Source organism: Marmota flaviventris, chromosome 18, assembly GCF_047511675.1.
Source record: "Marmota flaviventris isolate mMarFla1 chromosome 18, mMarFla1.hap1, whole genome shotgun sequence".
Classification (NCBI taxonomy): Eukaryota; Metazoa; Chordata; class Mammalia; order Rodentia; family Sciuridae; genus Marmota; species Marmota flaviventris.
The window spans coordinates 59,944,161-60,012,254 of NC_092515.1; the positions used below are offsets into that span (position 1 = coordinate 59,944,161).

The following is a 68,094-nucleotide window of genomic DNA, read 5'->3' on the forward strand; positions in this document are numbered from 1 at the left end:
GGGCAGCAGGCAGGTCCTCAGCTCTTCTCGCCTCAGTTTCTTCACCTGCCCGCAAAGGACCCGGAGTTACGTGTTCCCAAGGCGCCTCCGACTCTCAGTTGACCTGGGGCTACCCCGGCACAGGTGGGTGTCCTAGGGTTCCACCTGTTCCCGCTCCCTTCCCAGCCGCAGGCCCTCTCTCCAGTCTGCTACTTGACCTGTGGAAGGGGGCGTGTCCAGCTCACTGGACTCCTGTGAGCAGGTGTTAGGGGAGAGTGAAGCGGCAGCCAGGGCCCTCCATCGTGTCCCCTCCACCACATCCCCCAGTGTCCACTGGAGCCGCGGATTTCTACGACGTGCAGAAGGTGGGCATGAACTCAGCGCCGGTGTGCTCCGGACTTGTGCGCAGAGCTCACGCCCCTGCGGATTTCCTTTGCGACAGTGCTGGGAGGTCTCCTCCCTAACCCCGTTCTCCACTTGAGCTGCACAGAGCTGGGATTTATTAAACTGCAACCCCCTGGCGGAAAGTGCTTGCCACTGCGCCGGGCGCGTAGTAAGCGCTCAATGAAAACGACTTTTATGGTCCCGGTGCGGAAACTGCGCGCGTTCTCCTCTTACGCCGGCTCTGCAAGCTGGCTGCCGGCCGGCGCCCACCCGGGCCCCCGCGCCGCCTTCCGCCCGCGGAGCCCGCTGGGCGGGGGAGGGGGAAGGACGGGGGGGGGCGGGGGGCGGGGCCGGACTGAGCAGCCCAATCGGCGTCGCCAGTTACCGGGGGGGCGTGGCCTCTGGGCTCGCCGGCAGCCTTCAAAAGGCGGCGCGCTGGCAGCTGCACCCGCTCGCCGCTCGGCCAGTGCGGAGTTCCCGACCCGCTGCCTGCCCACTGAGCTCTCTGCGCCCGCGCTGCCCGCTGGACGAGGAGACGCCAGTGCGGTGCTGATTGGAGGCCTGCGGAGGTAAGTGTCACTTAGATCCTCTCCTTTTGCAAGCTGCGGTCTGCTCTCCCTGATGTCGGGGCAGCTCTGTGTGCATCTCAGAGCCTTGTTTTGAGGCATGCCCTTTTACAGACGAAGGAACAGGCCAACGACTAAGCCACTTGCCCAGGGCTCACAGCTAGGAAGCTGAGGGGCCAGGACTCGGTCTGTCTGGTCTCAGATCCCTGCTCCCGGGAGGCTGGATGCTCTTCTGCCTTCCTGGTGCAGTTCGCTACCATTTGTGGCCTCTGGTGTTGGGGATGGGTGTCATTGACGTGGATGTGGCAAGCATTGGAAAGTGTTCCACCCACGTGTGGAGGGTGGGTGATTGGCAGGTGCCTTCTACCTGACAGTTTTCAGGGCCACGCCTCTTTGTAGTCTCATTTGCAGCAAACCTGAAAAGTGGCCTTCTTCCCATATTTCAGATGAAGACACTGAAGGTCAGAGAGGTGAACTGAGTTGTCCAGGCAGAGCCAGAGCTGGAAGCCAGCACTCTCTGCTCCACAGCTTCGGGCGGGTGTGTCCAGGTGTGAGGCAATCTCAGGGAACACATTTCTGGATCTCTAGCTGGAGTAGGCATCTGCGTAACTCCTTGCGTGGGGAGAAGTGGTCGGGTGGCTGTAGGGTCCTGGGAGTCGGCTGCCACACAGGGAGAGCCAGGACCAGCCCCTTGTGTGGTACAGACCCAGACCCTTCCTTGCCAAGGGCTGGCTGGTGAAGGAGCGCGGAAGGGCTTGGCCAGGGGTACTCACTGCAGTCCAGCTGGACTGGGCATCTTTCAACCAAAAGCTGAGCTGCTGGTCTGACTGAGAAAGCCTTGGGGCTGTGGGCATGCCCAGCCCGCTCAGCACCTGGAGTGGACTGGGAATTTCCACTCTGAGACTTTGGCCTCCTTGCTCTGGTGGGACGGGGTGGGCCTGTCTTCCGTCTAGGATCTGGAGTCTGACATCCTACAGAGCAAGACCAGGGACGTGCCCCCAGCCCAGATCACCTGAGAGGGATGTCCCAGGGGTCTTTATGTTGTGTGAACCGGTTCTGCTTCTGCCTGGCCTAGCTGTTTGCACGTGGGGAAGGGGCAGGAGGTGTGGGCTGTGTTGCTGAGGAGCCGGGCGAGGCCCCATGCACACACTCTGCCCACATGAACAACCCTGCCCACACACCTGGGCAGTGGGCTTCTTGGTCCCCACCTCCCAACTGAGGAATCAAAGAGTCAGCGAAGTGAAGTGTTTGCCCAGGAGACCCAGCTGGGTGTGATGGATCTGGCTTGAGACCCTGCACACCGGACCTGGGTTCTACCTCCTTTCCTTTGTGGGTCTAGGGATGGAACCAGGGCCTTGCACATGCCAGGCAAGTGCTCTGCCGCTGAGCTGCCCCCCAGTCCTGGGTCCCGCCTCTTTAAGACCCTTCTCTGCCTCACTGCTAACTCCGCCTCTGAGCCTGACCTTCCCACAGGTGTTTTGTCTGAAAGGGGCGCCAGGTAAAGAGCTGGATGGGGTGCCCAGGGAGGAGACAGGAAGGGAGAGAGTCTGATTTTCAGAGTCCCCTCAGGGGTAAGAGTAGGGGTCGTGACAGCCACGTTTATAATCAGTGCTGGCAGCTGGCACTGTCCTGGCTCTTACGTGGACCAGACGGCCAGGTTTCCAGGAATGATCTCGCCGGCTGCCCTGTGAGGGGGGAGCACACTGAGGCTCAGGATGAATCGGGCGGGGCGGGGGAGAGCGGCCCTCCCGGCTGGGCCCTGCCCAGGTGCTGGAGGAAGGGGCCACTTGGCTGCCGTAGCAGAGCCTGCCAGGAGACCAGGCTTCTAGTGCCAGATGGGTCCTCTGTGTTGCCGGGGCTCTGGGTCCCTGGCGCGGGTTCGGGCGGGGCAGGAAGGGCTCCGCTGACACGGGGCTTGGGCTCAGCTCTGCCAGCAGGCATGGTTCTGCCCGCTGAGAGCCCTGCCCGGAACCTGGACCAATACTGTCTCCCAGAGTCCTGCCACGGGGCTGGAGACGAGAGTTGGCACCCCAGCCAGGTCTGGAGCTGGGCAAGAAGAGCGTAAGGCCCCGGAGAGCCCCTGCACGTCACCCCTTGCCATCCCAGAGGGGATATCCGGCCCTGTGTGGGTTGCACCTGGAATGTTTTAGAGGTGGGACCCCCAGTGCCGACCTCCTTGGCCTGAGGGGGCTGGAACGTCCCTCTTCTCTGTCACCAGCGTAATCTGCTGTGTGGGGAGGTGCCGCCGTGTCTGCTGCTCCCAGCTCAGGAGGCTTTTTTTTGCAAACTCACTGGTTTTTGATCAGTCGCAGATGTGCAGACCCAGCATCAGTCAGGGGCTGAGGGCTTGTCAAGAAGGGAACACACAAGGCAGGCGTGACTTTATGTCACTCCACTGAACTCAGGAGATGCTCGGACTTCCACGGGCCGCAGACCCGGAGCACCTTCCAAGTCCCAGGGAGCATGCTCTCCCCCAGAGCAGGCAGGGTCAGGCACACCGGGGGCTTTGGCAGGACCAGCCGTATATTTCTCTTTTTTCTTGAAAAATATTTTATTACCGTGAAATACACAAAAGCAGACAGGCATGGTGCTTCACACCTGTAATCCCAGCTACTCTGGAGGCTGAGGCACGAGGATCCCAAGTTCGAGGTCAGCCTCAGCAACTTAGTAAGACCCTGTCTCAAAATAAAATTTTGAAAAAGAGCTGGGGGGACTGGGGCTGTGGCTCAGTGGTAGAGCGCTCGCCTAGCGTGCATGAGGCACTGGTTTCCATCCTCAGCAGCACATAAAGAAATAAACAAAATAAAGGTATAAAGTAAAATTTAAAAAAAGAGCTGGGGATGTGGCTCAGAGGTAGAGCACCCCTAGGTTCAACCCCCAGCACCACCACCAACAAACCCACATGAACACGCAACTTCCCCTTTTAACCCCTTGAGCTGTGCCATCAGTGGCTTTCACCGATGTGCAGTGCTGTGTGACCCTACTGCTGTCTAATTCCAGGGCATTTTCGTCATCCCATCAGGGACCCTGTGCTGTGAGCAGCCCTCCCCAGCCCCTCCCCAGCCCCTCCCCCAGCCCAGGCAGCCCCTGCCTGCCTCTGTCTCGGTGGCTGGTTCTGGACACTTCCCATAGGTGGGACCACGTGCTGGGGTGTGGCCGGCTGTGTGTGGACAGCTGTTCCCTCGGCACAGTGTTCTCCAGGTCCATCCCCCTTACAGTTTATATATCACAACATCATTCCTTTTTTGTGGCTGAAAATGTTCCACCGAATGGCTGGTGCACATCTGTGTGTCCCCACCTCCACTGATGGCAACCCAGGCTTTCCCCAGCTTGATGACACGGGTAGTTCCACCGTGGGCACATGTCTTCACTGCTCCTGCGTCTAGACCTCGGAGTGGACTTGCTGGGCCACATGGGACTTGCTGACCTCACTGAGGAACCCCGGTCCTTTTCTGACTTCCTCCTTGAGGAAGCCCCCACCTGCTGGTCCCGTTCTGGTTCCTGGCCACCCGTGTGGGGAAAGCCCGGTGCTGGTGCGTGGGCAGGGCGGCTGTCCCACCTGGGTCCCGGCAGCCCCTGGCAGGGTCCTATCTGAGGTGTTGCTGGGGAGCGCAGCCTCGGTGCCAGGCTGGCAACTGCCAGCGCTCCTCGGCTGCCGCCCCCCCGCCCTTTCAAGGCTGTGGGGACATCGTGGTCCAGCCAGAGGGAGATTTATCTTTGATTATCTCAAGTGCGGCATCAGCTTAGCCAAAAACCACAGGATCAGGAGAAGAGAGCCCTGATGAAGGATTTTGCAACTTCTGGCCCTTGTTTTTAAAATATGATAAATTATGAAATCCCACGTTTCCAGTCTGGGCTCTGGCCTGTCTCCCATCTTGCGTGCAGAGTGGCCGTGTTCCAGAAGGAAACAGAATCGCGCTCCCATTTTGCACACAGTCGAGGGGCCTGGAGCTGACCCTCCCCCAGTCCTTTTAGACAGGAAGGAGCCCGTGGGTTCTCTAGATTGGGAGCTGGTGGCCAGCTGACTTTGTGACTGACCTCTAAGAGCTCAGGGACTCCTAGAAGGAAGAGGTGGCGTTCTGCAGGCAGGGAGAGACCAGCGGGCGGGGGGGAGCTGGCAGGGTGCACCAGGTGGGGGGGCCTCGTGGCCAAGGCCTGAGGTGGCACCACCCAGGGGGCAGCTCACACAGGAGAGTGACATGGGGGCGCTGCATTCGAGGACAGTTTGCTCTGGAATGAGCTAGTTCCACGAAGTCTGTGGGGGGGCTCCATCCCCAGGGAGGGGCCCGCAAGGTGACTGAGCATGTGCAGACCCGCAGCAAACCCCCCGCACCCAGGGGCTGTTCTCTCTGTTCCGGGAGGCTTGCCTGGGGTGGGGCCATCTGTGCCTACGCCCTCCCAACCCTGACCCCCCTTTACAACCCAGAGCCTGGGCCCTCCTGGCGCCCAGCAGGGAGCAGGGCCTTGTCCTGGTTTTCTTGGGTTTGGCTCACTCCTTCCTCCCTCAAGGCCGCAGGACGAGGTTCTCCACGAGTGGTGGGGGAGAAACTGACCTTTTTGAAGCAAATATTTTGGAACCTCAAAAGCAAACTGACTTAAAAAAAAATGCAAAACATTTGCTGGTACAGGTAGATGTTTGGGAGGGGAGAGAAGCTTGGGGTGGGGGCATGCAGGGTTGGGATCTGGGAACCTGGGATCAAGGTGGAGGAGGTCAGGGAGGAGACGGGCCGTGGCGGTCTGAGCAGTGCTTCTCCGAGTGGGGTTCCTGGACCCGCAGCAGCTGCACTCGAGAGAAATGCAAGTCGTGGGCCACCCAGGCCCTCTGAGCCAGGACCTGTGGGGTGGCTGGTGCTTCACGAGGCCCCCAGCACTTGGACAGGCTCAGGTGTGGGGCCCACGGTCCTGGAAAGCTGGCAAAGGAGAACCCTGGGCCCTGGCACAGAGGAGGGATGTGGAGGGACTGGCTGGTCAGGGCAGGGGGGAAGCTGAGGGAAGGCTCTGGTGACAGGGTCTGATATGACCAAAAAGAAATTGCATCACAACAGTGGGGCGGGTGGCTCTGTGGCTGCGGAACGGCTACCCTCCCGAGCCAGCAGCCAGGCCGGGTGTAGTTCAGTGGCAGAGCATGAGGGGAGCGTGTGGGAGGCCCTGGGTCTGGTCCCAGCACCAGAGGAGAAAACAAGACAAGAGCCAGTCGCTGGCGTGTTCCTAGCCGTTTCCCTGAAGGAGCGCCAGCGGGTGGCCCTCCGTGTGCAGGCCTGAGTCCTGAGGGTCCCGGCAGCCTGCTCCGTGCACCGTTATAACCCCTCAGAACCAGCCCTGCAAGGATGAGTGCTCCCTGGGGCCTCCAGGACAGCTGCAAGGAGGCGGATCGGCTGCACCCTGCCCCGGTGCTCCACCCCAGCCAGCTCCCAACACAGCGCGTCTGTTCTCCCCCCAGTGCACCGCGCTGAACACACCGTTTATTCTGGGATCTTCGAGGCCGGGCTGCCGGACGCGGCAGATATTCTCAGCAGGGCCTTGGCCACCGGGACAAAGTGCTCTCTCAGACTGGGGATGACCCGGGCCTCTGTGGGAGTCTGTGCTGGTCCAAGTGGGAGCCCTGGCAGGCCTTTATCTGGGCTCCTGCCTCCAGAGTTCACTCTGAAGGGCTGCCTGGGACCAGACCTGGAACCTGTCACGGCTCAGAGCTCTGCAGGGCAGGCCAGTGGCCTTCTCCCCGCGCCCCTCACACACATGGCCGCCCTTCTTCAGGCAGAGTTGGAGCGCTTCAAACTTTTTAAAAAGCAACTTGTTATTGCAGTTGAACATTGCTGGAGAGGAGCCCACAGTCATTCATGTGATGTCAGGGGAACTTCTCAAAGATGAATCTGCAGAGATCCGTCCTCAGAATCCCGGCCCCCCATGTCCCCGCACCCCCTGGTAGATATGTGTGGACTCGTAATGGCAGAGCTGGTTTCGCCTGGCTTTGAACTTGGCATAAACGGACCTGTGCACGTCGGTCATGGGCATCAGGCTCCTGTGCAGTGTGTTGTGACGTTTGTCTGGGTCGCCGCATGCAAAGGGGCCTTCAAAGAGTAAGTCAGGCCTGTCCCCTCCGGCTTCTCTTCCTTGCAGGCCCCTCTTTGCATCAGAATAAAATCACGCTCGGGTGGCCTCTGGTGCCCACACACCCAGCCCGGCTGCCGTGACCCCTTCCTCTCCTGAGCCCCTGTCTTTGTGCCTCGTCTGCACCACACACCTCCACCCGACCACCCAGCAGTACTGCTGCTCTGTTCCCCTTCCTCAAGATGTCGGTGGCACACCCGTCCACCCCAGCCAGAGTGGCCCTGACCGCCCAGCAGCCCTGTGGCATGCTCACCGTCTCCTGCCATCCCCGGCACAGGCTCTGTCTTGCTCACTTGCAGGTCCCCAGGGCCCCGAGGGTGTCCCGGGCTCTTCACCTGCACAGCAGCGTGGAGGGGCTTCCCCAGCCTGGTTCTGCCTCCCCTGCTGGAGCCCCCATCACCCTGTGGATCTCACAGGGGATCTGGTGAGCACACCCCTGTCACCTGGAGCAGGGACAGTGCAGGCCCGAGCTCCTAGAGGGGGGAGGGATGGTGGAGCCCCTCCCCCTGCTGGACCCTCACGAGCACTGTGCCCAGCTGCCCTTTGTGGGGGCCTGGAGGCCCCAAGGGCTGCAGACCCCCTCCCCCTGGGCGGCCCTCAGCATGGGGCAGGGGCTGGGATCCAATGCAGGCCTGACCAGACCCGCTCGGTCCACGCTGCCCTCTGGGGCCAGGTCTTTCCTTTTGGAGATGAAGGATGCTGCCTTCACCCCAAGTTCTGCTGTTCCCTGAACCTGTCTCCAGGGGAGCATCCACACATGGGCTGAGGGCCATGCCCCAGGTCTTAGGAATTTCTGAGTGTGTGTCCCGTCTGTTTGTGATCTGCCTGGCTTGTGTGGAACACGCCTGGCTTCCTGGTCTCTCCCCACAGAAGAGGTTAGGTAAGTGTTTGTTGAGTGGCTGTTCTTCTCTTGTCTGGAGTTGGCGTATTTTCTCAGCACAGTATAGCGATGTCACCCGCTTTGAGTGTCATCGAGCCAGTTGTTGAGCATCCCGATGCCCTCTTCCCGAAGTCCCATGCGGACCTGGCTCTGCGGAGAACTCTGGGGAAGCGAGTGCTTGTGGGCTGGCGTGGCCGCCGGGCTGTGGACGGCTGGCCGTCCCTGGTTGTGTGGAGCCTGGGGGGAGCAGAGTGGCAGGCCAGGGAGGGAGCCAGCCAGTCACCTCTAGGGTCTGGCCCCTCCTGTCCAATGGCTTAGGAAAACCCGGTGGAGGAGGGAGGCGGCCTCGCCCGCTGTCTGGTTCTCCGGTCGTAACGGGACGTTCTGCCCAGCCCGAGATCTGCCGAGACGCGCTGGGGCGGAGGGAGTCCCTCCTTCCAGCCACGGCTTCATTCCTGGGATTTCTCGGTGGTTTGTGGCTATGACTTGGATCTGTCCTTGGCCTCCTGCTCAGATTTTGAGTTCTCCTTGATTAGTTCTGAGAAGGACCAGAGTCCAGGGAAGCCCCGGGCCTTTCGGGGTCAGCCACCGTTGTGGATGGGTCGCACTGTGTGCCAGCAGGTCAGCAGTGCCCTGATGTTTGGGAACCGCCTCGTGATGACCAGGCCAGTGGGTGCTGGAGCCCGAGGAGCGGACCGGCACACCCGCAGGCCTCTGCTGACCCTGAGAGGCTTCTTGTCCTTCTAGAGCCTTGGTGTCCTCCTCTTGGGACAGCTGATCATGGCAGTGCCCCACCCGTTTGTGGAGAGGATAACTTTGAGGTGCTGGAATGGAGGGGCCCCTTGCCCGGGGCTGCAGGCTCGTGACTGGTCACCAACCTCACTGGGGGGTCCAGGGAGCCAGTCACTGGCTGGAGCTCACCATGTGGACATCCCGGCTCCCGAGTCCAGCTGGGGGTTAGGGGCCGCTCAGGGGCGAGTACCACAGAAGGAGTAAGCCCAGCGGCACAGCCCCGGCTGGCTGCCGGGTGACACCAGCCTGTGGGCCAATAAGCCACACGTAAAATCAAGGCAGTGGGTGCTCAGAACCTATTCTGGCGTTTGACTGCATCTTGCTGTTATCTGAGTCTGAGGTGGTCAGTCTGTCCCTCCAATGGGGAGCGGTCACAGGAAAACCCGGTGAGAGGGAGGCGGCCTCGCCCGCTGTCTGGACTCTGGCGGTTTCCCTCAGTGACTTCTCGCTGGATGGGGTGTTTGCACCAAGGGAATTGGCGACCACACAGCCCGGCGCTTCAGTTTGTTTTGAGAGTGGGTCCTTCGCCCTGGGCCCCTCTGGTCCAGGTGGCATCTGCCGAGCGCCAGGACTGACGGGCGGACACCCCGGCCTGACCGGGGTTGGTGTCTGACCTGGGTCATCACCCTCGGCCCAGGCCCCTTCTGCGTTGGCACAGAGGCTCCTGGCCAGGGGCGGACCTGCTCCTCCAGACCTGGTCACGTCCTGGAACCGACCTCCTCGGAGAGCCGCAAAGGCGTGTCCAGGGCTCGGAGCTCAGCCCAGCGCAGTCTGTTTCAGGCTTGGGGAGGCTGCGTCGGTTTCGCCCGGCACTGGGCGTTTAGTAGGATACCTGCAACTGGATTTTGCTGAGGCAAAGGTGAGAGGGGCTCAGAGGATTGCCCCTGGACTGCAGGCCGCGTTGTTGGTCGAGCCTCCACACAACATGCTGCTGGCTGAGGACGAGGCCCTGGGCCTCCCCTCCACCTTACCCATGTGGAAACTGGGCCCAGAGAGGCTGCACACTGCGTCCAGGGCCACAGAGCTGGTGACGGGCTGTGATAAGAACTGAGCCCAGCCTGCGGTCAGTGAGGAGGCCGGCGTCACACGTAGGCCTTATATGGCCCTCTGATCTCCCCGGCAGGAGGGGGGCACATTCATTCCATAAATATTTATCCGACTGTGGCTTGTCAGACGCCGCCGGGGGCTGGTGGACGGGGGCGCAGGTCTGCGGCATGATTAAGCCCCAGGAGGGTTCCAGGAAGCGGCTCCCTTGAGCCGGGGAGTGACGAGCAGGAGTGGATCTGCCTGCCTGGGCCTGGGGCGCGGGGTCACGGGCTGGGCTGTGGGAACAGCGTGTGCAGGAGCAGAGACGGCTGGCGGCCCAGGCCTGAGACTCATCTTTCTGGCAGACTCTCCCAGACACACGGTGAACGCAGCCCCGGCCCCGACGCACGGCTCCCCTCCCTGGCCCCTGAGTCTGGGTGCTATGCTGGCTGGATTTGCTGGCCCCCACACGTCCAGGGAGCCTTGGCCGGACTGTGGGGGTGGGGAGGGCTGTATCCCGGCAGAGGTGTGTGGGAAGTGGGAAGCGGTGGGCCATCTTGAGCTGGTCACCCAGCTCCACAAATACCAGCTGGTGTCTGCTCAGTGGCTGTAAGCGGGGCTGCAGCCACTGTCCCTAAATTAGAGCCACAGTGTGCTGCAAAGCTCTGGGCCATGCCCGAGGCCCTGCGGTTCCCGTCTGCCAGCTGGGTCTTACATCGGCCCTGGGGCTGGCAGCTCTGTCGGGCCCTCCAAGCGCCTGAGCGTCTGGCATCCTCTCGAGGATCTCAGAGCCCTCAGCTTGGGATCTGATAGCTGTTTTGCAATTCCAGCAGCAGAGGACAAAATCTTCCAGAGGGCCCGTCGGCTGTCTTGAGCCACAGTCCTCGGTGGACACGTCCAGTTATTGGGAAGCCACCAGGGGGACAGGTTGAGGCTTCTCTGGAAATGGTGCTGGAGTTGTTTGGCAGTGCCCGGGGATGCCAGGCCTAGCTGAGCCGCGAGGCCGCCCCAGGCGAGCGTCTCCAGGATGCCTCAACAGCCCGACGGCAGGGGTCAGATCAGCTCGGCACCAGAGTCAGCGCGCATCACAGATGGGGCTGCGTGGGTGCCCACACTGGTGAGGGACGTGTCTGGTCAAGTGTGGCCATGATGTAAAGTCTCCCTGAGAGGTGGCAGTGGGGGCCTTCTCATTGACACAGTTGTCATTTGACCTGGGAGGGCAGTGTCTCTGCTCCCCAGAGCCCAGCCGCCTTCCCAAGGGGCAGAGAAGAGTGAAGGGCAAGACTCAGTCGCCCTGTGTGTGTGTGGGGGCTTGGGATTTTCTGGTGGCAGGGAAGCCCCCTCCTGGGAGAGCAGGAGGGCACTGAGCAGAGGGCACGGGTGGACTCTGAGGTTGGACGGAGCCGCCTGCTGCCCCAGTGCCAGGTTCTGCCTGCCGGTGGGATGACCCTGGGCAGCTTCCTAAGCCCGCAGACTTGGCCTCCACAGCTGTAGAATGGGAGTCACGAAGCCAAACCTCTGGGTGACCCAGAGGGGACATGATGTGGACTGGTGGGGGTGGTCTCCCTGGCAGAAGCCCTTTGCCCTGAGTCTCCCTGGCAGGAGCTCAGCCTGTTGAGTGTCTCAGTTGGAAAAAGTGTGAGTTTCTCAATTTTCTCTAGGAAAAAGGCAGGAGAGCCTCGGCCCCCCTCCAGCTGAGCTGTCTGGGCAGCGAGGCTCGGTTGTGGGCAGAGAGCCCCGTGGACTGGCCACTTGCCCACGCACCTGTTGCTCTGACAGACAGGTACCTCTGAGATCTTGTCTCAGCCTCTGAATTTCTCTGCCTCTCTCCCGCCACTTTCCATTCAGCAGCTGGGGGCTATCTGGACCCCATCCCTTCATTATCTGATGTGTCCTAGTCTGCGAGGGCTGTGTGGCCCCTCAACCTAGACCAGTGGCCTTCATTTCCTCGGGTCTGGGAGCCCCAAGTCCAGGGTTGAGGTGTGGGCAGGGCTGGTTCCTCCTGAGTCCTCTCCTGGCTTGCAGACGACATGGTCTCCCTTGTGCCCTGGCAGGGCCATTCCTCTGCCCGCGTCTGTGTCCTCCTCTCCAGTCGTCTTGGATCAGGTCCACCCTAAGGACACTTTAACTCCATTGCCTCTTCGAAGGCTTTATCTCCAAATACAGTCGCATTCTGAGGCCCCGGGGTTAGACCGCAGCACGCGGATCCGGGGTGCACTTGAGACTGTGAACACGGCGAGTTTCCACATGCCAAGCGCGGCCCTGGGCTCTGGAGCATCGCTGCCCCTGCTGACCTTTCTTTTCTACTTAAAATCTTCAGCGCTCCCTGCAGCCAGAACCCAGGAGCCATCCAGACTGGACCTTGTCCCCTTCCTGGCACAGACTGGGGCGCTGGCCAGGCCAAGCTGCTTCCCGACCCTGTGGTACTGGCGTGCCACCTGCACAGTGCCCTGAGTGCCTCGGCCAAGGCAGGGCTGCCCCTGGGCCAGGAAGGACGTGGAGAAGCCTCGGTCCCCCTCTTCTTTCCTCTTCTGCTGCGAGGGTCGCACCATGTCTGGTGGCTGCCATCTCTCCAGCTCCACCCCAGGCTTTATAACTCCCCTTGGAACCCTGAGGAGGTGGCCTGTGGGCCAGGGAAGTCCCTCAGCTTCTGAAGGAAGGGCCAGGGGAGCTCTTTCGCAGGGCAGCACCTGCTCAGAATGTGCTGGAAGGGTGCATTTGGAAAGCACGTGCCGTGCTTCATGCCTTGGCGTCTTGTTGTATTTTGTTGAGGAATAACTTCAAACCAAGAGAAATGGCCATGCCCCAAGGACAGAAAGGCCACCACCCGGGCCGCCCTGGGCTCATCACGGTGCCGCACTGCGCCCTTGGCCGGCTCCCCGCACGTGAGCATGCACTGACATTTTGCCATATTTGCTTGAGATTTGAAAAATAGAAATATATGTTAAAGGTAAAGATAAGCCTTGTTTCCCCTAGTTCCTGTCCTCTGTCCAGAAGTCACCCCTGAATTCAGTCTTGGGTCTCTCTCTCTCACATACACACACACACACCACATGCATTCATATAGACACACAAATGTGTATATGTAATATATACATAAATTATAACAGAATTTGGTATATGCATATACACAGTGGGTTTTTGTTTGTTTGTTTGTTTGTTTTTTTTTTTTTTGCTGTGCTAGGGATTGAACCCAGGGCCTCCTGCGTGCTAGGCAAGCACTCTGCCTCTGAGCTACGTGCCCAGCCACCTATTTTAAAATTCACACCAATGGCATCATTGGCGTAATGTTCTGCTTTGTGAACTGCCTGTTGCATTTTCTTTTATTAATGCCAGTGTGTAGTCGTTCCTTTTGCTGGCTGCATATTGCTCCACCACATCATAGGCCCCCACCCCGGCTCGCCCTGCTGACAGCCCCAGAGTCGGACCTACTGTAATCAGACCAGGTCCTCCTCTGGTTGGGCAGAGTGGAGTCACGTGAGGCTTTATGCTGCGTGCCTTTGGAGCCCTGCGCCTCCCACTCCCGGAGCACAGAGCAGAGCAAATTGTGCGTGGTATGACGCGGGGTGGACCCCAGCGGTGCCAGCTCCCGCCCCCCACATCCTCCCAGAGCGAGCGTCAGTGTTCCTCCGCGGGTAGGCGTGGCCCCTGGCCTGCAGCTGGAATTGTGCAAATATGGTCGTGGGACCAACCGAGAGAGGCTGGCGGGAGAACTCCCCAGGCTTGGATGCCCCCAGGCCAGCCGGCATGCAGAGGTCCTCCCCAGCCGTCCTGGCTCTGCCCCAGGAGGTCGCCCCTGGGGGAGGAGGGCAGCGCGTCCAGCACTACAGAGCGCCGAGCCTCTCCCTGGGCGCAGGCTATTTTTGCTCGCCAGGCCCTGGAGGGCTTCCAGGGCTGAAGATGGGAACGGCCGCGTTCCCACAGCTCGCTGCCCCCATGCTGCCCTCTGGTGCCAAGGGCTCCGGTCCTGGGATGCCCATCTCGCTTCCCTCCCCAGCCCAACCTGAGCTCCTTGTGGCCAGGGACCGTGTCCTCTCCCTCCTCAGGCCTAGCACAAGTGCTGGGTGCAGTCCACTAGGTGGCCCCGGCCTCCCCTGGGAGTAACCTTGCACTCTGTCCATCCTCTCTTGCCTCTCGGGTCAGTAGCATGGTCCTTCGTGGAGGGAGACTGTGGGCTGCCAGGGGACAGGGCCAAGGGGCCTGCTGGGACGTTCCAGGTCCACAGAGCCTCCCTGCCAGAGGCTGACGAGGGTGGACTTGGGCAGCCTTGCTGCCACCAGAGGCCTCTGCCTTCTCATGGTGAGTGGGTCCTAATACATGGGCCTCCTGGGTTGTCACAGTGTTTGAAAATGACACTAATGACCCACCTGGATAGATGCTTACGATGGGTTTTCTGAAAGAACCAGATGGTACAGCAAAATTCTCAAGGACATTCTGACCTTGATGTGAGGGACAGGGGTAGCAAAAGTTAGGGACTCTGAGGGGGCGCATCCCCCTGAGGGGACCTGGGGCTCCTCGGCGTGTGCTGGCCGTCACGAGCACTCGTGGGGACACAGCACCCTGTGAGCCCAGAGGGTCTGGGAGCCTGGCCACGTCTTCCTCCTGTCCTCTCGGCCTCGCTGCTGCCCTAGCAACTGAGAGACCTGGAGGATTAACCCGGACCTGTCTGGAGGTGGCCGTGACTGGTGACTGTCCTGAAGTGGCGGTTGGTTAGTTACCCGCATGAACCGCTGACTCGGCGACCAGGGTGCGTGCACCAGGTCTGCACGAGCAGGAGCTGGAGGAGGAGACCGTCTGCCTGGGGGCTGCAGGGGCTTTGGAAGCCCGTTTCTGTTGCTCCCACAGAATGTCCAAGACCAGGTGACCTGTAAAGGCCGGAAGTTGATTTCGCTAATGGCTCTGGAGGCTGGACGTCCAGGAGCCTGTGAGGATCTGGCGAGGGCCTCAGGCTGCACCAGGACATGGCGCAGAGACAGCCATGTTGCTCTGTGTGACAGAGCAAGGTGGTCGCTCAGGTCTCTCTTCCCCTTCTTGTAAAGCCACTAAGGCCATCAAAGGGGCCACCTCATGATCTCCTCCAGTCCTAAGCTCCACTCCAAACGCCACCCATGTGACAATGGGGGACAGGGTTCCCGGCACATGGACCTTTGAGGGCACATTGGAGTGGTAGCTGTGGGTCTGCCCCGCAGGGACAAGGACGAGTGGGTAGAGTCCTCCCTTGGTGGTCCTGCCCGCTCTCCACCACTGCTTTTCCTGAGGACCAAGTCAGCAGGTAAAGGTCACTTTGCAGCCTGTGGCCAAGTCCTTGCTGGGCTTGGGGCACCTGTCACGTGTGTGGCCAAACCATGGTGGAGCCAGCAGGAGGCAGCGACGGCAGGACCCTTGGGCCTCAGGGGCCTCCTGAGGTCTGCCCACTCTGCGCTAAACCGAGGCTGCTGGGGAGTGGCTGCTAATATCTGCTCCTGGTGTGTCCCTTGGTGATATGACATGACTCTGCAGGTCCCTCTGAGGGCAGAGACAGAGCTTGATTCACACCTTAGGCCCACGCGGGTCCTCAGTGGATGGAAATGCTGATCTGGGTCAGAAAATACAGTGACAGAGAACTTGGGCCCGGAGAAACTGCCCGGGCCATCCTGGGGGGAGTCCAGACGCGCATCTTGCTGGAAGACCTGGGCTGGGTCCCGGCTCCACCTCTGCCTGTCAGCGGGCAGGCTGGTCGCCTCCCTGAGCCTCGTGTCCGCGTCTGCCAGCAGGAGAGGCCCATGCTGCTGCACTCGCCGCCCGAGCCGGCTGCCCAGCGCTGACCGGCTCCTCCCCCCCCTGCTTCCTTCCAGGGCACCTGACACCAGCTCTGCACCAGGCCCAGGCTGTCCTGTCACCAAGTTGCTGCTGCAGGGGCAGAGCCATGAGTGGTGTCGCGAGTGGCCTCGCCTCCCTGGGGCTGGCCCTGCTGGTCTGCGGAGCCCAAGGCTTCTTCCTGCCCAACGTCACCCACCTGGAGAGCCTGCTCAGCAGATACCAGCAGACGGAGCCGCACTCCCGCGCCCGGAGGGCCATCCCCAGGACAGACCGAGAGGAGATCCTCATGCTTCACAACAAGCTGCGGGGCCAGGTGCACCCCCCGGCCTCCAACATGGAGTACATGGTGAGCGCGGGCGGCAGCCACAGAGGCTGGCGCCAACGGCGGGAGGCTGGGCTGCCATCTTGGTTGCCTACCAGCTGGTGGACGGTGGCAGGCCCAGGGTGTCCTCTGGCAAGAGAGCGTCCCCGGCTCTGTCCTTGGCACTCTGGCTGCCTCCTCCCTGGGACTCCTCCTCCAGGTTCAGTCAGCCCTACTGACCCGTCCACCAGGCCTCCCGGGGCAGCCTGGGGAGGACCGAGGCCTGGACACAGGGGTCCCAGTCCTAGCTCTGCAGCCCTCATGGGCCTGACATCTCCTTGGTCAGCCGGAGCCTCAGTTTCCACTTTGAGAATCCCTCTCCCTTGCGCCTGTGACGGTCAGCTGGAGGACCTGTGAAAGGCCCGCACGTACTGGGGCGACGATGCCCGCTTGGTTGCTGCCCGTCCTCTGGCTCCGTCTGCGAGTACGAGGGGGCCGAGTCCTCGAGGAAGGGCTGTCTGCCGGGCCTGGAGGTCCCGTCAGACCTGGAGGACCCCACACTTGGCAGCGGGTCCTCATTCCAGTCCTACCCTCACCCCCACCCCCAGGTTGGTGGAAGCGCCCACTGTGCGTTCTCCGGCCTGAGGCCGCGCTGCCCAGACCAGAGAACCCCCACACCTGGCAGCTCCCCCGTGCGTGGCTTTGAGCTGTGACCTGCCGCCGCCTGGCTAAGGACTCAGCCACCGTGGCCAGCCACTGCCGTGTGGGGCCGTCAGGCCTAGTGGACCCCACAGAAAACCGTGAACCACCCGCCCCCAACGCTGCTCCCCTGACACCCCATTTCTGACCTGAGGTAGGGCTGCTGCCGTTCCAGCCCAAGATCAGGAGGCAGAGGCTGGAGACAGAGCCCGGGTTTGAGCCCAGGTCCAGCTGAAGTCAGCAGCACACCCCAGCCCTGCCGCCCCCCGCCAGCCCCTGCTGGCACCGGCCTCTCTCGGCACGGCCACCCTCTGCGCGTCCTGTGCCGTCCACCTCGCTCACCAGGCCGCCCAGCCCTGGGTGGGGGCTGACGCCTCCCAGCGCCTTCTCCCCCGTCCTGAACCCCACTCTGGGACTGCTCCCTGCCTTCTCCTGCTTGGGGGCCGCCTTGGCTCCCGTCCGGACGCAGCCCTTGCACCACGCCCTTCTGCAAGGAGCGCTCGTCTGTCTCAGTGACTGACCTCTCTCTCCCGGCTTCAGCTAGAGGTGTACCCGCGTCCCAGCGGGTGCTCTGCGGGCGCCACCCTCTGGAACCCCATCCCCTCCGTCATACGAGCCACCGCCCCCATCCCTGGGACCCAGCTGCCGACTGTCCCTTGCTGACGGTGTGGCCTTCTGGTTGGAGAGGAGCACGTGCCTGCTGCCCCCCACACCTGCGCTGCACACCTACAGCGAGGGCTGCTGGCCGGTCAGGGCCACGGGACGAGGCTGAGTTTTGGAAATGTGTTAGGAGTCTGCATCTTTTTTCCCTTCAAGAACGTTGTGCAGCCATTCATTTCAAAGGCTTGTGCTAATTTTGGGGAGAGTATGGACGCTCTTTCAAATTCCAATGTGCTGGGCAGCTTGTGTGAGCTGTTTTAGGTTGAAAATACATAAAACTGTGGGTATAGTTGGGTACAGACTCCTCCCCACCCTTGCTGGGACCCTGGCTGGATGCCAGGGCAGGTGCCACCAGCTGGGCATGGTGACTGCAGGTGGGAGCTCACCAGGAGCCAGCCTGCGGGATTTGGGCCCCAGCTCTGCTGTGTGACTATGGCCAGATGTCTCAGCCTCCCTGGGCCTCTCCTGTCCTGTAGCCTGCTTCCTAGATCCTGGCCTTTGCCAAGAGTAACAGAAAGCCATTGAGGTTCTCCCTCCTGAACCCATGGGACGGCTTCCTGGTGAGCTTGGGTGGCGTTGCCATCTGTCCCTCAGCTCCAGTGTGCAAGCCTCACTCCTGGCTGGTTTTCCAGAACCACATTCTGGGGCGTCTTTGGGGGGGGCCCTGTGCACAGGTGTGGTCTTCAAAAGGGCCCACAGCCTCCCGTGACAGCTCTGACCCAGGTGACAGGTCTCATTGGTGTCTTCAGAACTGTCCCTGGGCCCCACCTGGTGACGATGCTACAGGCTGGGTGGGCGCGAGTCTCCTCTCCTGAGCTGCGGTGGAGGCCGGTGGGGTCCGAGGCTCCTTGGTGCCCCGTGGGTCAACTGCCCCAGCCTCGGCCTCCTCACAGGACGTTGGAAGAACACCCAGGTGTGGCAGGCTCTGTGAACACCTGCTGTCCTCAGTGCCAGGTCCCCTCGGCCCCTCACATGAGCTGGCCCTCGGGTGGGATGGGCAGGGCGTGACGTGTCCGTGGGACGGTGCAGGTGTGGAGAGCTGAGGACCCCCAGGGCCATGGAGCACGGTCGCCCTGGGCCAGCCTGCTGGAGTGTCCTTCCACTCCCTGCTCCTGGGCATAAGCGAGGCCAGAGCCAGGCACCTGGCCCAGCAGATGCAGAGCTCCTACCCAGACGGGTGTGGGGCCTTAGTCTGGCCCCTCTGGGGCAGGGTGACACAGGACTCCTGTGCGGGGGCTTATTGGGGAGTTGACCATGAGCCCAGAAGACAGGATCAAAGAGCCCGGCCTGGGCCGCTGCAGGGTATGGGGGTGGGATGGGGGCTCCCGGCGGCTGAGGGAGCTAGCGCCCCCTCCCGGCAGTGGAAGGCACTGCGTGCCCCACAGGCTGGCTCCCCGTTGGCCCAGGCACCCAGGGCTGTGGACTGCCCTTCTTCTGGCTGTGGGGGCACAGGCCCGGGGGGCTTCTGCAGCACTGGGGGGAGGTCTGGGCTTAGTGGACACTGAGGTGGGGTTCTGTCACCCAGAGAGGAGCCTCAGCTTCCCCACTGTCCACTTCTGAGACGGGAGGTGGGCAAGGGGGTGGCCCAGGATGCCAGCACCATCTGCCTGGGGCGCCCCCCCCCCACGGAACCGTCTCAGTTATCTTGGCCAAAAGGGACACAGGAGAGGCAGGGAGGGAGCAGGCCCGCCACTGCCTAGGGCAGCTCCACAGCAGCTGGCACTTGGGGTCCTGTAGCTGGCTTAACAGGCCCCAGGGCTCTGCCGGTTGGCCTTAGGTGAGCGCCTGCTGTGTGCGAGGGCTGGGGGACCAGAGCCAGAGCACAGTCTCTGCTCCCCAGAGCCGGAGCCTGTCGGGCACTTGGTGGGGGAGCAGCTGCGGGCGCGTGGTGAGCCGGGAGGGCTCTGGGTCTGCCCTCTGCAGAAGGGCAGGGCCCTGGCTCCGCTCCTGATGCTCTTTCCCAAGGCGTCCTCTGCTCTGTGGCCCAGGGGCGAGTGGGCTGCCTCCCCTGTGTGCGGTGCCTTGGCCCAGACCCCAGCCGGCCCCTGTCCAGGTCGGCTGTGCGGGGGGCTGGGCAGCACAGGAGACAGAAGCCCTTCCTGATTTCCCTTAGGATGGGGGTGAACGTGTGCCACACCTGGCCATCTTCTCCAGGGCACTGTGTGCAGGCCCCTAAGGTAGCCTGCCACTCTCCCCATCCCATCCAGACACCCAGTATAGTCCTGTGCTTCTGTCCCCTGTCCCCCATGAGAGCCACCAAGAGTCTAAGATCCCAGGAGTCCCAATGGCTTTTCCATGCCCCTGGCCACGCCCATCCCTGGGCACCTCCACCCTTCATCTCCCCGCTGCTGCCCTCAGCCGGGGGTACCGCGTGCCCGTGTTGCAGATGGAAACCGGGGGCTGGGCGCGGTCGCACACACGTTCACAGGTCGCTCGGGGCCATCCCGAGCCAGGGCCATCCTGAGCCAGGACCAGCCTTAACCAGGACCCATCCTTAACCAGGACCATCCTTAACCAGGACCCAGCCTTAACCAGGACCCATCCTTAACCAGGACCCAGCCTTAACCAGGACCCATCCTGAGCCAGGGCCCATCCTGAGCCAGGGCCCATCCTGAGCCAGGGCCCATCCTTAACCAGGACCATCCTTAACCAGGACCCATCCTTAACCAAGACCCAGCCTTAACCAGGACCCATCCTGAGCCAGGGCCCATCCTTAACCAGGACCATCCTTAACCAGGACCCATCCTTAACCAAGACCCAGCCTTAACCAGGACCCATCCTTAACCAGGACCATCCTTAACCAGGACCCATCCTTAACCAGGACCCAGCCTTAACCAGGGCCCATCCTGAGCCAGGGCCTTCTCCACATGCGTGACCTGTGATTCAGACTCCGGGCCGGGAAGAGCCTCGGGTCACCATGGCACCAGTGGAGAGAGCAGGCTCCAGGCCCCTGCAGGCCAGAGGCCTGACCCCTGTGGGACCCTGGTGGGACCCCGGTGGGTGGCCATGCTTCTCTGCGCCTTGGTTTTCTATCCTGTAAATTGGTCATTAGAGTGTCGAGGTCAATGTCCTCACTGGACCACAAGGAGGGTGCGGATAAAGCCCAAGGCCAGGCCCCCGGCACACCCTGACCAAGGGAGGCCCTTCCCCAGGCTGCTGGAGTGGCCTCAGCACCTTTCCCATTTCAGACACCAAGGCCAGCCGAGGGGAGGGACTTCCCCAGGTCGCAGCAGGGTAGAGGCTGAGCAGGGAGCCCGGGGTCCAGCCACCTGCCACCTGCCACCTGCCAGTGGCTGATTTAGGAGCCCAGCGTCACAGAGCCTGGAGCCCTTCCCGTGGTGTCCTGGAACCAGCCGGCCTGCAGGGAGCCTGGCCGTTCCCCTCCCTGCCCTGACCCCTCCTGTCCTCTGCCCTGCAGACCTGGGACGAAGAGCTCGAGAGGTCAGCGGCGGCCTGGGCGGAGGAGTGCCTCTGGGAGCACGGCCCCACCAGCCTGCTGGTGTCCATCGGGCAGAACCTGGCCGTGCACTGGGGCAGGTAAGTGCTGTGGGTCCCCCAGGCTGCCACGGTCCCCCTACCTCCTGCCACCACTGCAGGTGCCCACCCCGTGTAGGCTTGGCACTACTGCCTGTCCTCGAATTCAGCCCAGAGTGGGGGGAGGGAGGGAGGGAGGGGGAGAGGGAGGAGGAGAGGGAAGGTGTCCTTTGACCACAGGCTGGACGGCTGTTGGTGACCAGCAGACTCGACCAGCTTGGCCCTGAGTCCCCAGTTCTCTCGGGCACACCGGCCACTCTCCAGGCCTGGGTCTGCTTCCCTCCCGCTCTGGTCATTGAAAAGCTGGGCTGGGATTGAGATGGCCTGTCCAACAGAGGTCAGGGCTCGCTGTCACTTCGAACAGAACCACTTCGTGGCCTGGCCTTTCCTGTGGCCACGGGCAGCATGCTGTCCTCTAGGTCGGTGACAAACCTGGGCACTCAGGACGGCCCCAGGGGTTCGTGGTGGGAGAAGGAGCGCTTCCTTTAGTGGGCGCTGCTTTCTGTGAGCGCGGCCTTCTGCTGGCCCCACGGACGGTCTGAGGCAGGAGACCTGAATTCTGCCCTTGGTCTCTGGCCCCTCCGTGGCGCCTGCGGGTGCTGAGCCGCGTTCCCTGGCTGCACCTGGAGCCCGGGGCCCACGACCTTCCCCGCCTCCTGCTTCACCTCACGGGCCTCGGGTCCCGCCTGGAGAGGCGGCAGCTCACGGCAGCACCTCCTTTGCTCTTACAGCTTTGTCTTGGGTTTGGTTTGGGGGCTCCCCTGCGTCAGCTCTGGGGCCACTGAGGAGCAGGGTTGATGGTCAGGGGCCCCGGGCTTCTCCACACACCTCCCTCACTTGTTTCCCCAAGGGCTGCTCGGCCTGTGGCCCTGTGCTGGCCGAGCGTCCCCTCCAAACTGCCCAGCATGACTGCACCCGTGTCCTTGGCCTGCGAGAGGTGGACATGGAGAACCTTCTGTTCGAGGCTTCCTCCTATGAGCCTGAATGTCCCCGAGCTGGCCCCAGGACCAGACGAGAGAGGCTGTTCCTGGGCCCTGGCTGACCGCGACCCTTGGCTCTGGGTACAAGCAGTAATTGTTACAAGACCTCAACTGCCTCGCTGACCGCATGGCCCTGACAGATGGCCACTCCCCCGGAGCTTTTTCTCCTTATTGAAACCACTTTGTTTACACTTGCTGGTGACGATGACCATGGATTTGCATCCAGTTTTCTTTCCTGGTTAAAACAAAGCAAAAGAGAACAGGGCCAAGCTGGTGGGTGGGCAGCGGCCACAGAGCCAGTTCCCCTGGGAGGACAGCTTGGGGACAGGTGGTGCCCGGCCCTCCCCGTGGGGGTGCAGGAGGAGGCGTGAGGGTGCGGCCCTAGACCACTGGCTTCCCGCCTCGCCCTCCCTCCCACCTGGGAGGCCCACACGCCTGGATGCGTCTGTCCAGTGAGCTTCTGCCCCGAGTCCTCGGGCACCCTGCAGCGAGGTCCTGAGGGGGACAAGCATGAGGCCTTGGGTTCCTCCCTGAGGGGCAGCAGGGACCCCTCTGCCCTGTCCCCCATAGCCGGGAAGGTCCCCACTTTCAGACTCCTCTGCCCAGTGGTGTCCCGTCTGAGGGTGGCCGCCTTAGGTCTTACTTCCAAGTGGTCTCAGGTCTGAAATCCCGTCTTTCTTAAGCCATAGAATCTGAAGTGTGGGGCTCGTGGCTGCGTGTACGGTCCCTAGCGTATGTGAAAATAATGCACAGTTGACATCAAAAGGACCCGCGGGGCCAGAGAAGGGTCTCCGGCACACACAGATGGTGTATGGGTGCCCAGGAGCCCACTGGGCCCAGGGCCACCACAACGCCTGGGGGCACCCTCAATTCTGGTTGTAGGCCCCGCTGCCAGGTGCAGGGTGGAATCGGGGGCCACCCTCAAAGCCGCCCCCGCCCGCGTCCTCCGGTGGCAGTGCTCCTGCTCTGGGTCCTCCTGGGCCATGGGCCGTGGCCGGAACACAACCGCCCTCTCTGCCCGCAGGTACCGCTCTCCGGGCTTCCACGTGCAGTCCTGGTACGATGAGGTGAAGGACTACACCTACCCCTACCCCCACGAGTGCAACCCCTGGTGCCCGGAGAGGTGCTCGGGGGCCATGTGCACCCACTACACGCAGGTAACTCGGGACCGGCCACCACCGCCGCCCCGCACCCCAGACCCAGGCTTTCCGAGGCCAGAGCCGGAGCATCTCTGTGCTGTCACCGCCTCAGAGCTCCCTCAGTGGTGCCACTCAGAGTGCCGCTGGGGGACTGAGCTCTTTGTCCCCAGCTCACAGTAAGGCCAGGACCGGGCCAGCACCGGAAGCTTCTGAGGCTATTTCACGTTGCTGGGGGATGTTCACTATGCGTGTTTAGTGGGGCTTTTCATCTTTTATTTATTTTTTTAAAGAGCTCTGCGCCCCGGGGGTCAGGGAGACCCTCGCCCCTCTGCTCTCCACAGCCAGCTCCTCCCAAGCCCAGGAGGTGCGCCTTGTGCCTGGGCCTGACGCTGCTCTGTCTTTGCAGATGGTCTGGGCCACCACCACCAAGATCGGCTGTGCCGTCAACACCTGCCGGAGGATGAACGTGTGGGGCGACATCTGGGAGAACGCCGTCTACCTCGTCTGCAACTACTCTCCAAAGTGAGCGTCTGCCGCGGGTCCTGGCTGGGTCCCCACTACGACTGGCTTCGCCGGCAAAGACTCTCAGCTGTTTCTCATAGTGAGGGTCTAGGAGTGGGGTGAGGGTCTAGGAGTGGGTTAGGGTCATCTTAGCAGCTCAGCAGTGTCGGGGGGACTCCAGCCCTTTCAGTCTGTGCCTTCCTTGCCTTGTGACCCCAAGGTGGCTGCAGACCACCTGCATCCTGTCTTCCCAAGCAGAAGGAAGTAGGATGGTAGGAGAGGGCACCCCTTGGGCACTTCTCCAGAACTAGACCAATCCGAGACAAGGGGCAGGTGGTTCCCGGTTGGCATTGGTCAAGGAGGTTGCCCTGGTGGCTGCCCAAGTCATGCCCTGGGGCCACCGGAGCACACAGAGGCAGGAGTGGCTGTTGTCTGGGCGGCCAGAGGGTCTGCCAGGTGCTGTTGCTGCTATTCTCTGAAGGCGTGCCCAGACGGCACCCGAGGAAACCCAGCTTCACGCTGGACCCGACTTGCCATCCTCGTTCTGTTGTCCTGCCTGAGGGACCACAGGACGTCGGTGTGGCCCCTCCTCAGGGGACCTGTCACCGTGTCACTCAGCCCTTATTCATTCACCCCGTTGCTCACTGCACAAATATGTGCTGACCCTGGAGCTTCTGTCCCCATGTGAGGCCGCGGTCTGCCAGCTGATCACTCCGCTGGCCGCTGTCCTCGCAGGGCACGCTGCAGAGGGGCCCTCACAGCATATTTGCCCAGTGACTGAATGAAACGGGAATGACCTCATCTGCTTGGGTTGGGTCGGGAGTGGCCCTGGGAGGTAGGTGACGGGGAATCGCCGAGGCCGGGAGGAAGCAAGCTCTGCAGATGCCGTCAGGCAGGGTGACGTCACCGCCAGGAGGCTCAGGAGCCCACAGAGCACCGTCACTGCTCCCCGGGGAGGGGGGGCAACTGGATTGACTCTTCTTTATGTGAAAAACACCCTGGAAGGTGCAGTCAGAATAGAGTCCCCCTCAGCACCGGCCTTGCTCGGGAAGCCCTGTGCAGGATGAGCTGCCCGAGGAGCCTGTGGCCAGGGGCAGCTCCACCGCGGGCTCCTCGCTCCCTGCTGGGTCCCAGGAGCTGCAGGTCAAGCCCCGGCCCTGCAGGGTTCTGGCCAGGCCCCTTCCTGGCTGGCTGCCTCCTGGCGTGTGCTTCCCGGGCAGCGAGGGCGTGAGCCCCCTGGCTGTCTCTGGAAGGACACTCACGGGTGCACCAGGACCCACCCGATGGCCTCTGCAGCGTCCTTCCCTCCTGAGCAGCCCATCTCGAGATGCAGGCCACATGGGGGTAGGGCTTCAATGCACGGATCCTGGGGACGAGCATGGACATGTCCACATACACCCACACACACACTTGTGCTCGCACACACCTGCTGTCCCAACAGGCCCCGTGTTGGTGACAGCGCCACACCTGCATCAGCGCTGAATGTTTCCAGTGCCCCAGGCTCCCTCGTTCCCAAAGTGGCCCGGTTGGCACCCCTGGCAGTCCTGTCTGGTTGGGACCCCGCGGCAGGGGCTGTGTGTGGGCTCTGGGTGTCCAGCACCTTCTGCCGGGCATCGCCTCTGTGAGATGCACCCGTGGTGTGTGTGCTTACTGTGGCCACGTGATGGTCAGCTCTGTCCACGGCTTCTGTCCTAAGGAGAGAGCCCGAGACCCTGGGCTGGGCTGGGCACTGTCCCTGGCACAAGGGTGGACACTGGCCAAGAGGGTGGGCTCGGGAGTGGTGCAGGGCTCATGCTGTGGTGGCCTCATGCGTGAGGAGGATGGAGGCAGCACCCAGCCTCCCCCAGCCGCGGAGCCCCCCTCTCCCCTGCCACCCCTCCGCCCCCTTGATGCATCTGGAGGTTCAAGGCCACAGAGGGGCACGTGCTCAATAGAGCTGTTTCTGCAGTTGGTCCTCTGGCCAGCACCAGCAGGCCCCCACCTGGGCTTCTGATTCACCAACCCTCCTGAGCAGCCCTAGGGCTTCCGAGTGGCCGCCTGCTGAGGCCTCACCACAGCCCACTCTCAGGAGCTGGGGTGGGGTGGGTCCCTCTGCTGGAGGCCTGGTGTCCATCCGGGGCCCAGGCTTCACTCAGGGCTGAGGAGGCAGAACCAGGTGCCGGCTGGAAGGGTCTCAGCTGCCGGGTTCTGTGGGGTTTCGGAATTCTCTAGACTGCCCTGGAGGACCTGGGTGGCTGCCTGTCCCTGGCACACACCCTCCTCCCCGACTTGGTGGGACTGTGTTCGGGGTCCCCGGGGGGTCTGGAAGAGTCTCATCTCCAGGCCCCGAGGCCCCTCCTGACGGTGTTCCTGGTCTCCTCCAGGGGGAACTGGATCGGAGAAGCCCCCTACAAGAGCGGCCGGCCCTGCTCCGAGTGCCCGCCCAGCTACGGAGGCAGCTGCAGAAACAACCTGTGCTACCGAGGTAGGAGCACGGGACAGCCACCGAGTGACAGGGACCTCCTGACCCCAGTCACAGACGGCTTGAACCAAGCAGGGAACCAGACCCTACTCAAGGCCCCAGAGCCCCACCTGGGGGTCCTGCTCGCCCCCGAACCTCTCTCCTCCCGCGGCTGAAGCTGGGGCACAGGGCCCGAGCCCTTCCGCTGTTCCCGTGCGCGTCTGCCGGGCCTGCGGTGTCCCCACGTCCTCTGCTGCTGTGCATGGCCACCCACTGCCGACCCTGCCCTTCCCTGGGCTTCCAGGGGCCATGTCCCAGGAAGGGCCAAATGGGCCCTGGCCGCTGAGGCTCGTGCGGCACCGTCAGCAGTGACCGCGGGACGTGCAGGAGGACAGGTGGCTCTGCGTCAGGGGAGGTGGGCAGGCGGGAGTAGCCCTCTTGGCAGGGAGACCTGGGGTCGGTCGGGGGCTCTGGCAGGGAGAAGAGGAGGGTTAGAGGGAGGTTGCAGGGACCCGGGCACTCTGCTGCCCAGCAGCTGTGTACAGCTGACTGTTCCCTGTGGGGAGGAGGGACCAGCCTGCAGTCTGCTCTGAGGAGCCCCTCCCGCCAGCCCCTGGCTGTGCACCCTGCTGCAGCTGTTCCTGAGAAACCGCTGGGGCGGCCTCCTGCTGGGAGCCGCAGTGCACCTGCCCCATGTGCTCATGACCCCAGCTCCCCGTGAGCCCTGCCCTGCTAGAACTGCCGGGCACTCAGGGCCCCGGGGCACGTGGCATGTGTGTCCTGCATGGTTTTTGGTTAAATATGCCCCCAGTTTCCACAGAGACTCACTTTCAAAGGACAGACGCACACAGAGACCTTAGATGCCACTTTACCCACGAAACGATGCCCCGTGTGCATATTTCTTTATTTTTGGTGGAAAACGCCCAACTCCTCTTGGCAGGCATCCCGTCTCCTCGGCCAGCCATGCAAAGTCCCCCGAGAGCCGCTTACCTGCATAAGCTACTTAATAAGTGCGCGTCGCGGGTGCCGGGCAGGGCCCTGACCCGTAATGGAGATATGGGGGCTTAAGGATAAGGAGAGAAAAGGGAAGCCGGCTTCCCTCCAGCCCCCCGTGTGGGACGGGAGGTCGGGGAGCGGGGCTGGATGCCTGCCGGCCACTGCCCAGCTGTGTGAGCTTGGGAAGGCTGCTTCCCCTCTCTGAGCCCAGTCTCCTGTGGTGGGGCTGATGGTGTCTCTAAGGGAACGAGGGGAAGGGGGGGATGCCGGGACCCACGCTGCCTGGGGTCACGTGAGCTCTGTGCTCCGTTACAACCGCGGGGGCCAGGCAGAGTCTGCAAGGGATCTAAGTGACGCTCTGGGCCCCAGGACTCCCAGCCTGGAGCGCCATCTTGGGACCAGTGACCTTGAGGTGGACGGGGCAGGAATTTCCCCAGCCCCATGTGGGTCCTCACAGGGATCCTAATTGGGATGTGCCCAGCTGCAGCCGCCCGGGGAGCAGCCCCTTTTCCTGTGTGCGTCTGAGGGAGGACCTGTCTGCCCGGCCCTGCAATGGTCACCCTCAAACGCTTTGGACGCCCCACCAGGCTATATCCTGCTAAATAAAGCCACGATTATGAGGTGTAAAATCCCGAAGGCCAGTGGAAGAAACCCAGCTCACTGCCGAGAAGCTCTGGCCTCAGTAAAGGGCAGCCCTGAATAGCCACATTGACGGGCGCAGGGGACAGGAGGGGCCCGTGTGCCGGCCGTGTTCGCCAGCAATGTCTGGGGGGCTCCTCCTCCAGTGCCCTGCACGGGCGCCCGACGGTCCCTTCCTTGGGCGTCCTTGACTGGGTGGCCAGGCCTTCTTCTGTTTGGGGTGACAGTCCCCCCTCGGTGAGCTTCCTTGAGTGGCTCCTAGTGCAGGGGCTGGTTAGCGTGGCCTGGGCAGCAGGCGGCCGAGGGTGAACCCAGCAGAATATAAGAAAGGATTGGGCCCCCCTTTCCTCCTGGCTCCCCCACCCATGCTCCTCTGGAGTGCTGGCTGGGTGGGGTGGTGGGCAGTGAGTTAGCCAGGAACAGTGTGGAGGCCGGGCCTGGAACGGCTCTTGAGGGTGCTCAGCTGCTAGACCTTTGGATTGTGTGCGCAGAAACCCTGCCCTGCCCTCTGGCAGAGAGCTCGTGGGTTGGAAGGCAGGAGGCCTGAGAGGGGCTTCACTCCTCCTTCAGTTCTCTCACCCAACACCCTGCGAAGGCCTCCGACAGGGTGGCTGGACTGGCGGCCTCTTGACCTTGCTGGCATGGAAGCCGCACGCGCTCCGTGGAAACCCGACTTAGAACTCTGCGTCTTGATCTTCTCCAGGCTGAGACGCGTGGCCAGCGCTCTCCATGCTGGGCCGTGGCAGTTCATGTTTTAAGTACTTCTCGGGGGGTGACCACCTTGTAAGCTGAGGAGCGTCTGTATTGTCCCTTTCACTTGAGGAGCCTGGGAGGCAGGGGACCCCAAGTCCCGGAGGACAGGAGGTGCAGGCTGTGGATGGCGGAGGAAAGGGCCCCCGGCAGAGCCGCACATCTGCTCACCCTCGATCGGGTCCCGGGGCCACGGGCTGGCTCTCACTTCTTGGCTTTGGCTGGACTTAGCTTGGTGTCCTGGTGGGCCAGCAGCTCACGACTGTCCATCAAGACGAAGATGAAAGTGGACTGATATGTAATAAGTGCAACTTGTTTATTTAACTAAAAGATTCTAGAACTTGGGGGTCGTGGTTATGGTTGGAGAAATGTGACACACGTGCCCTTTGTGGGGAAGAATTGGGACCGGATAGCGGAGTCAGGTCTTTGGACGGTCGTGTGTGATGAGCCCGAAGCTGTGACACAGTCACTCCCCAGGGCACAGAGGGCCCAGGTGGCTGGCCGGAGGTGCAGCTGGGGTCCCAGAGCATCAACCTGGGTCTGTGACCCCTCCCCCAATGAAAGGGCAGAGGGGCCTCAGGGACAGCAAGGGCTTTGGGTCAGTGACCAGGGAGCTCCTTGAAGCTGCCTCCTTGGACAGCTGTCGTGGGCGGCAGATGGACGACAGCTCTGGTTGGACAGGCCTCCCCCCTGCCCTCGGGTCCATGGCAATCGTGGGTGGTGGGAAGAGCCCAGCTCCTGGCTGGTAGAGTGCCGGCGGCTGGGTCTGTCCCCCACGGAACCTTCTCTCTGCTGCTGAAATGACTTCTGAGGCACTGACCCCCCAACAAGTTTCGTTTTCAAATTGCCCCCCCCAAGTCCTTTTGCTGACTCCCAGTGTGTGCTCTACCCCTCGCCACCGACAAGAGGAGACCTACGTCCAGAAACCCGAGACGGACGAGATGAACGAGGTGGAAACGGCCCCTGTCCCTGACGAGAAGCACGTCTGGGTGCAGCCGAGGGTGGTCAGACCCACGAAGCCCAAGAAAACCCCCGCGGTCAAATACATGAGTGAGTTGTGCTCCCCTGCCTCCCGCTCACCAAGCCACCTGGGTGACCTGAGGGGAGCTGGGCGGGGCCCGCAGGGGGCAGGCGGCAGGAAGGGGTGCCCGGCTGGCCAGAGTAGACCTGCCCAGGTCCTTCCTAGGAGACCTGGATGACATAGGTCCCTCCCGGGGCAGCTGGCCTCTCAAGGGGAATGCAGCCCGTACCACGTCCAGGGGCTCGGGTACCACGTCCAGGGGCACCTTCCGCCACCCCTTTGCAGGGTTCCAGCTCTGGGCCAGGTGACCCTTTGCTTTTTCTGGCTCTGTGCTCCTCCATGGAGTGGGGAGACCATGCCCAGCGCGGGGCAGTCCTGGGGGGTTATTGGCTGTGATGGGACCGCCCAGTGTCCCCACTCTAGACCACCATGAAGCGCCCCCAGTATCCCTTATGGGCGGGAGGCCAAGTGCTTCTCCCAGGACCAGGAAGCCCAACAGTGTCCCCCGCTCACTCTGGCTGAGCACCCCCGGAGCTTTGGGCTTGGCTAGAGCCTGGCCCCCAGGGACGGCCTGGCTGAGGGCCGGGCACTTCCTCGGCCAGGATGGCCCGGGCGAGTGCTGTGGCTCGTTTCCCCCCAAGGGCCAAGAAACACAAAGCTGGACTCACTGTGAGGGCACCTGACCCTGCTTGCCCTGGAGACCCTTCCCATTTTCCCAGCACCTCTGTCCTCCTGGCCCTGTCCATCCTTCTCTCCTCCCCTGCCTTCAAGCCTCTCCCGGCAGGTGACTGTTCTGCAGCTCACTTTGACCAGACGCTGGTCCCTTGTCCTTCCGAAGTGGTGGCAGTTTTAATCATATGGAATCATGATATGGCCAGGGCCTCTCCAGCCACCCCACTCTGGACCCTGACGCGTCCCTGTAAACCAGGCCACGGGAGCTGAGCACAGCCATGGGGAGGCGGCCACGTCCGGCACCTGGGCTGGGACAAGGACCCCGTCCTTGTGGGTTCTGCCACCAGAACCTGGCGGGGCTGCGGGGCACCGGTGGTCCCAGGCTGCCTCCGGGCCACACCTCCTACCCTTTAGTGCCCACAGGGCCTTTCAAGTGGGTGCCATGATTATCCCCGTGTGGAACTGGGACCTCAGAGGGTGAGCGACACCCAGGGTCACACCACAGTGACAAGCAACAGGTCTGGGACTGAGCCCCTGTGAGGTCACAGCTGCCAGGCATTGCTCTTCTCTTGTCTGGCTTGGCTCCAGAATGTTCCAGAATGACCCGCAGGGAGGCCTTCTAGCTCGCACTCACCCTCCTGGCTTCTTGCTGTGACAGATACCTCCCCGTTTCTCTCCTAGCCCAGGTCATCGGCTGTGACACCAAGATGAAGGACAAGTGCAAGGGGTCTACGTGCAACAGGTGAGTCTGGCTGACCTGCCCCTCAGAGCCCCTGGTCCCCACAGATGGGCTCATTGCACCTGGGCCGGGTGCGTGGAAACTCGTGGACACTGGCTGTTGGTCAGCTTGGAGTCACTGTGACCACATGCCTGATAAGAACAGCTCACACTGGGTGGGCTGACAGGTCCCAGCTCTCAGTCCTGCCATTTCCCCTCCTTCCACCCCTGCATGGACACGGGAGCTCTGGGGACACCTCACTCCGTGCCCAATTCCCTACAGCTCTAAGGCTGGGCCCGGCGAGCCAGGAGCAGGCCCGGGTCGGGCGTGCCCTGGCCATGGCACCCGGCCTTTTCTCTGACTTCCCCCAGTGCCCGAGAGCTTGGCTCCTGGGGCTGCTCCTCTGTCGACACAGGCAGGGCCCGGGCTGTGCTCACCTGGCACTGGGGACAGCTTGGTCTTCCTGGTGGGGCCGACAGTTCCCTGGCCTCTACCCAGAACGTGCCAGTAGCAAGCTGCCCAAGAGGTGACCACCAAATGTCTCCAGGGACTGCAAATGTCCCTGAGGGGTGACACCACCCCAGGTGAGAACAGCAGATGTGGGGGTGACGGAGCTGGGTCTCCCGCCCAGGTGTTTACTCCCTTTGAGGGTCCAGGTTGGGGAGCTCACACCCTGCACACCAGGAGCTGCATCCTGAGGTCATGAACTGAGACCCCATGCAGCCTGGGGACAGCAGATGGTGGTGTGCAGGCAAAGCGGCTCTCAAGAGGGCGACGGCAGCCTGAGCCTGTGTGGTCCCTGAGGGACGAATGTGCTCCGTGCCCGGGTTTCCAGGCCGTGTTAGGGCCGCCTCTCAGTGTCTAAGTATGTAACAAGCTGTCCCTGCCAGAGGAACCTGGCACCCGCACCACCAGGATCTCCCAGGGGACTTTCAGAAGGGACTCGTCCCAGAGGCCGCTGCCCGTGACGCTGACTTTGCCTGAGAGGGCTCAGCCTCTCAAGGGCCTTTGGGTTCTCAGAGCATTTCCCAAGCTCCCTGGGGAATTCTGACCTGCGGCTGGTGTTGTGAACCCTAAATGGCACGATGGTCCTCAAACCCGAGAGCCTGGTGGGTCACCCTAACCCCGACCCTCTGGAGCTAGGACCAGGAGGGTCTTCCAGCTGCACGCAGATAAGCCGCTTAGGGCCTGCAGAGGTTCACTTGTCTTAGCCGAAAGCGGGTAAGTGCCCGGCTGGGGCGGGGGCCGAGCAGAGGGGACTTGAGAACACAAGAGTGACCTGTGGCCCTAATGCCAACCACTGAGTGAAGCCCTTCACCGGGGCACTCTCCACCACGCCCCTGGGAAATGAGTGGGTTCCTGGCCCCAGAGCTCCAGAGCAGCTGATCAGCGGGTCCCAGTTTGCCAGGGACTTTTCCTGGTTTTAGTAGGAAAGGTCCTGGGAGACCCAGGACAATCGGGAAGCTTGGTCACTTAGCTGGGAACGTGACTTGGCAGACTTTCTAACGCAGCAGGGGTGGGGTGCGGTTGGAATGAGGTGGCTTCACAGCACCTAAGGGCACTCGAGGCACTCAGTGTCCGTGGCGCTCCCTGTATCCGCTGTGTCTGTTCAGCTGGTCAAGGCTGGACACTCCAGCAGGCTGGACATTCAGCAGGTGCCCGAGTTGCAGGTGATTGGGCTGTTGGTTAACGAGCACTGCCCAGCTGCAGACAGGCCACATGTCACACGGCCGACGTGTCATCCAGGTGAGAAACAGGAGGTCTCGCCGGCCCAGGTGTTTGCCAGGCTCCGTCCACCTCTCTGTGCCGGGGGCAGGGCAGCCGGAGCCCAGCAGGACTTTCCATGCAGCTTCCTGGCAGCACGTGGTCAGCAGGAGCGGCTGCGTCCCATGGACCCTCAGAATTTTCCAAAGTCCAGAAATATCCCTCAAGCACTTCCCTGTGAGTGGCTGCAGAACATGCTGGCATTCGGCTACACAAACCATGTTGGGCCATTTCAGGTCACCTGCGGCTTCTCCCCGTCTCCATGGTGACAGCTGGCCTGGATGTGGGGCTGACCGTGTGACTTGTTGCTTGGGATGTGGACTTGGAGGGAAATTCCGGGGCCCATGGAGTGGACGTGGAGGCGTACTGCGCTTGTGTGGTCCCAGGAAGGACCCAGGCCTCCCTGGGCCAGGCAGGGTCCACCGCTGAGCTACACGTCCTGGGCCCCCTGCCCGCTTTTTCTGAGACAGGGTCTCCTTAAGTTGCCCAGGCTGGCCCCAAACCAGCATGCCCCTGCCTTAGCCTCTGGGGTGCTGGGATCACAGGCGTGGCCCCACGCCCGGGAGTCTCTTGGCGGGTCTGGGGGTCACGAACACAGCAGCTTCTCTGAGGTTCCCCTGACCAAGTGCCCTGGTGAGCAACAGCCAGAAAACGGCCCTCATCACCTGCACGTCCTTGGGGACAGTCAGGGCTTCTGGTGCGTGTGAAGTCACCGGTCTTTCTCCTGTGACTCGTCTCCCTAAGCATTTGATCGTCATCCAGACCACAGTGTGTGACTGTGAGCCCACCCGGGCCCTGGTGAGCCGTGAGAGCCGCGGAGTCTCCCTGGGCGACGCTTCTCTAGATGTGATAACGGAGCTCTTGAAGCACTCAGGTGGCCGGCAGCCTCATCGGCGAGGCGCCCTCTGAACGCCATTTCTTTCTTCAGGTACCAGTGCCCAGGAGGCTGCCTGAGCCACAAGGCAAAGATCTTCGGGTCCGTGTTCTATGAAAGCGTAAGTGTGGTCAGTGTTGCTGTGGGCGGTTCGGGTGGACGCTGCCGCGTGTTTTTAAAGAGGTGGTGGCTTCACAGCAGAGGGCTTCCTTTCCACCCCTGGGTCACACCTGGAGGGTCTGGAACTGATCAGGGCTCGGGGACTCCCAGCCTGTCAGAGCCACCTGTGGGGACGGGGGCTGGTTCTCACAGGGCCTGTCTCCGCGTCAGACCCAGAGTTAGCATGCTCCGCTGAGTGGGGAGAAAGGGCTCTTGTCACCGTCCTGAGCTGGTAAAGCGACTCGGATGGGTTCTTCCAGATAAGCAAGCCCAGGAACAAAGACCTGGTTATGGAGAGGGGACGGTCAGGCGTGGGGAGAGCCTTGGCTTTCAGGGTTTTAAGGACAAACCTCTTGGGTATTTCTAACAAAGATTAATTCAGACTGTACCTGTGGCTTCTCCCCGCCCCCTCCAGTCGTCCAGCATATGCCGGGCCGCCCTCCACTCCGGAGTCCTCGACGACAGAGGAGGCCTGGTGGACATCACCAGGAACGGGCAGGTACCCTTCTTCGTCAAGTCTCAGAAACACGGCGTGGAGTCGTTGAGGTAACTGTTGTGTCTGTGCCTGGGGCTCCTTCAAACGGTCTTTCCTGTTCCGAGGGTGCCTCTGGCTCCTACCTGGGCTGGGCAGGCCTGCCACCCACCTCGCGGGGTGAATCACAGCGCCCGCCCCACCGGCGTCCACCTGCAGTGGAGTGTGTCCTTCCTGATGTTGGGCACAGCCTCCATGCAGCACCCCTGGGAGGTGACGTCCCTGCTGGTAGAACCCGTCGCTGCACACGTCTGAAGCACTGTCCCTCCAGTGGTTACCCTGGGACGACGGGCACTAGAGGGTCCATCCCTGACCCCGCTCGGCTGTGCATTAACGAAGAAGCACAGTATTCAGTCATCGCATAGTAACCACCACCTTCTTTGTGATGTTTGGAATGTATCTTCACATCTTAAAACCGTTGTCTGAGAGTCTGTAGGTCTCACTGGGTTTCCAGAGGAGTCTTGATATAAAAAGGTTAAGTGGCCCTGCTCTAGAACATTCTGAGAGCCGGAACTTGGGAAGGCCGAACTGGGAGGATGAGCCCCGAGGCATGTTCCGCTCCCTGACCCGACGTTCTCTCTTCCAGCAAATACAAGCCCTCCAGCTCATTCATGGTGTCCAAAGTGACAGGTGAGCCGCGGTCACTTAGGGGGACTGCACGTGGGTGACCTCTGCCCCCTGCCAGCTTTACTCCTGGGGTCACTGCCCTCCCCTCTGTCACGCCCACCAGCACCTTTGTCCCAGCGTCAGGAGGGTCATTTCCAGAGGCCCCTGAGAGGTCCTCTCTTTGATTGGCTTCTCAACATAACTGGACTCGAAACTGGCCCTTGACGGCAGAGTCAGAAGCAGGTCTGGGCTGTCCTGTTGAACGTCACAGGAGTGCTGGTGCCTGGGGCTGCTCACTTGCTCACCCCTCTCGTCCTTTAGAAAAGCAACTCTTGTCATTTTCCCCAGAGGCGAGAATTGTTAGTTGCCTTTATAAAAACGTTGTCACAGAGCTTTCCTGACGACAGAAACGATGTTTGCGTATCCACCCAATTAAAGATACTGTGGAGCCTTTGAAATGTTTTTAAAAAGCTAACTTGACCTAAATTCTACTGGTTAGTGGTAACCACATCCTTGGGTGATGTCCCAGTTTATTTTTCCTGTATTTCAAAAGCGTATACATCGGTAACTTTTAAAATTTAAAAGGGATTAGCTTACAAATTGATTTTTCCTTTAATAATTGTGGCTCGGGAATGCATTTCCATGCCTGTAAATAGTCTTCTAAACCCAATTTTAATGACCCCACCCCACCCCGTGCCCCAGCATCCCACGGAATAGAAGTCCCTGTGGTACGGAGCCAGTTCCTTTGTTGGGCAGCTGCAGAAACCCATGACCCGTCCAAATGACAGACGGGGCCGGGCTGGCAAACTGGCCTGTGGCCGGGTCTGTCTGCCTCCTGATCTTGGATGGAGCCTCATTAGTCCCCGGCCAGGCCCCTCACTCACACGTCACCAATGGGGACCTGCTGCTCCAGCAGCGTCCAGCAGTCTTGATGTGACATTAGGCCACAGCGAAAATGTCCACACTCGGAGCCTTTAAGAAAGAAGTTGTCCAGCCCTGGCCTGGGGAGGCCGGCGGTCAGGGACCCCAGGAGGCTAGTGTCAGAGCTGTCCTCTCCCAAGAGATGGCCTGAAGGAGACAGCACTGCCCACCCACCCCCGTGGGGACCTGACCTTTCCCTCTGCCCCACAGTGCAGGACGTGGACTGCTACACCACCGTCGCTCAGCTCTGCCCGTTTGAGAAGCCGGCCTCCCACTGCCCGAGGTGAGGCCCGGGGTGACCACTATGGGGGGGCGGGGGGGGTGGGCGGGGGCTCGGGGCTCCGGCCCTTCTCTGGGGCCTCGCTGGCATCTGGCTTCGTCTACACGGGGTTGAGGAAGACGCCAGGCGGTTGTGCCCGGAATGGGTGATGTCATTGTCCTCCAGCCCTTGCTCTTAGCCACTGCTCTCGGTGGGGACGCTGCTAAGCTTCCTGTCCAGGCCACCAAAAGCCCTGGATCCTTGCTATGGTGCCCTAGACAGGAACGTGGAAGTGTCCCCTCAAGGTGGCACTGACTCGGGGAGGGAATCCTGTTCCTGGGTAAATGACCATCTCCCTCGAGCGCCACTTGCCGTTCTCTCTTAGGTCAGTGCAGAAACCCTGGAAGCTGCTTGTCCTCTGACCCCTTTGGTTATCTTAGCGCTCTTTGTTCTTGGCCTGGTCTAGTTTGGGCAGATTATTCTAGAAGTAGAAGTAGCTTTTTTTTTTTTTTATTTTTAGAAATCTGTCCTCTGGTCACACCTGACAGTAGCGTGTATTTTGACATGTTTGTATAAACGTGGAGTCCCTCTTATTCTAATTAGGACCCTAGTCTAGAAGTAGCTTTTTAAAAATGACTTTTATTAAGGGCCTCAGTGAAACTGGCCAGTGCAAGTTGACCACCTGGTGTGTCTGAGGGACGTGTGGGGCACAGCCACTAGCACGAGGTGAGGGATGCAGCGGCCTCCTCCAGCGCCCACCCACACCCTGCAGCCGCCCATCCCCTCTGCCACCGTGCTGGGGCCAGGCCTCTGGCTCCCCATGCCCCCTTCTGAGACGCGCCCTGCGGCCATGCCCTGGAGCCTGCTGTGCCGTCGCGGTGTGGGTTCCTCTGGCACAGGGGCCACCGTGTCTGCCGGAGGAGCAGGTCCTCTGGGGAGGCTGGTCCTCGGAGGATGACACCCTCTCTCCTGAAGGGAAGGGTGTCCTGGCCACGTCTGTCTCACGTTCCTGTAGAGCCCCTTGGAGGCGAGATGTGGAAAACCTGCTCCTTGGTGGACTCCGAGGCCTCCTTAGCCAGGCTCCAGCTTCCTGGACCAGCCGCTGGTCCTGCGGCCACTGCACGGCCTTCGGGAGGTAGAGCAGAGTGCAGCTGCCCCGTCAGAGCCACAGCTCTGTGACAGCTGTGACAGCTGAACACAGTGGGAGTCCCCAGCACAGGGGACAAGACAGGCCCCCTGGTGGCCTGTGAGGAGCGGCCCAGAGCCCTCACTGGACCTGGAGACACGTGGGTTCCGGAAGGGACACTAGGTAGAGATCTGAGCAGGTGCCTGTCCAGGAGAGGCCGAGGGGCCTGGGCTTCTCCCTGGGGGCCTTTCCCTGGCTCTCACTGTCCCCCGCCTCCTCGTCCGTCCCCCTCGATGTTAAAGTGCCTTTTGTTTCTTTTGATTTTTTTAATATTTACTTTTTAGTAGTACGTGAACACCTTTGTTCTATTTATTCTATGTGGTGCTGAGGATCAGACCCAGGGCCTCACACGCGCCGGGCACACGCTCTACCACTGTGCCAAGTTCCCAGCCCCTAAAATGCCTGTTAGTAGATTTAATAGAATATTAAAGAGAAGCAGAAGGAAATAATTTCAGAAAAATACAAACACTAACAAGATCTTGGTAGAGTGAGAGTACCCAAAATGTGAGTTTCTGACCTGCCGTTCCAGGAGGAGTGGGAGAAGAAATAGAAGTATCATGTCCGTCTACAACCAAAAAAATATTAAAAAAAAAAAAGAGAGAGAGACAGAGATGGTGACTTTAAAATGATTTAAAATAGACCTAAATAGCCCCGGTGCCCAGGGCTGGTTGTGACATGGTCCCAGCTCTCTTGCGGACAGACTGTGTGACCTTGCCAAGTAGTCGCCCTCTCTGTGGAGTGGGCCAGAGCTGGGGTGGTCTAGTCCAGGAACCTCCAGATCTCGGCCCCATGACTGGCCCAGATGCTGGTGTCCAGCTGACATTTCACTGGGCAAAGCTGTTTCACCCAAATACAAATAAAAAGAGCAGCAGCGTCCAGGTCACCAGCTGACTCAGTGGATTCAAACTCACATAGACCGAATGGGACTACATTTTTTTTTTCAAGTCCCCACTCTCTCCCTGCCTGCCCCTTCCCTGCTTCCTCAAGACCTATGTTGGTCCTCTGCCTGGCCTTCTTCCCTTCAAGAATCCTGCCACCTTGGGGCCAGATGGCTCTTGGACGCCATCTTGGTTTCTTGGTCCCTGGGCTCCAGCCTGCGGCAGAGTGTTCTGGATAAACACTAAAGACCTCTCCTTCAGTCAAGCTCATGCTGTTGCCTGGTTGGAAGCTCTGGGACCACCAGGAGTCCAGCCCTTCAACCCCTGTCATGAGTCGGCCTGTGGCAACTGACCCCTCAGGTTATCGGCACCCGCTGCCTGGGATTCCCTGTGACCCACTGAGGTGGGGGCCTCCGCCCACCCTCCCCCAGCAGGGAAGTGGCCTTGGAAAAGGTCTGTGGCTGGTAATCCGCACCCACAGTAGGAGCTGGCAACACCCAAGCCTGGGACGACCCCACCGCCCACGGCCCCACCGCCCTCGCTCATCGCTTTAGCTCCCTTGTCTGGACGTGCCCCTCTGCGTGGGGTTTTGAAGAGCTGCCTGCGGCCTTTGAGGAGGGCAGGAGCATCTTCCCCTGCTGCCCTGGGAGAGGCCTTGTCTTTCTTAAAGAGCGAGATGGCGGGCGGGTCCCTTGCGTCCCAAAACTGGAGTCTGGAAATTCAAACAAAGGGCAAGCTCGGGGATTCCACCTTCTGCTGATTATTCCCTTCCCACAAATGCCGCTTCTTTTCCAGAGTCCGCTGTCCTGCGCGCTGTAGGGACGAGCCGTCCTACTGGGCCCCCGTGGTTGGCAGCAACATCTACGCAGATGTGAGTACTCTGGCCTCCTCTGTGGCCTCTTGGGACCTGCTATGACCTCAGGGTCCCAGGCCTGGACCCAGAACCTGGCAGCTCACTCCAGAGCCTGTAGTGAAATCTGGACTGTCACTTCTCTGAGCACTGTCCCGTCTCGGCATCCACGGAGGTGTCCCCACCCCGTCCTGGTGCGTGGAAGGGCACGCAGGCCTCACGCACCCGGACGGGTTTCAGGGTTTCTGGCCTCATGTGCCCCATGTCCCCGACATCCCGTGACCTCTCAGCCTTCCCATGTCATAGGAGGGTCCACACCCTCGCTGCATTTCCTTCTGGCTCTGCACACACTTAGCTCAGAGCCACAGGAGAAGACACACGACCCCACCCGACTGCTCGCGGTGACCCCTGTTCCTGCACCGGAGGCTCCTTCCGGCCTCCCTCCCGACTCCAACAAGGAGGCTCTTCCTGACTTCTCTCAGTGAATCCTCTAGAGCTTGGCTGCTCCCCGTTGCCCGCGGCTGGTTGTGACATGGTCCCAGCTCTCTTGCGGACAGGCTGTGTGACCTTGCCAAGTAGTCGCCCTCTCTGTGGAGTGGGCCAGAGCTGGGGTGGTCTAGTCCAGGAACCTCCAGACCTCGGCCCCGTGACTGGCCCAGATGCTGGTGTCCAGCTGACGTCCCTCGGTGCTCCCTGATGTTTTTGTGGGCACCCCCCCATCTTTGCCTCCATCTGCCTTCAATTGTCCCCGATTCCTGTCAGCGTGAAGTCACTCAGCTCTGTGAGGTCAAGGCGACCTTCATGACTAAGCTTTCTTCCTCGTCGTTTCTCTTTCCTCTTTAAATCAGCTTTTTTCCTTCTTGAAAGCTGTTCGGCGAAGACTGAGTTCTAAAAGTCAGGCTTCCTGGGAGGGAACGAGTTCCTGTGGCAATTGTTAAACTAAGTGCTTGGACCAAGCTCTGGTTAGGAGGCGGAGAGGGCCGGGCTGCGTGGCCGAGGCTCGCCCGTGGGTGTGAGGCGCTGGGTTCCGTCCCCAGCAGTCAGGGAAACTAAAGGAATAAATAAGAAACAAGTAAATAAACGACGGTGCCCCTCTACAACTAAAAATATTTTTAAAAAAGAGAGAGAGATGGTGATTTAAGAGGATTCAAAAGTAGATGGATGGGCAAAGCTACCCCGTCACCAGCCGGCTCAGTGGGCTTAAACTCATGTATACCGAATGGGACAACGCAGTTCCTGTGTGGTGACAGAGTGCAGTGATGAGATCGAGTCTGTACACAGCAAACAACAAACAGCTAAACGTGTGCAGCAAAGACGAGGGAGAGATGCCCGGCCAGCGGGCGGCCGTGACGTGAAGCTGCTTTGTATCCAACACCTGCAGCCCTAGGCTCCTTGAAACACCCTGTGCAGGTGTCCTTGTCCCCATTCTACAGAGGGGGAAACAGCTCAGGTAGCCTTCCCCAGGTGACAGTGAGCACGTGGCCCAGGCTGCTCTACCCGCTGAGCTCACCAGCACCCGGTCACGCGGGGGACGGGCGTGTGGCTGGAACCCGAGTGTCCCCTGGAACTGAAGTGTCCCCTCGGGTTGGAGCTTTGACACTCAGGCTCCTGACGGGGCCGGTGCCGCGATGGCTCGGCTTGTTGAAGGCATAATACGTGGAGGGGCTCAGAGTCTTAACGGAAAGAAGGTCGGGAGGCAGAGGTGGGGGGAGCGGCCTCGGTGGCAGCGGCTCGCTTCTGGCCTCAGTTTCTAGGTCATGCTGGGTTCTGGGAAATGATGGCTTCTGGAAACGTCTGTTTAGCTAAGAGATTTATTTTGGGAGCGCCAGCCCCAGCCCTGCCAGGCCTCGCAGTGCCCACACTCCTGCCCGTTCCCCTGAAACGCTGCCCCTGGCCTTGGGTCGAGCCGTGGCAGAGGCGTCCGGGCGTGGCCCAGTGAGCGGAGCCTGGGTCCAGGCCGAGCGGCCGGCCTGGCAGACGCTCCCCGGGGTGGGATGCTGGGCGAGGCTTCCTGGACCTCCGTTTCCCTGGGTCCTCCCTGCCCGCTGCCTGGGAAGTGCCCACCCCAACTGCCTCAGAGCCCCGGACGCTGCTCGGACAGGTCCCCGGCCCTCTGCAGCCACTCGCCCTGTGGGCCCAGGGGGCCAGAGACTCGTTGCTAAGGTGTCCCAGGTGGCGTGGCTGCTGCTGGCTGGGGACCACATCCGAGGGTCCCTGAGGCAGATTCCCATCCTGGAGCCTTGGGTGGCCATGGGGGTGGTCCTTGACTTTGGGTCCCTGTGTCTGTCTCACTAGTGCCACCTCAGGAGACACCTGCCTTCAGTCCTGGTCTTCCTTGTCATGTGGCCACCCTGTGGAGGGGAATATGGTCTCTGGCTCTGCCGTTGCCAGCCGAGTGACTTGGGCCTGGCCTTCAGCTCCCTGGCCCTGGGGCTGCCTGTCCCTCAGGAAGGACCCGTGATGATAAGAGCTGCCTCCTGGGGCCCCCGGCTCACTGTGCCGGGGCTGGAGACGCTCAGGGCAGGCCCCTCCGCAGGTGCCCCCAGGGCTTCCGTGCTGGCCTGCCCCCTGGAGGGAAGAGGCTCTGGGTGGACGCAGGTCACTGGGCGCTCAGCTGTGCCAGGGGGGGCCAGGGGGTCGTGGGGAGGTCAGTGAGTGTTCAGGTGCTGGTGTGCGTCAGGCCCGGAGGAGGGAGCGGAGCCTACTCTCTGCAGATGCCTGGAGGGGGAGAGGCTGGTGGCAGGAAGACGGGCAGGAAGGGGCCATCTGCCCACATCCCACAAGCCGGTCTCGGATCTCTCTTGGGCTGCTGCTCAGTTGCTGGCCCCTGAGGGCAGATCCCCAGGAGCGTGAGCCCCGAGCAGTGGCCTTGCCTGCTTTCAAAGGCCACCTCCACCCCACTCGGCTGGAGCCTGCTGGGCCTCCTGGGGGCTCTGGGAAGATGTCCTGGGTCTCCCTGAGGACAGTTCGGAACGGCCTCCACCCGGCCGTGAGTCCCAGCCTCTGGGGCTGAGGTCCTCTTGCTCCTGGACCCTCTCTGCCTCCCCCAGCTCCCTGAGGCGGGGTCTTCATTTGTTCCCTGCCGACCCCCCTCCCCTCCCCATGCCGGGGATGGCACCTGGCACATCCAGGCTCAGAAAGTCACTTGCTGAACATGTGAGGCAGAGCGTGCCCTTTCTTGTTGTTTTGTGGCACTGGGGTCAGCCCTGGCCTTGCTGCGCCAAGCCCCAGCCTGTCACTCAGATGAGCGGATGAGGCCGGGTCTCTCCGCAGAGACCCGAGGGGCCGGGCTGCGCGGGGTACCCCCTGCCACATCAGCCCCACCGACAGGTGCTCGACGCGCCACCTCGGCCCTGACCCTCATCCCTGTACTTGCAGAAGTCCAGCATCTGCAGGACAGCTGTGCACGCGGGCGTCATCGGGGACGAGAGCGGCGGGTACGTGGATGTGATGCCCGTGGACAAGAAGAAGGCCTACGCGGGCTCGCTCAGGAACGGGGTACAGTCTGAGAGGTAGGCCGGCCGGCGCCGGTGCCAGGGGCCATCTTGCAGCAGCGCGTGGGCGGAGGCGCCAACTCCACAGGGCCGCTGGCTGAGCCGGGCCCCCTCCCCTTCCCTTCATCTTTCCGTTCCCAGCTGTGTTCTTGCAGAATATCTAGAATCTGTAGAAACATCAGATAAGCCCGCGGGAAAGCACAACCCTGATCACCACTGTCCCCAGGGCCACTGTGGGAACTGGGCGCGCCGTGTGCGTCTTTCCCCCAGACAGACGGGTCAGCGGGTGGTTACGTAACAGTCATGGAAACCTACACACAACCAGGTCACGTAGGGTTTTATAAGCTCCGGTGACGCTTGTTGTGCCCCAACCTGGTCCTGCTCGTCACCAGCTCTGAGCAAGCCTCCTGATTTCTCTGGGCCTCAGTGTCCCCACCTGTGAGGTGGGATCATGGCCGTCCTGACCTCCTCTGTTGGCTGGACCCATTGAGCCAGGTGAGACGGGCTCCGTCCGGGTTCTGAATTTCCACCCGTGGGGCATGCGGTGACTGTCGCCAGCCCGGGTCGCTGGGTCCACGGCTCCGCCTTCCCGGCCCCGCTGGGGCGAAGCCTAATGAAGGGAAATTCCACGGAGCCAGTGGGAGGGAAATGCGGCAGCTGATTAGGTGGAATTTCCTGGCCACGCTGGAAATAAGTCCCCGGACGCCCATTTGTGGAGTGCTTTGTGTCCCAGTTAAGAGCAAACAGCCTTCCTGAGGTGGGTGGCTGGGCTTGTTCCCTCTGCCCCTGTGACCTGCGCACATTGCGGCTCCTCCCTCTGGGCTGCAAGGGCCGCGGGTGTGGCTGGGGGCACAGGGGAAGGGCCGTGGTCCCAGAGAGCAAGGCCCTCCGCCTGACATTGGGCGCTCCCTGAGGCCCCCGCGAGGGCACAGCCCAGGGTCTCTGCCAGTCTCTAGGTCCCTCCCAGGAGGGGCGGAGGCTGCCACAGGACAAGCTTGAGTCACCGCGCAGGGTCCCCCCGTGGGGCTGCTGCCTCCTCCCCGCCTGCGTCCTCTGTCCTGGGCCGGAACCGTGGCTGTTAATGCCTGGCTTTCCCGTGCCCAGTGTGCTCGCCCGTAAAGGGAGAGATATGGTGCTGTCCCCACAGGGGCAATGCTGCAGGTCTCCAGGGGTCCGCAGGCCATCCGCCTTACATCAGACGGGAACTTGTCACAGAGCACGTTCCTGATGACCTGCCTGGAGGTGGCCCGGCAGGCTGCCCATTGGGGGTGTGGAGCGCGGGAGGGGACCGTGTGCCTGGCATGTAGTCAGCAGGCTCACAGCCCCGTCCCCACGGGTTCCACGTCCACCGATCCCGCCAGCCACGGGGCAGAAATGTTCCTACTGACCATGCGCCGGCTCTTCCCTGGGGTTTTCTCTGAGCAGTGCCGTGCCACGGCCATTTCTGTCACACATGGAGGTGCGTGGACACCTGGACCTTATGTGAGGGACTTGAGCAACTCGGGTCAGGGTGTCCTCAGAGGTCCTGGAGCAGTTACCCACAAATGCCAGGAAGGGCGGGCGTCTGATGTTTCCCCCGAGGACTCCTCCATCACCTGGGTGCGGCTACCGCGGGTCGCAGCTACTCAGGAGGCTGAGGGCGGAGGATCTTGAGCTCCAGGCCAGCCGGGCAGCTTAGTGAGACCCTGTCTCAAAACAAATCATCTTTTTGGAAAGGGAGAGCTGGGCTATGGCTCTGAGAAGACCCTCCTGGGTTCAAGCTCGGTATTGCGAAAAAAAAGGTCATCCATTTACGTCCTGGAGCACCCGCAGCTACCAGGACTGACCCAAGGAACCCGGAGCCCAGGAGGGACAAGCGCTCGCGCCACATGCGTGCCAGGCTACAGGCATGTGGCACCCAGTGGCATTGGGGACCCTGCTGTGCTGTTTGTCAGTGGGGTCCCCTTGAGCAGGTCTCCCTGAGCCTGGTCCTTACCTGAGGATCGGAGGGGACACAGGGAGCACTCACGTGATGGCTCAGAGACAGTGTGCGGCAGAACCCGGGGCCTTGCTCTGGGCACCACCTCTGAGGGTGGTCAACCCTAGAGAGGCCACGGTGCTCTCCATAGGGGTCAGCGGCTCCCTCATAAGAAGTGGCCTTCATGAATTCTCTCATGGGATAAAGCAACTTCCAAATGCTCCCCGGTCCCTCTCGCATCTGCCCTGGTAGCACCCGCTCACCTGTGCAAGTGGCCTCCTCCCGGCCAGCCCTGACCAGGTCCCAGGCACCCGGGCTCCAGGGGAGCCCTTCAGCCAGATCTCTGCCCCCGTGGGGCTTGTGTCTCGTGGGGGACAGGCAATATAGAAGTCAAGACCCCTGTCACCAGGCCCAGGGTCACCGTCAGGGAGGGGTGCTGGGGAGCTGAGATCCCAACAGGGTTCAGCCTACTGTCTAGGGGTCCTTGGTGCCTCGGTGGCCGTGCCCGTCCTCCCTGTGTAGATGGAGCCCCGGCCCCCTGACCTGCAGGGCCGTGGGGCCCAGGGGCCTCCCCAGCCCATCTCCACCTGGGAACATGGGAAGCTCTTTTGGAGCCAGAGGGTGGCTTTGTCCCCAGCGGCTGCTGAGACCCCTGCAGGATCTCACAAGGTCCCAAGGGAGATGTGTGCATAGGATGTACTGTGACCGCTGTGTGACAAATGACATTTTAAATTTACATATTCCTTCAGTCAGCACCCAAACCCAGGTGCTCCGGAGAGGAACTCGGCTCCCGGCCGAGGCTGCTGGCTCAGGGGCGGCTCTGCTTTCACAATGGCCTTCTTGAGAAGAGGGTTTCCGGGAGTTGTGAAAGGCAGCAGCGGGGAACCCCCTTCTCTCCTACCCAGGGCCGGGAGCAGGAGCAAGGGGTTGGGGGCCGTGACTCTGGACCCGGCTCGGCCCTGTCTCCTGGCAGAAGCTGGCCTTCCCGATGCACATCTCCCAGGGCGTTCCTTAGACCAGGACCATTTTTAAAGACAGATTTCACGGGAGATTGGGAAACGCACCAGCAGTGACGGCGTCCTTGGTCACGCGGTCTTTAGAAACCTAACCAGTGTGCCCAGGTGTATGGGCTGGGCTTTGTCTGACTAGTGAGCCCCTCTGTGCCCGGGGGACATAACAGGGAACAGAAGGGACAGAAGTGCCTGCTTCAAAGGGCTGGTGTCCACTGCGCAGGGCCAGCAGATGTGAACCGTGAGCCACACACTGGATTCTAAAGTTTCTGGTGACCCTGTGGGAGGTGACAGAGAGAAGAGCGCGGGTACATTTTAGTTACTCCATCTGTCCATCACCTTCTCGTTTTGATATGTAACCAGTAGAAAAGTCATCAACAAGAAACCTGCATCTTGGGGCTGGGGACATAGCTCAGTGCTTGCCTCGCAAGGCCCTGGGTTCAGTCCCCAGCACCTCCAAAAAAACAGAAAGAGACCTGCATCTTCTGTTCAGATGTCAGAGACCTGGTCCATGCCCACCTCGTAGCGCAGACCTGCCGCTTAGTCCAGCGGCCACCCATGACCGGCGGACAGCCTGGCTCTGGGCATCTCAAAGGTTGGGCGACTCAAATCTGTTTCTAGGAATTTGAGAAGCAAAAGCCACCGAGCCACTATTTCCAGGTCTGATGGGCCCACAGCTCCGGTGCCAGGCAGGGCCAGTCTGGGGTCCTCCCTCCCTCCTGCACATCTGATCCCCGGGGACCCTGTGGGCGGGGCTGCCACTGTCCACATCTTATTACAAAGGGAAGGGAAGCCGGGCAGGTGGTTGATGGTGCACACCGAATCCCAGGGGCTTGGGAGGCTGAGGCAGGAGGATGGCGAGTTCAAAGCCAGCCTGAGCAACCAGTGAGGGGCTAAGCCAGTCAGGGAGACCCTGTGTCTAAATAAAATACAAATAGGGCTGGGATGTGGCTCAGTGGTCAAGTGCCCCTGAGTTCAATTCCCGGTACCCACATCCCCAAAAAAAGAAAAGGGGAGAAAAGTGGTTAAGCAACTTGCCTAAGGTCACGCAGCCAGCAAGGGCGGAGCTGGGCTTGACCCAGGCTGCCCAGGGCTCCCGGGCTCTTACCCAGCATGCCCTGCTCCCTCCGTCCGCTCAGACCCTCCCCAGGAGGAGCCAGGCTCCTGCGTGCGTGAGGCACTGGGTCCCATCCTCAGCACCTCGTAAGATAAACAAATAAGATAAAGCCATTCCGTCCATTTACAACTACAAAAAGTTTTTTGTTGTGAAGGAAATGTGTGCTGTTATTTAAACAGTCAGGCTGGAGAACAGAAACCCAGGGTCCCTGAAGGCCCCGCAGTGCCCTGTCCGTCTACTGCACATTTATAGCTTGCCCTGAGCGTGTGGAGCAGTGCACACATAAAAACCAAAACAGAGCTGGGGTGAGGCACCTGGTGCTGAACTTCCTTCCTTCTAAACAGGCTGCGCGTCAGTGCGAGCTGGGAGGCCGGCAGCCCTGGGCCTGGGGCTCGCAGGATCATTCGTGGGTGCCCGCCACGTGCAGGCTTGTCCTCACCTGGACAGCACAGGCCCAGGGACGTGGGACTCTGTGGCTCTTGGCTGCTGAGCACCTGCTACATGCCCTGTCCTCGCTGCCTCTGCTCACGTCCCGAGGAGGGAGCACCTTCGGGAACTGTTTACAGACAGGAAACTGAGGCTCCGAGACAAGGAGCACCAGGCCCCGCCAGCAGGGTCCGCGCCCGTCCCGCCGACTTGCTCTCCCCTCAGCAGAGGTCCGAGGCTCTCAGAGACTGGGATCCTTTAAAGGAAGGAAGAGTCCACGTGCTCACACACGGTGTGCGGGCGGAGGCACGTGTCTGTGCCTATAGACATGTCCGGCCTGTTCCTTAAGAATGAGAGGGACTTTGCCCTCTAGGAAGCCAGGTGTGCCCCTTCTGCTGTCCTTTTGACACTGGCCATAGGCAGCGGCCACCTCCAGGACACTCCTGACCCATCCTTCACAGGCTGCGCCACTCTGTGCCTGCTGTCCTCCTCTATGTCCCGGGTCCCTGGTGTCCAGCTCTTCCCTGGTTAGGATCCAGAACGCTGGGGGCAGGAAGCCAGTGTCCAGGCTGCTCTCTCACAGGGCCCCTGGCTTCCACCCCTGGCCCTGGCCTTCACGACCCTCATCCTCCTCCCCCGCCACTCCTGAGATGGGACTGACAGCCCACACCCAGCACAGCCACCGTGACCGTGTGATGTCTTGTTCACATACAAGACTTGTGCCAAGAAGGGGTCACGCCCTTGGAGTGGCCGCTGAGAGCGAAGGTGGCTTTCCAAGCCCGGTGCACTGTCCTGCGGTCTCCTCGGTGACACAGTGACCCGTGCACAAACCACTCTGTGTGTCCTTGCTCACCGACGTGGTGACGTGGTGGTTTGTCTTTCTTTGTTGTGATGAACAAACCGGAAAGAACATCTTTGCACAAGCGCGAGCACTTCCTGCGCTCTCCTGGCAGACTTCCCACCACAGAATGACCACGGCCACCAAGCGCCTCCTGATGTCGCGTGCACCTCTGCAGCGTGACCGCTCCTCAGTGGCTTTCCACTGCATGGGAATGAAGCCCACCCCTGCCACATGGGGTCCCAGCTGCCCCGGCCCTGCCCACATCTCGGGGGTACCCGGTCTCTGCTCCTCCAGCTGGCCCTCCCTTTACTCTGGGAACACACTGAACCATTCCTGCCCCCGGGCCTTTGCATCTGCTGTAATCCAATTCTGGGCCCCCTCAATTCCTGTATGAGCTTGTGGCTAGATCCCCTGGTCTTGTGGCTCTAAGCCCCAACGTCACTGTCCTGGGAAGCTTCCTCCTGACCGCGTCTTCCTACTGAAGTCTCCCTCCTCCCTGAGCTGATCTGTGCCGTTTCCCCCCCAGGGTCACCTCTCTCTGGAATTATTTCTTACTGTATTTACTGCTTTTCTCCCCTCCCCAGACTGTGGGCTCCATGAAGCAAGAACCCATCAGTCCTGTCGACCCCACTTCCCCAGCACTGAGCTCAGCACCTGGCCCATAGTAGGTTCTCAGTAAACGCTGGTGAATGATGGCGAGTTGCTGAGTTCAGAATGGGTTGAAGGAATTTCAACTCCTGTATCAAAAACTGTTGGTGGCTCCTAAGAAAGTCGTTCAGTCTCCTCACGGGAAAAGGGGCTGTGGCCGTTTCCCTTCCCCCAGACATGCCGGGCAGGCGCTGGAAGGCAGCCCCAAACATCCGGGTGGCCAGACTTGGCAGGCAGGCTGCAGGGTTGTGATTTACCAGACCAGCAAGCCATCACGCTGGCGGCCATCCCCGGAGCCTCACAGGAGTGGGCCTGAACAGCGGGCCCAGGGCTTCCTCCTGCCGCCCAGGCCAGGGGATTCCTTGCTGGGGCAGTGGTGGCGGCACACTGCCCCCTACTCCTCCTCCAGGGTGGACGGGCATCTAACGGGGAGCCAGGTGGGTCCAGGCCAGGTGTCCGGCCCTGGGCTGGCAGCCGCTCATCTGGACGGCACCTGCGTGGCCCCTCGTCAGGGTGGTTCAGGGCGCTGACAAGAGCCGCCTGTTCCCACGACTCCCGGCCCCCGAGTCGGGAGGACCTGACCCTGGCAGTTTCCCCCGCGGGGTCCACCTGCAGGCGGGGCAGCTGGACAGCTCGTGGCTCTGCCAGTTCTCCTGGACCCTTCGTTGGACCGAGAAGCCCAGAACCTGAGGAAGGCCGTGAAATCTGGGATTCCCAGGAGCCCGCAGGGCAGCCTGGGCCCCGGCCCCTGTCTGAGGCTGCCACCCCCCTGCCCAGGGGAGCTGCGGGCCCCGGAGGCCCCTGTGGCTGCACGTCCTGCTGCGTCCGGGCTCTCGGCCCTCCTGCCGAGCACGGCCATCTGACCCACGTTTCCAAGGTTCAGTCCCAGGGTAGCCAAGAGCGGGATGCTGCCCGGGGAAGGCAGAAAACCAGCCAGGCCCTCCAGCACTGGTCCCCAGGACCCGGCTCCCGAGGACCCGTCTCCCCCAGGACCCGTCTCCCCCAGGACCCGGCTCCCCGAGGCTTCCCCGAGCCCTCCCCGAGCCCTGAACACTGTGGAGTCCAGCAGCTGAGGCCTGTCCGGCCCTGAAGGGAGCAGTGCTCATAAGTCAGGCTGGTGCTCGTCTCCTGCTCAGATTCAGTTACTACCTGGCAAAGTGCAGGTCCATACTGGATGTCCTTCCTGACCTCAGACTGGCAGAGGACAGAGCTGGGCAGTGTCTGGGCTGGCACGTCCGCAGGCAGAAGAGGTGCCTCACAGGCCCGCCCGGGAGCTGTCAGCCCTGTGGCCTCTGTGGGGAGCGGTTTGGTAGCTGTGCAGGTCACAAGGGTCCCCCTGCGCTGACCCAGCCGGCCTCTGCTAGGAGCTTGTCCTTGGGACACGCGTACAGATAGGAAAGTACCTGGTCAGGAGGCCTGGACTGCCAAGTGATGAGCAAGAACTGAACACCCGCCGACAGGGTCCAGGCCGAGCGCCCCAGAGCCAGCAGCCTGGGGAGGGTCTCCACGCACAGGGAGGTGGCACGAGCCAGCGCAGAACAGGGTTTCTGTGTGGCTTGTGGCTTGTGGCAGGCACGCAGGATCCTGGGAGAAGGTGAGGAGAACGTAACTGTCCATCGGAGGCTTCTGGGGAGGAGGAGGGGTCGCCTTTGTCCCTTTAAAACCAGAGCAATGCACAGCAGGGTCTATTCACACAGGAGAAGGTGCTGGCAGGACGATTCTGCTCCATCTTTTTTGGGGGACAGGTACCAGGGATTGAACCCAGGGCCCTCGACCACTGAGCCACATCCCAGCCCTATTCTGGATTTTATTTAGACGCAGGGTCTCACTGAGTCGCTGAGCGCCTTGCTTTTTGCTGAGGCTGGCTTTGAACTCGATCCTCCTGCCTCAGCCTCCCAAGCTGCTGGGATTACAGGCTGCACCACCGCACCCAGCTTCTGCTCCATCGTAATCGTGATTAGGAAGGGCTCCCAGCTGCACTGTCCGGCAGAACCACAAAAAAAAAGCCAGACCCACTTCCCACCGTGAAAACCAACTCAAAATGGCTCCAGGGAAGGGCCACGGCAGGGGCTGGAAGACTCTTAGGAGAAAGCGAGCCCACCTCCCCGTGGTCTGGAAACAGCAGTGACCTCTGAGGTCCAGTGCCAAATGCATCATCTGCAAGTTAAAAGGTTGACAAAGGTTGACAGAGTGGACCTCAGCACGGGTGGGGCTCTGCACCTCTTAAACGGGCACCAAGAGCACCACAGGCAGGACACGGAGGGGGGCGTTCTTGCCAGTTGTGTCTGATGAGGGTCTTCCGTGTGCGTGTGCGTGTGTGTGCATGCATGTGAGTGTGCGTGTGTGTGTGCACATGTGATTGTGTGTGAAATCTAACAACTCCCCAGGAAGAACAAGAAACCGCTGAACAGAGGTTTTGCCAGGGGAGGCACACGGTGGCTGATAAGCACCTGGAAATGTGGTTAGGAAAATGCAAATCCAGGCCACCAAGAGGCCACCGCACAGCCACTGGCATGGCCACGAGATAGACAGCAGCCAGCGAGGTGGGGACGCACCTGGTGCAGCTGCTTCACGTGCCACTCAGATTTGTAAAGCACCGACTGTGCGCTCGGCATCAGTGTGTCCCCGGAGAGAGGAGGACGGCCGTCCACCTAGACGCTCACACACGTTCCCCACCACACTATTCACAGCAGCCGGAAAGTGGAACAAATGCAATGTCCAGCCAGGCGCAGTGGCCACGCCTGTAATCCCAGTGCCTCAGGAGGCTGAGGCAGGAGGATCGCAAGTTCAAAGCCAGCCTCAGCAATTTAGTGAGGCCCTAAGAAGCTTAGTGAGACCCTGTCTCTAAATAAAGAATAACAGCAGCTGGAGTTGTGGCTCCACTGAGCATATCTGCCTAACGCACCCCTGGTTCAATCTCTGGCACAAAAAAAAAAAAAAAAATCCAAACGTCCACCAGCTGAGGAACGGGCCATGAGCTGTGGCCCACCCTGATGGAGTCCTTCTTGGCCATGAAAAGGAGGGAGTTCTGGTCCTGCTGCAGCGGGGAGCAGCCCAGGAGCGTCACGCACTCAGGCTCTCTGGGGTGACTGAAACGGTCTGACTTGACGGTCAGAGGAGTGCACGACCCTGTTAGGCCTTTGGAGACTGGTGACTCGCGCCCCTCACAGCAGCTTAGACTTCCATAAGCTGGTGAGGAGGTCGGGCTGGCTGCAGGGCGCGACTCTGCCGAGAGAGCTTGGCCTGGCCGTGTGACCTGGGCCTGGCCGTGTGACCTGGGCCTGGCCGCAGGGTTTCTTGGTGCCTGGGTCTCCTCCTTGGAGTCCTCCTTGGAGGACAGCCTACCCAGGGGGAAGGAGGTGACTAGGCTGAGGCCCCCGTGGGACCCTGTTCCAGAACCTGTCCTTCAGGTGGCCGTGATCTGGTGGAAGGTGTGGCAGACACCAAGCGGGGTCCTGGGGTGAGCCCCGCCCAGCAGGCTGGGCCAGAAGGATCCCGAGTTGGGCTGAAGCACTTACCAGCCCTGACCTAGATTCAGACTGGGCTCATCTGCACAGGAAGCGGGGCCTGCCAGGTCCCTGACTCATCCGGGCCGCGGGGGTGTCCCTAGTCGCTCGTCCCTCTGTGGGGCTGCTCTGCGGAGCCCATGGCTCTCCTGCCGCCCGCTCCCTCAGTAACACCCTCTCCCTTCTCTTTCAGCCTGAGCTCGCCCGGGGACGGGAAGGCCTTCCGGATCTTTGCCGTCAGGCAGTGACCGCTCACCACCGGGACACGGGCGTCTGCAGCAGGGCTTCGCGGTTTTGCTTTGGTTTTGACTTTGTCGTCTGGGGTCGGGTGGGGTGGGAGTGCAGAGAGCCAGGGAGCGTCTGTGGATGGCGTTCAGGGCCCCGCCCTCCGTGGCCTTGGCCAGGGTGACGTGGGACCCCTCCTCTGGAGCAAGGCCTCCCGGGGCTGTTTGCTCAGCAGTTAGGCCTGGGGCCCCTCCCCCTCCAGGGGACAGTGCCAAGGTGCTCTGGCCACGTTCCTTTGTGGGTGGAGGGGAGGACCCTGAGCTCTAGAGAGACAGAGGGTCCAGAGCTGGAGACGGAGGTTGGGGGCGTGGGGCGGTCAGGGAGCAGGCGCAGGGAGTCTGGGAAACGGGGTATAAAGTAGTTATTTAAAAATAAAAAAGCACAGTCCGTCCCTAACATGGAGGAAAGTGGGCTTAGTGTTTGCTGGTCAGACAAGTGCGCTGGGCAGGCGGGAGCCTGCCGCTGGCCCTGGAGGCGCCCGCGGCCCGCAGTCCTGGGGACCGAGTGCCCAGCAGAGCTGGTGCCTTAGACCTCAGGGCCCAGAGGTCTGTGTCCTCACTGCTTCGTCCCTGTGGCCCGTCTGTTTTCCGCTGTGACCTTTGGTCTCGTTGAGGACTGATGACCAGGACCCTCCCCTCCCCTCTGCCCGCGCCTCTACCGCCCCTGGCTGGCCTCGGGGCTCTCGCTGGCAGGCAGTCCCGCGGGGCCACTCCTCTGAACTCCAGGCTGGGTGCCACTTCTTAAATGACCGTGCGACGTGCCAGCCCCCATCTTCACTGACCTATTAAAAAATAGGTCAGCAGCAGGAGGAACGGATTCCTGGGCACATTCCTCACCGAGTTAGCGGCTCTGCTTGTGGCCGCGACCCCATCCGGCCGTGGACAGCAGAGGGACAGCAGGGCCCAGAGGTGCCTCCTTTCCTGTTTGTGGGGCGCGTCCTGCCAGAGGTCCCCAGGCTCCCGGGCGTGTGGTGCGCGGGCGTCCATCACTTGTAAAAGGTCTTCCTAAACCAGGCCAGCAACCCTCGGTGAAACGAAATCCCCATAAATAGCGTTTCTCAGCAGAAGGTAAAATCCCACCCCCGGCAGCGGCCCGGCCGGCGCCTACTTTTGTGAGCCCTGGTTGCAAATTTGACTCCGCTCTCCATCAAAATATGTCCTAGGCAAAATGACGAGCAGAACGTTTAAAAATAAAATAGCACTGCCTGGGGACCCCGGGCGCCTTTCCTGTTTCCTAATTAATGCGGAAACTGAAAGTTAAAGGATTGGGACACCTTCAGGGGTCTGTGAGAGCAGTCGCACTCGTGGCCTGACGCACGGCACCTGGCCCGTGTCTCCCTCTCCCCACGTGGCGCAGGGAGGGGGTTGTCAGCCTGTTGGGTAGTAAGTCTAGATCCCACCTGGCACCTGGGGACCTCTCGATGCAAGGTGCGCCCTGCCGGCTGGCTGTGGCGAGGTCACCGCTGCAGGGACAGTCGGATCACTTGCTGGGTCTTGGAATCGGTGGACACTCCCAGGGGGACCCGGTGGTTTGCTTCTGGGGTGTTCACCCACAGGAGTGGAGGCTTCCAGTGTGATTGGCCCCACAGCCCTGGACCCCTCCTGCCTCCTGGCCAGCCTCCAACCGGAGGAGTGTCCTCCCAGGGCCACACCTGGCCATCTTCTTCCCCAGGACCATTTTGAAACTGGAACCATTTTTTTCCCCAGAAAATGGGAATAAGACACCAAGGATAAGCCCCTGTGTTCGGGGACCACCTCTACCTGCGGTCAGAAGTGCCCAGTGCCTTCAGCACAGCCGTGTCCGGAAGACGGTGCCCAGCCAGGGCATCGCTGGGCCTCCTGCCCCACAAACGTCTGCACTTGCTTCAGACTCTCGCCCCCTGTGCTCCGAGGGCAGCGGGTCCCCTATTATCTGTAGGCTCACGCAGCCCGCAGTTGACGTGTGTGCTTTTTTCTATGAAAAACGATGTATTTTACTACTTCCTGTGTACAAAAGTTCATTGTGAATGTTTTCTGTGCTTTGCGTGAACACGGGCCACTGTGTCGTTGCTGTTATTTCAATAAAATTGGTTTGATTTCTAAGTCACCTGTGTCCCACTTTAGGGATGAGTCTGAGCAATAGACGCCCGCCACCCCCGCAGCCCTCCGCCCTCCAGGTGCGCCAGTTCCTGGGGGCTGTGCCCAGCCGCTCTTCTGTCCCCGAGCCCGGCCGAGACCCCTCTGGACTGCGGTCTGCCAAAGCGCAGACTCTGGGCAGGGCCTGCGGCTGCCTCCCGGAGGCTCCTGGAGGTGCCGGTGCTGCAGCCCAGGTCCCAGTGGACGGGCTCTCGTTCCTGTGGTCTCCATCTCCCCACATTCCACCGCCTGGGGGGACTTGAACATCACTTGAACATCTTCACCGTCCTGGAGGCCGAAGGTCATGGTGTCGCCAGGCCTGGGTTTGCAGGTGGCCACCTTCTCTGTCCTCCGAGGCCTTTCCTCAGCGCACACGCCCGGGTCTCCCTCTCTTTTCCCACCCTAGGACCCATTGAACCCTAACTGCTCCTTAAAGGCCCATCCAGATGCAGTCACCTTGGGGGCCGGGGCAGTCACAGGGGACATTTGGAGAGAACATGATCTGCCCAAGACAGAGACCTTCTTCACAGCCCAGAAACAGCCCCCACCTGCCTCCTGCCTCTGGGAGGGGCGTCCTGCCCCAGGACCCCAGGACCTTCAGCCCTGAGAACTGTCCAGGTGTCCCAGGAGGAGGTGACGGAATTCCTCTTAGGGCTGAGTGCCACCGCACCTGGGCGACACCCACCAGCAGAGGGCCCTCCAAGGTGACTCAGGGACAGGGAGCCAGGCCTGGGCGTCCCTGGTCACCTCTGCCTCTTACCAGCAGGGGTGCCTTTGGGGAGAGCTCCTCCCGGGGTGGAGGGTCCCTGCAGGAGGGCGCGAGTTGCTGAGCCATGTGTGCAAGGCCTGGCACTGGGACCCCACTGTTCTCACTGGCCGGGAGCCCGGGCTGCAGAGGACACTCGGCTCAGCCCTGCAGAGGTCTCCTGTGGCCCCGGGCAGCCTCCCCGGGCCTGGCCACAGGTGCAGATTCTCAGGCACCATGGCAACGTCCCTCTGGGGACAAGCCCCCACGCCCTCGGAGGCTGCGGAGGGCTCCCAGACCCGCCCCTTCCTGGGTGGTGGTTGGGTTTTGAACGTCCGCCCTCCCTCTCCTGCCCCAAGCCTGCCCTGGACTGCCTGGGGGCTTCAGAAGTCTCTCAGGCACTTAAAAACACATTTGGTGGCCAAGGGCCTGGGTTGTGAAATATTAGTGGCATTCCTCTTCCCTTCACCGTGGCCAAGTGGACTGGCAGCGTCCTCGCCCAGACCAGGCTCATGGCCCTCATGCCCAGCCCGGCTCCAGGGGCACTGCACCTCGCTGGCACCCACTGGCCTGCCTTCAGTCCACCACACCAGGGAGAGCCAAGCTCTGAAGGAGATCCCCCACCCCCGTCACCAGCCCCAGCAGTGTCCCCACAGCCTGACTCAGGAAAGCAGGAAAAGGAGTTCACCTGTGCCAGGTGCCACCACCTGGCACTGAGTGTGACACCTCACGTCTTTTGGTGACTTGCTGTTTCCTGGAGGCAAATTCAAGTGTGTGTCAAAGTGGCAGTCCGGAGCACACTGTCAGCAGGTGACAGCAGGCACCGTGGGGTCAGGGCAGCACGGACGGGGCAGTGCCGTGGGGTCCGGGCAGTGCAGGGCAGCGCCGAGTCCCAGCCTCCAGGCTCCGCCCCACGCTGCGCCTCCGGCCAGTCAGGAAGGGGCACCTGGTGAGGGGCCAGAGGCGGCTGCTGAACTCCGTCCGTCTCTCCGTCCCTCTCTGCGCTCCAGGATTCCCGTTTGGTCCATTTTCTCCATAACATTTCCAATTTTTACAACAACCTCTTTGGAAGACACCTCCCGACGCCCTCAGTATAGAGCCCCGTCAGCTGATTCTGTCTCTGGCTCCTCCGGGGTCTGGTGGCCCTTTCTCTTGAGCAGTGGCAGCAAGCTTCTTAAGGACGCCACTAATAACCAGCTCAGGTCCCTCCCCACAATGACGTCGCTGTGGAGCGGGAGGCAGCGGCTGCTGGCCCTCAGTACGCAGGTGGCGGGTGGTGCTCGGGGGGGCCTCTTGGACGGGGCGAGTCTGCGTTTGAGACTCGCTGTGGCTCTGCTTCAGCAGGAAACTGAGTGGGCTGGGTCCAAGCCCAAATCCTGTTCCTGCCACAGCCCCTATGCTATCTGTCACCTGGCTGGACCACGTGGAGCCCGCCTGCCCTCCGGCCCAGGGGTCAGCCAGGGCTGGGGGCGGGGCTGGCCCACGGGTGCCTCGGTTTCTAAGTGTCCGTCAGTTTTGCACCACTGTGACAAAGGACCTGAGATAACCCACTCATGAAGACGAAAAGTTCATTTTGGCTCAGATCTTTGGAGGTTTCAGGCCACGTTGGTTGGTCCCATTGCTTGGGCCCGTGGTGAGGCAGAATGTCATGTTGGAAGGACACAGGAAGGCTGGGACTCATGGAGGTGGGAAGCAAAACCAGAGGGGAAGGGCTGGGCCCAGTGTCCCCTTCAGGGAACAGCCCTGATGGCCAGGCTCCCTTCCCCAGGCCCCACCTGCTGAAGTCCCCACCACCTGAGTGGAACCTCAGCTGGGGACTGAGCCCCCACATGTAGGCCTCTGGGGGACACTCACCCAAACCATAGGCCATGTCCTCTCCTTCCGCAGCCTCACTGCTGTGACCCGGTCCTTGGGACCACGGCTCTGATGGACACTTAGCCCACCCCCTGGCACCAACTGGGGACTCAGGGTGTCGCCCCTTCTCAGGGTTGACACCCCCGTTTCTGCCTGCCGAGTTGCTCTCCGGGACCATAGGTGGGCTGCCTTTTCCGTCTCGAGCAGAGGCTGGTCTGACGGAGGCCACTTGGCCATCACTGGACGCAGAACCCCCGAGGCTAAAACTTTGGGGAAAACGCAGAGCCACAGTTTTTCTAAAAGTCTCGGCCAGTAATGTGCACTGGCCCCTGTGGTCAGAGTGGCCCCTCGGATGCTCCTAGATGCAAGGGAGCTTGGGGGGGGCGAGTGTCCCTGCCGGGGGACGCGGCTCCCACCCAAGGGGCTCAAGGTGAGGAAGGGCCCTGGGTGGGCCCAGGGTGGTTTACCCGAGAACCTATGGCAGGGTCTCAATTCTCAGGGCTACTGGGACAAGTGACCATGAATCCGGTGGCCTGAGACAACAGGAAGTGTCCCTCTCACTGTTCTGGAGGCCAGGGGACCAAAACCAAGGTGGGGTGGGGGCGTCCACCCTGGGGCTCTGGGGAGGCCCTTCCTGCCTCTTCGGCCTCTGCTCCCGTCTCCGCCGGGCCCTCTCTCCCGGGCCAGCTGTCCTTTCCCTTCTTATCAGGACACGTCGGTGGAGTTGGGACTGACCGCCCTAAACCCCAGGATCATCTCACCCCAAGAACCTTAACCAGTCACATGGCCAAGACCCTGCTTCCAGAATGAGGTCACATTCTAGGCTCCAGGAGGACATCGCGTGTGGGACACGTTCCCGCCCAAGGAGAGAGGCGCGCACGTCCCTGGGGCCAGCAGTGGTGGCCTGGCCACCCTCCTCCTGGGCCCGCGGCTCCTCTCCCTGGGCTGGCACACCCTGGGCCTGGGCCTGTTCCAGCCCTCGCTCCATTTCCAGCCCCCCGAGGTCTGAAACCCCAAATTCTTCCTCATAAATATTCCTCGGAGGCCCAGAGAGGACCCGGAGACGCGGCCCTGTGCAGACCCTCCCTCCTCTACTGAGGTCTCTGGCCCTCAGACAGGTGGCCAGCCTGTGTCCAGTGGGCCCCGGTTTCCTCACTACTACGTGGGGGCGATCCTAGCAGCCACGTCAGAGGGTGCCGTGCCGTCAGACCAGGTGACACAGTTGTGGGGCCACAGGTCACCATGCCATTGTCACCCGTCCTACCACTGTTGTGACCTGGGCCCACGGCTTTGTGCTCTCTCACGGTCTCCTTGGCTCCCGGCTTCAGCCCTCTCCGTCCTGGCGTCTCCCTTGGGGAAGGCGGCCACAGCGGAAGGGCAGGGACAGAGGCGCTTGTGGCTTTTGAGTCCCCTGCAGACACTCTGTTTCCTAACTGTCCGATTTGACGTGACTTCCGAGTCGTGAGGACAGCAATGGGGACCCCACGCGCCTTTCCGATTCCCCAGAGATGAGCTTTGCATCCTACCCCTTGGTCACAATCTCCCTTCAGTGTCTCTGTGACGTGCAGAGCCTGGAGACCTTTTGTCCTTGTCCTTGGGTGTGTGCTCCTGGGGAGAGGACCTCCTCGCACGGAGGGGACAACTCAGAAAGCCCCTGCTGAGGCGCGCAGGCCTGGCTCGGTGCCACCCCCATCCCCCAATGTCCTCATGGCAGGGGGAGACCTCGAGCCACGCCACATGCCGTTCCACGTCCCTCTGATGTCCTTGAATCTGGAGTAAGCCCATCCCCCCTTTCTGCTGTTGACATTCTTTCTAGATTAATGGCAGATGCTTGCAGAGCGGCCTCCACGGGTTGTCCAAAGTTCTTCATGATGAGAGTCAGATTGGGTGTGCTGGGCAGGGACACCGCAGAGGGGACGCTGTGTCCTTCTCCTGCGTCAGATGGGGAGGCCCTGTTGGTGTCCAGCCACGCGGCTAAGGAGGCCCAGATGCCGCCATTGTGAAGCCCCATCTTTAAGACAAACCTCGTCTTGAGGAGAGCTGCGCTGAGCCTGACAGGCGCCCTGCTCCCCGTAAGACCTCCGCCGCCGCTTTGATCCTCTCTGAATCTTGCCAGAAGGAAGCGCCTCGTGCCGGCTGCCAGGACAGAGCGCGGATCCCCGGCCCCTCTGTGCTCACTAGTGGCATGGCGCTGCAGGGAGTGCACCTGCCCCCAGTGGACTCGGCCGCCCACCCACACTCGCGGGCACAGGCGGACGCAGATGTGAAGGCAGGACCCTGTGCACCCTCGCGGCGTGGCATGGGCTCCGCCTTCTCCTTTGCTCAGGGGGCAACCCTTTACCCTGGATTGTCCTGCACACGGGGACCCATCCACTGGCTTCAGGTGCTGCTGACTGGGTCCCGGGCACTTCCTGACCTGCTGTCAGAGTGAGGTGCCCCTGGCCGTCCTGGCCAGCCCTAGAGTCAGTGTCCCTCCGAGGAGCCCCCGCCCTTACTGGGGAGTCTTCCCACTATAGAGGAGACGGTGGAGGAGCCGTGGCAGGAGGGAAGGGGCGGAGTCTCCAGAGCAGCAGGCGGGGACCATCTGTCCTCACCCCTCCAGGCCTGAGAGCGGGGGAGCAGAACCCTCAAACCAGATGCCCGAGGTCAGGGGCCCAGTCCCAGAGCAGAGCCTGCCGTGTAGACGCCTGGAGGACCTGACGCTGGCCCTGCCCTGGCAGCCGGGGCACCGTGGGACGTGCCCGTGCCTTGACTCACCAGGAAGCGGGGCTTGGACACTTCTCGGGACCACGGGGTGGGCGACCTCTGGCATGGTGGACAGGCAGGCCAGAGCCGGACAAAGTGAGATCACAGCCGTGAGATATCGCAAGTCACACGCTTGTCCTGAGGACTCCTCGCCTCCACCTGCCCCTGAGGCGAGGGACTGACAGGCCAGGCCAGCTCCCTGCCCAGGGGTGCATTGGCCGGCTTGGTGATGTGACCCTGGGTGGCCTTCTGAGGCAGAGCCTCCCCCCTGTCCTCCTGCTCCCCCTGGATCTGCAGGGGGATGAGCTCCGGGTGGTGGGAGCAGTCACCTGTGCCACCTGTCACTGCTGAGGGGAGGAGGCCCCAGTGGGCTCTGGAGGCCCGGGAGAGGAGGGACCACTGCCACCTCCAGCCAGCAGCCACGGGACACCTGGGCCTGCAAGCTGGGCGCTGTGTGACAGCCTGCCCGGGCCCCAACACCCGGGAGCCGCCTGGAGCTGCCAAGGGGAGGGCAGAGGTCCTGAAGGGGTGTCCACCAGAGAGGGCCGGGGTGCGAGAGCCGGCCCTCCCAGGGCCAACCCCAACAAGTGGCAGCCCAAGCCCAGCGTCTCCCTGCATTGCTGGGGGCTATGGAGACACTGCTCCACCCCTACGGTCCACCCTCCCACCCATCCACTGTCCACCGTCCACTGTCCGCCTGTCCTCCTTCCTCTCCGTCCTTTCCCCGGCCCCCTCTCCTCCGACAGGTGACAAACGTGGTGTGGCTGGATCGTGGTTGGGAGGCCTTATCTGCAGGGTGGTTGGGCTCGGCCGGCAGAGCCCTCCAGGGCACAGGAAGTCCTGTGTCCGTCTGTCAGGTGAGAACTGAAGTCATTGCCAAGACCCTGGCCAAGCCATCCATGGACCCAGCCCCGCTTTGTGGATGGGGTGGTCATCCTGGGACACAGGCCTGGCTTGCACGGCCACCCTGACCCACAGCAAGCGTCAGAGACTGCATCCAGCCCCACCCCGACTGCTGGCTGTGGCCAGTGCTCGGCACCCTAGGCTGGGGAGACGGGAACCCCTGCCCTCCCTCTGCCCACCACACATCCTCCTCCTGCCAGAGCCGCCCAGAGCCTTGCAGACCTGCAGATAGGGACCGGCCACCCTGGGCCCCAGGCTGGAACCCTGGTCACCCCCAGGAGCCTCCGAGGCCTGCGGTTGGCCACTTTGATAGGCGGCTAGTGCTGGGTGGAGCGGCAGCGCTGAGGCGGACACGTGCCCCTGTCCGGTAGCCAGGGCCAGGCCTCCCCGCGGGGCCCGCGCCTCCCCTCGAGCCAGGTGGGCTCTTCTTCCTGTTGTTTTGCCGAAGGCCAGAGGAGCAGGCCCACCACCTGCGGCCGGGGAGAGCAGAGCCGTATCCTGCCCGGAGGGACACCCAGGGCAGCAGGAGAACCGGGAGGTCGGCAGAGATGGCCGGCTCCAGTGACCTCACACCCAGGGCCTCACCCGGCGTGGCCCTTCCTGTGAGTCCTGCAGGCGCCCAGGGACTCGGTGACCTGACCCAAACTGTGGTCAAGGGCAGGGAGTTCCGGGCTGCTCTGTGGCCTCAGCTCACCTCGCCAGCTGCCTTTCCGAATGGCCCCAGGCGGCCCTTCCTGGCTGGGCCGAGGCGTGGACACTCCCATCTCCAGGGAGCAGGGAGGAGTGGGCGGCCACTGCAGGTGGGATGCGGGCGGCCTCTGGGCTTCCACCCAGGAGCAAGGACTTCAGACGGCCTGAGGTTTCAGGCAGTGCTCAGAGACCAGAGGCCACTGAGGAGCCCTTCCCTGAATCCCTACACCAAGGGCCCGACCCCCACCCGAGTGGCCGAGTGGCCAAGTGGCCGAGTGGCCGTGCCCCAGCACCTGGGCTGGCAGATGCCACAGCCCTACGGGGACAGAGATGAGCTAGGGGCCGTACAGCCCAGATTCCAATCGAGGCTGGGACAAAGACAGTGACGAGTCCCCGTGTGAATGGTGCCACAGCCCTCAGTCCTCCCTGGCAAGTGCCGTGGCTGAGCACGGGGACACAGTCCTTCCTGGAGGCCCCGATTCCCACTCTCGGGGTACAGGGAGCACCTGGGAGCGACGGTGGCAGTCGGCAGCAGACTGGAGGTGGGGACAGCTCCGTAAAGACCAGCAGGCCGCCCAGAGGGGTCGGTCACCCCGGAGCAGGAGGCTGGGTGGGGCCCCATGGGAGAGACCGGGTGCAGAGGAGGCTGCAGTCCTGACGGGGGACACAGGGACTTCGGGGAGAAGGAAACTGGATGGATGGTAACTGTAGTTGGGGAGGGAGCTAGGAGTGAAATTCTTGGTCATATTAGGTTTTGAAAAGATACGAAGTGTCGTCTACCATGTGAAGGCATCTTCATTCTAAAATGTGCAGAAAACTTGGTCCCTAGTAGAAAAAAATAAGATACAATGTACAGAAGAAAGGAAATTCACTGAATTTAAGAGAGGTTCTCTGGGAACATAGGATTGTCTTCTCTTTTACTCTATTACTTAGATTTTCGTTAATGTTCAATTGTGAATATAATCAAGGAAATCACACTTGGGGAAATCTCTAGGAAAACTCATGCATCCCCTTGAGGAGATGGTTTTCAGGATTTGGACCCTTGACTTGACATCCTCGTGGCCACAGTGACTGCCGCCAGCCTTGGCCCTCGCTGTGGGACCCTCTCTGAAAGAGACATCTTGGTGCCTTTATCAAATCCAGGTCCGTGCCTCGGGTTCTGAACTCCAACAGCTCATTGTAAATTCCTTTTTAAGTTCAACAGAATCTTTTCTCCCAAGAAAACCTGCCAACCAGACCACAGCGTGTGCCGTGGGAGACGTTCTCCTTCAGATATGGCAGGGTGGACAGAGGAACCAGCCCCAGCGATGACGGTGGCCCCTTGTTCACTGTCCCTGAGCGGTCAGGCTCCACGGGTGGGGAGGGGCCTGTGATCACCGCCCTCTGCTTGCAGGCGAGGGAGCACGCACAGGGCTTTCCAGTGACTTCCGGGGCCTGCTGGCCATGAGAGACCGGCCAGGACTGCACCCAGCTCTGAGGTTTCCCCGCCCCGGTACCTGTCCATCCCGCCAGGGTTCAGCCCGCCGCCCAGGGGGCACGGGGCACCACTAAGTGTCTGGGCCACTTTGGGGACGCGGGTCCCCTCAGCCTGAGGCTGGCAGGGGCTGGGTGGCTGAGTGCCCCGGGCACCCCTCTGTGCAGTGGCTGTCACCGCCCACACTGCCTGACCGCCAGCCGCTCACCCTGGAGCCTGCGGCAGACCCCCAGCAGGACGAAGCCCACGGATGGGCTGCCCCAGGTTCTGCCCTGCTGCCGGTCTGGTTGCCCCGCTGGCTGAGCCCCTCTCTGCCCCGTCCATTCCCGTGCACGCATGTCCGTCCACACACCTCCGAGCCCCCGCCAGGTGCCCAGTGCCCTGCCAAGCACCTTGAAGACGCGACAGGATCCGGGCTGCTGGGCCGGCCTGCTCCGCCCTGCCGGCCTGTGCAGCGCTCAGTCTGATCTTGGCCCCTGACCATCCATCGTCCAACCTCCCCTTGGAGCCAGTTATGTAAGTGTTCCCCGAGGCCTGAAAACTTCCACATGGCCCTGCAGCCCAGCCCGCCAGCTGCCCCCGGGACGTCAGCCACGGCCACTTCCCCTGGACGCAGAGCAGCTGTGCAGACGTCAGGAAGGGCCGGCGTGCCCAGTGCAAGCGTTGACCCAGCAGCAGCCCCTGGGTCCCCGTGACCCTGGACACCTGGGCCCACAGCACACACTGCCACCCAGCCCCCCAGGAAGGTGCACAGGTGGCCTCCCCTCCCCTTGAACAATGGCTCTGTCTCTCCCTTCCCTCCCGGACACATCCTTGTGCCCAGGCCACCCTCCCAGCATGTTCAGGGCCTTGTACGGCTCCAGACCTCGGGCGGCCTCATCAGGAACCCGCGTCCTGCCTGCTCGCGCAGGGGCCACCCACAGGGTCCAAGCTCGGGTCCAAGAGCGGCCGGGAGCCTTCATTTTGCTGTTTGATGCAAGAGTCCAGCTCGTCCTTGGAGAAAGGCCAGCGCTGGTGGCCTGTGCTCCTGTAGGTGATGCGGTCCCCGCAGAATGTCTCCATGTCTGCAGGTGTCCACGTCCCAGTGAGGGAGGGGGAGGCTGGGAGATGCGCAGATGTCGGTGCCACGTCTCAGCCTCTGTGGCCGCCGTGACATCACCACTAGCCGGGGCTTAAGATAACAGAAATGGATCCCTGGTCTGGAGGCTGTGGTCACCTGCAGGTGTCGAGGCTCCGGGAGGTCCCTCCTTCCTCTTTCAGCTGTGGCAGCTCCAGCGGGCCTTGGCTTGTGGCCTCGGGCCCCATCCCTATCTTCTCGTTGCATCTCCTGTTTTCTCCTCTCTGTCCCTTGTAGGGGCACTTGTCATTAGATGTCAGCCCCACCCTCCAGGATGATCTCAAGATTCTTAAATTGGTCACACAAAGGCGGTCCCCCGAGGTCTCAGGGCTTAGATGTGGACATGTCTTTGGCAGATGGACCTACTACATGTCGTGTGATGTGAGGAACGTCATGAGGAACCTGGACGTTCACCCTAAAGTCCGTCCACCCTAAAGTCCGTCCACCCAAGGATGATGCCTTGGGCTGGGCAGGCCCCTCTCCCAAGCAGGCAGCTTTGCACCTCGGCCAAGCACAGCTGCCCATCAGCGGTGGACCTTCCGCCGGGGTCTGCCCGAGGCCGCCCGCCGGTCTCTCTGGACTCTCCACCAGGCTTCTGCTCTGGTTGCTGCTGCCAGGCCTGGCCTCTGGCATCTGACTGGACTCACTCTGTCCCTGGGAGCCATCTTGTCCCTGGCTGTAAGTGGCACGGATGGTGGGGACCCCGAACCCCTCTTCAGCTCTTGCTCTCCTGAGTTCCAGGCTGTGGAGCCCGCTGGCCGTGGCCATCTCCATGCTCGGCTGCCCAGGGATGAAGCAGCACCTCTCAGCCACGGGCACCCCCACTCCTGACCCAGGGCCGGCAGGAGTGTCCAGGGAGACGCCTCGGTCACCCAGCCCCTGGTGGGGGTTCAAGTCAGAGCTGGCGGCTCCCCAGGCAGAAGGTCACGGCACAGCCCTCCCCTCAGGCAGGGGTCCAGCACTGGGCGCAGCCCTGGGCAGTGCTCGGGGGCGGCTCAGGCAGACTGGCTCAGCAAGGCTGTTAGGAGGACCCCTCTTCTGTCCCTGTGCGCGAGGCCCGAAGGCAAGCGCAGAACCTTCCCGTCCAAGGATGTAAGCGTCACTCCCCCAGCAGAGGAGAACCTAGGACTCGAGCGCATTCCCACTAAGGCGCAGGTGGCCCATAGTGGGTCCCCTCCTGGGAGAGCAAGCATGGGCCCCCTGGCCGTGGGGTCCTGGAGGAGGGCCCCTTTACGTCCTCTCAAAAGAGAACTTCCCTCCACTAGGGGGCAGCAGAGCACCGGGGACGGCCGAGGACAGAGTGATCTGTGGGGCCACCACAATGTGAACCGACCCCCACCCAAGCAGGGCCTTCCTCCCTCCCTCAGCCCTGCTCCGTCCATGCCCTGGACACGCGCAGGTGGGGGACACGGAGGCACTACACCTGTTATCCAAGAAGGGCTTTGGGGACAGGCCCCTCTCTCCAAGGCCCTGGGTCAGTGCACACGTGCTAAAGGAATACGAACCAGCCACGGCAAGAGCCCGGGACAGGCGTCCCACCAAGCCAGGTTCACATCCCAGGAGGGGTCGCAGAGCAACGTCGGGACAGTGTCCATTCTCCAAAACGAGCACAGTGTGTTCAAGCAGAAACTCCAGGTCCTCCTCAGGCTGTCCTGGTCACCAGGACAGAGTCCTTGAGAGGCCGGCTGTCAGCCCTGTGCGCCTTAGAAATGTGACCGAGAGCTCCGTCCCTGTCCCCAGTGCCAACTTAATAATGAGGACCCGGTTTTGAGAAAAAGGAAAAAAGAAGTTTTACTGCTTTGTTAGCAGAGGAGAAACACCGGGGAACCCTGTCCCAAAGGCTGTGACTCCCTCCCTCAGGAGGGACAGGGAGGGGTGTTTTAGAGGAACTTCAAGGGTCACATTCCAGGCGTGCTCTGGTAGGGGCCCAGGGCGCCCTGATGCAGGGTTCCCTTGTTCCCTGGGAGGTGTCCACGTCCAGATCCTCGCTGACCTCTCCTTCCCGTGGGTGTGCTCAGGGCAGGGGTCGGGGTGATGGGGGCTGCACTCAGAAGGCAGGGACCCCGTTACAGTCAGAACAGTTCAAGTAGCTCCGAGCCTTGGGGCCCCTGCGGGAAGCCACCAGGGCACACTTTGAGCTGGCACGTGGCCCGGGTGCAGGTCACGTTTTAAACAAGCTGCTTTAAAATCCACGCTCCCCGAGACTCCCCAGACCATTTTTATTGTTGATGGGGACACAGGGCTGCCCGAGAACGTTTCAGTTGTAACCCCCAAGCAAAAACGTTCAGCTGATCCCCTGAGCTGGAGGTCACCTCAGGTCAGGCTCTGCGTTGACCCTGCTGCCGTGGCCAGGCCCCTCGGCACAGCAGAGCTGAGGGCTCCTGCAAACCAGGGGTTTCGAGGGCAGTTTTGCAGCTGGGGCTTGCAGGATGCAGGTGGTCTGCAGACAGCGCGGGGCCCTCGAGGGAGGCAAAGCCCGTAAGGTCCACAGGCAGGGGTTGGGCGCTGGCCACTTACCGCTACAGCAGCTCCAGGCCCAGAGAGCCGGACCCTGCTGCAGGCAGCGCCAGGGAGGGCTGCTTTGAGGCCCACCTGGCCGCCTCTTCAGGAGACTGTGATCCTGTCCTGCTCCAGACACTTGGGGGTGGGGACAGGCCACGGCCCCTCCAGAGGGAACAGCTCCCCCTGCCCTGGAGAGTCGTGAGGAGGGGTGAGTCGCGAGGGAGCAGGCAGGGCTCCTGGAGGAGGAAGGCTGCTGGGTGGCCCCTCCCACCTTGTCACGTCCCTCACCATCAGGCTGGAGGGTGACCCTCAGGCCCACACCCGGTGGCTGGTGGCCTCTGCAGACTCATGGCTCCACCCTGCCACCCCACCTCCCTGTACCCCTGGGCCTTTGCCCAGGCCAGGGGACCAAGCTCCCCCAGGTCCCAGCTCTATGCCCTCAGAAAGTCCCTCCCTCCAGGGCTCAGTGTCCCTGTAGTGGAGGGGCCTTCCTGGGGCGGTTGGTGCCTCGATCGGGGACTCTGTCCTGTGGCCTGCCCACCCGGGCCTCCAGTGGTTTCCCCTCCTGCCCTGCCCTGCCCTGAACCTTCCAGATGCCCCCTCCTGGCCCAGCAGGCCCTCCCTGCAGACTTGATGGTCTGGTTGGCTCCCAGGCTCCTGGGGGCAGGGCTCACACTGCGGGTCCCCTGCCCGCTCCCTCCCCCGCCTGGTCGCGCAGGCTCTTGGTGAGGTGCCCAAAGCCGCGGGTGCCCTTCCCAAGCCCTTGCCCTGGGTTATCTCGCCTGTCTGCACGGCACCTGGAGGCCAGGGGACAGCTGCTCCTTGTACAGGTGAGAAGTGGGGCTCGGAACCCCGGGCGCACGGCCAGCTCCTCCTCCTCAGCCGGTGGGCTTGCAGGACTGAGGACACTGGGCCAAGGGCTCAGGTGGCTCTGCCAACTCTGAAAGGGTGACTTTGGGACGAGGCCTCTGCAGAGCTACGAGAGGCCATGTTTCCTTTGGCCTAGAGGAGCCTGACCCAGGGCTTGGCCACCTCTGCTGGTCCACCACCCTGGCCCGGAGCTAGGCTACCAGCCAAAGCAGGAGGAGCCGGGCTGGCCCCAGACCGGCTCCAGCGGGTCTATCATCCACGTCAGAAAGAGGGAGTGTCCTCAGGGATCTGGGGGCCACCCTCTGGAAGAAGAGCTGGATGTGCAGCCCATGGGTGAGAGGGACTCAGGGTCTCTACGGACGGGTCCTGCAGCAGCCAGAGACCCATGCCCACGACACCTGCCCGGGAGCCCTCCAGCTGTTCCTCATGGCTGAAGGGAGCAGTGTCTGCTAACGTCCCCATTCTGAAGGACACCTGTGGTGCTTAAAGGGGTAGTGCAGCTTGGGAGCCTGGACATAGTGCTGGGCACACGGGGGTCGCTTATTTGTAAAAAGCCCTCGGAAGAGCTCAGGGGAGAGAGAGCGGCACTTACGGCCAGGTGCACGGAGTCTGGGTGAGGAGGCAGGGCCTGGGGCGCCAGAGGCCTGGGGCACCAGAGGTCTTGGGGCACCAGAGGTCTTGGGGAGACAGAGGCCTGGGGAGGCAGAGGCCTGGGGTGGCAGAGGCCACAGCCAGGGCAGGCGTTCCGGTCCTCAGGGGCTCTGCTGTGGTCCCTGGGGCTGGAAGCAGCTCCCACCCACTGCCTGGCCCTTCTGAGGCCTGGTCAGCGTCCTGGTGCTGGCTGGCCTGCAGTGCTTGGCTTGGCCCCGGGGCCGACACTGCCCGCCGGCCTGGCCCTGCCCATGCTGACCCTGAGTTGCCTTCTTGGCCCCCAGCCCCTCTCTTCCGGTGGCCACAGGGTGCCCAGATGAACTGGTAGACTTACCAGGGTGGCCTGGGGCCCGTCTCTGAGTTTGACCTGGCTGGAGCCATGGCCCAGCCGGCCAGAGGGGGTCGATCTGGACTCTGGCCAAACCAGGAGGCCACTCACCTCGCATCCCACAGAAATGGCAGCCTCTGGGGCCTGACTTCCAGGACCCCTGTGCAGGCCGGAGCAGCCCTGCCGCCTGCAGCCCCTCCCCGC

General features: G+C 61.8%; 1 protein-coding gene and 1 long non-coding RNA gene across 3 annotated transcripts; one reads left to right on the forward strand and one right to left on the reverse strand.

Moving 5' to 3' along the window:
• Nucleotides 1-823: 823 nt before the first annotated feature.
• Crispld2 (cysteine rich secretory protein LCCL domain containing 2) lies at nt 824-53,978 on the forward strand. Of its 2 annotated transcripts, none has more exons than XM_027933068.3 (15): nt 824-932; nt 15,570-15,880; nt 20,613-20,731; nt 22,733-22,865; nt 23,254-23,369; nt 25,712-25,812; nt 29,032-29,223; nt 30,548-30,608; nt 33,277-33,343; nt 33,797-33,927; nt 34,500-34,543; nt 35,651-35,723; nt 38,559-38,634; nt 41,992-42,125; nt 51,806-53,978. In XM_027933068.3, exons 2-15 carry the CDS (start codon nt 15,641-15,643, stop codon nt 51,858-51,860), a joined length of 1,542 nt encoding a protein of 513 aa, XP_027788869.1. In that variant the 5' UTR covers nt 824-932; nt 15,570-15,640; the 3' UTR covers nt 51,861-53,978. The 2 variants fall into 2 exon arrangements, with proteins under 2 accessions (XP_027788869.1, XP_027788870.1); XM_027933069.3 differs by having other exon boundaries at nt 29,080-29,223.
• Nucleotides 53,979-64,274: 10,296 nt separating this feature from the next.
• Nucleotides 64,275-67,062, reverse strand: LOC139702689 (uncharacterized). The gene is made up of 3 exons (XR_011705257.1): nt 66,839-67,062; nt 66,057-66,229; nt 64,275-65,647 (listed from the first exon to the last, which is right to left on the reverse strand). It is a non-coding gene; the product is annotated as an uncharacterized lncRNA (long non-coding RNA).
• Nucleotides 67,063-68,094: the final 1,032 nt, after the last annotated feature.

What these genes read in the sequence shown, in the direction of transcription:
- Crispld2 (XM_027933068.3), top strand. Translation starts at nt 15,641, where the DNA reads ATGAGTGGTGTCGCGAGTGGCCTCGCCTCCCTGGGGCTGGCCCTGCTG. An exon ending in CCTCCAACATGGAGTACATG is followed by an intron (nt 15,881 to 20,612) that starts GTGAGCGCGGGC and finishes TCTGCCCTGCAG; the next exon opens with ACCTGGGACGAAGAGCTCGA. An exon ending in GGTCCGTGTTCTATGAAAGC is followed by an intron (nt 33,344 to 33,796) that starts GTAAGTGTGGTC and finishes CGCCCCCTCCAG; the next exon opens with TCGTCCAGCATATGCCGGGC.